General features: G+C 35.7%; 5 protein-coding genes across 13 annotated transcripts in view; 3 read left to right on the top strand and 2 right to left on the bottom strand.

Annotated features, from left to right (window-relative positions):
- LOC131942482 (hemicentin-2-like) overlaps positions 1-24,318 on the top strand; it is a 115,693-nt gene extending 91,375 nt beyond the window's left edge. For 2 of the 7 annotated variants that reach the window (XM_059302384.1, XM_059302379.1), the window contains exons 6-9: positions 741-877; positions 1,407-1,566; positions 4,682-4,705; positions 22,604-24,318. In XM_059302384.1, the coding sequence (XP_059158367.1) occupies positions 741-877; positions 1,407-1,566; positions 4,682-4,705; positions 22,604-22,779 (497 nt within the window). In that variant the 3' untranslated portion in view covers positions 22,780-24,318. Of the gene's footprint in view, positions 1-737; positions 878-1,406; positions 1,567-4,681; positions 4,706-22,603 lie in introns of all 7 variants that reach the window. The other 5 variants (XM_059302383.1, XM_059302378.1, XM_059302382.1 and 2 more) reach the window with 4 other exon arrangements.
- A 16,002-nt stretch (positions 24,319-40,320) lies between these two features.
- LOC131942486 (tubulin-specific chaperone A-like) lies at positions 40,321-45,768 on the top strand. The gene is made up of 4 exons (XM_059302388.1): positions 40,321-40,493; positions 44,161-44,266; positions 44,602-44,688; positions 44,855-45,768. The coding sequence occupies exons 1-4, from the start codon at positions 40,441-40,443 to the stop codon at positions 44,936-44,938; spliced, it is 330 nt and encodes a 109-aa protein (XP_059158371.1). The 5' UTR covers positions 40,321-40,440; the 3' UTR covers positions 44,939-45,768.
- On the bottom strand, positions 45,745-51,567 carry LOC131942485 (zinc finger protein 474). Of its 2 annotated transcripts, none has more exons than XM_059302386.1 (7): positions 51,505-51,567; positions 49,392-50,150; positions 48,941-49,195; positions 48,427-48,700; positions 48,102-48,243; positions 47,751-47,940; positions 45,745-47,098 (listed from the first exon to the last, which is right to left on the bottom strand). In XM_059302386.1, the coding sequence occupies exons 1-7, from the start codon at positions 51,512-51,514 to the stop codon at positions 46,932-46,934; spliced, it is 1,797 nt and encodes a 598-aa protein (XP_059158369.1). In that variant the 5' UTR covers positions 51,515-51,567; the 3' UTR covers positions 45,745-46,931. The 2 variants fall into 2 exon arrangements, with proteins under 2 accessions (XP_059158369.1, XP_059158370.1); XM_059302387.1 differs by lacking the exon at positions 51,505-51,567 and adding an exon at positions 51,164-51,498.
- A 3,699-nt stretch (positions 51,568-55,266) lies between these two features.
- On the top strand, positions 55,267-63,952 carry LOC131942487 (serine/threonine-protein kinase ULK3). Of its 2 annotated transcripts, XM_059302390.1 has the most exons (14): positions 55,267-55,397; positions 56,148-56,268; positions 56,425-56,529; positions 56,779-56,922; positions 57,492-57,574; positions 57,732-57,887; positions 58,129-58,234; positions 58,366-58,406; positions 60,031-60,322; positions 60,432-60,499; positions 60,812-60,887; positions 61,141-61,181; positions 61,400-61,511; positions 62,121-63,952. In XM_059302390.1, the coding sequence occupies exons 2-14, from the start codon at positions 56,175-56,177 to the stop codon at positions 62,147-62,149; spliced, it is 1,347 nt and encodes a 448-aa protein (XP_059158373.1). In that variant the 5' UTR covers positions 55,267-55,397; positions 56,148-56,174; the 3' UTR covers positions 62,150-63,952. The 2 variants fall into 2 exon arrangements, with proteins under 2 accessions (XP_059158373.1, XP_059158372.1); XM_059302389.1 differs by lacking the exon at positions 62,121-63,952 and having other exon boundaries at positions 61,400-61,711.
- Positions 63,953-67,960: 4,008 nt separating this feature from the next.
- Positions 67,961-70,407, bottom strand: LOC131942484 (growth arrest-specific protein 1; the record flags this gene model as incomplete). The annotated part of the gene is given in 2 exon segments (XM_059302385.1): positions 67,961-68,822; positions 69,576-70,407. Coding segments are annotated over 2 exon segments (897 nt in total). The 3' UTR covers positions 67,961-68,658.
- Between the last annotated feature and the right edge of the window lie 1,682 nt (positions 70,408-72,089).

Here is a 72,089-nt window from a genome sequence, read left to right as displayed (position 1 = left end):
TTTCTACTTTGAATTTTTCAAAAGCCTATAACTTGAGTACTATTTCAGATAGATAAATAAAATTTCACATGTAAGTAAAAAAAATAATTCTCTACCCTCTGACAAATTTTCAGTAATTTCCGTTGAACGGAAGTAGTAATTTACGCTATTTCCGATTTCTCAAAAAAACTAATGTAAATTTATAAAGTACTAATAATATTGCGCACTATTATGCACATTTTATTTGACGTTCACTTGGTGTGCAATTCTTTTTCCACAAGATTTGATTCTATTTTTAAAAGTTTAAGTATTTAAAATCTTGTATATATCCCGAGTCCCCATCCCCTGTTGTTTTATATAAGAATATTCGAGAAAGTTTAGGGTAGATCACTCCCGGTTTATTTAATCTGCTAATTATTTTAATACATGTTGTATAATGAAGTCTTATTATTTACAAATATATAACTTAATGTATGCATGCATCTTACCAAACGTCTAACAATGTTGTATCAAAAATAGTGTTTGTGGGGGGGGGGATGTGTGTGCTTATGTACGCGTGCGTGCGTGCTTGTATATAGGTAACCTCATTTAAATAATCAAAACACATTTTAAATAAACATTAAAACTTCTACTTTTATAAATCATTTATGATCTCGTGCAATTACTTTTAGTTTTGTGTTAATTAGTGTCAGCTGTAAATGATTTACACCTGTGGTAGACTTGCACCTGTAAATAACGTCCCTCTTTTTCCCACCAAGCAGTCATCAAGATCAGCGGGAAAACTTACGTAGAGAAAGGTCACAAGTTGAAGCTCATCTGCAACGCCACGGGGGAGGGGGCGGATGAAATCGACTGGTTTAGAAATGGCCAAAAACTGGCCACGGATGACGACAAAAAGGTCAGTTGTTAATGCGACATTGCAGGATTGATGGATAGTTCATAAGTTCTTGCGAAACATAAAAATACAACAAAATGAAGAGTTAATAAAAGTCTTCATTAGAATAATGAAAACCTAAGAAAATAATATGATTAGTAGATTTGTATGTAGCGTGGGAACTTTGTGCACGTTGTCATGATGTCGGGCTAGTTAATAATGCTTTACAGAGCACGTTAGGAGTGGGTGAAGCTAGTTTTTTATAATATAAGGTGTACATTCCACTGGTTTTAGGTTAGCTTAATAGTACTGTACATAGCACATTTCTTTGGTTTTAATTTTAGTCTAATAATCATTCTGTAAATAACACTTTTCGCTAGTTTATAATGATGTAAAGAACAAGTTCCACTAGTGTACTACTACTTAAAAGTACTGTAAAGAGCACATGCTACAAGTGTGCCACTACCTATCTGTAAGATCCACTCCCCTCTAGTACCAGTCTAGTTAATGAATACGTTCCACTGTCTCCCCACTAACGAGCCGAGTGTTGCAGGTGACCATACAGAAGCGCGTGAACCTGATGGAGCGGAACATCGAGAGCATCCTAGAGGTGCAGGAGGCGGACATGAACGATGCTGGAATCTACGTCTGCCGGACTTCTGACCTCCTCATCGACTCCACCAGAATAGATGTCCTCAATGGTACGCATTTCTGTACGTGTTACATCTCTCTTGGTACACATTTCTGTTTATGTCACACCTGTAGTTTGTACACATTTCTGTACGTGTTACATCTCTCTTGGTACACATTTCTGTTTATGTCACATTTCTCTGTACGCATTTCTGTACGTGTTACATCTCTCTTGGTACACATTTCTGTTTATGTCACACCTGTAGTTTGTACGCATTTCTGTACGTGTTACATCTCTCTTTGTACACATTTCTGTACATGTCACATTCTCTTTGTACACTTTTCTGTACATGTCACGTCTCTCTTTCATGGTGTGTCAAGGTACACATCAAGTACACGTATTCGTTGCTTAAGATGACTATTGATTGATTAAAGTTTACACAAAGTACGCATGATTTTATCATTAATGTTTACTCTAAATATATTTATCTAATGTACACAAAAAGTCCACTTAGAGCCATCTTTATTGAAACCCTCACTAGCCACTATACGTACACAGTACACAGTTGATGTACACCAACCTGATCTTCACCTTGTCGTTTGTGTCCAATCACTTATTGTTGTTGTATAATCACAATACTCGTATTGTTGTATTATCACAATACTGGTATTGTTGTATTAACTGTCTATTCGTCTTGTTGTATAATCACAATACTCGTATTGTTGTATTAACTGTCTATTGGTCTTGTTGTATAATCACAATACTCGTATTGTTGTATTAACTGTCCATTGTTCTTGCTATATAATCACAATACTCGTATTGTTGTATTAACTGTCTATTCGTCTTGTTGTATAATCACAATACTCGTATTGTTGTATTAACTGTCTATTCGTCTTGTTGTATAATCACAATACTCGTATTGTTGTATTAACTGTCTATTCGTCTTGTTGTATAATCACAATACTCGTATTGTTGTATCAACTGTCTATTGGTCTTGTTGCATAATCACAATACTCGTATTGTATTAACTGTCTATTGTTCTTGTTATATAATCACAATACTCGTATTGTTGTATTAACTGTCTATTCGTCTTGTTGTATAATCATAATACTCTTATTGTTGTATTAATTTTCTATTCGTCATGTTGCATATAGTTTGTGATGTTATATGTGGCAACAATTTAAAATGGCAAAGTATCTAGTTCTTTACGGTATTTGCAAGTCTCACATAGAAACTGTGTACCATTTGGTTGCTGTTGTTTAATTTATAATTAGAATATTAATGGCATGCAATTGATGACTACCAGTCACCGCAGTTATAAACTAGCGCAGCATGGCTGAAAAGCTAGAGAGAGGCTAACCAATGCTAGAGAGAAGCCAGTCAATTAGCGCTAGACAGCGGCTAGCCAGCGCTAGACAGAGGCTAGCCAATGCTAGAGAGAAGCCAGCCAATCAGTGCTAGACAGCGGCTAGCAAATGCTAGACAGAGGCTAGCCAGCGCTAGACAGAGACTAGGCAGCGCTAATATAAGACTAGCTAGTGCGAGTAGTGTGCATGACACAGCGACATCAAAACGTCTGAGTACTGAAAGATAAGGTTGTCGTTTTTTTTAATCTGAGTCTGATCACAAGCAGACGACTGCCGTGGGAGATTTTTGTCTACACGCAATCATCCGCAATCAAATTTGCATATCTCAAATTCGCTGTCTGTATGTTCGTCCCCATATCACTGTCTCATGTTCATATGACCCCATACTCTGTCTAGTATTATAAAAATTGTTTAGTGACGTTATTGTGGCATGTTTAGTGACCCGGCATGGTTCTGCGCATGTTTTTACCAGCTTTATTTCAAATGTTAGACTTCTATACCCATTTTTTGTTCTTGTGTTTCAACTTGTTTTAAATGAAATCATCTATTTTTAAACCGTTTCATTTATTCTTTACACCCTGACGATTCTTTGATATATCAGATGGCTTTAAAAACGACGTGTTCCGTGTAATTGTTGATATCATGTCGCCAAGGTAACGGAGGCGCCGTGATATGGGCAAGGGCGGCAACCCTCGACAGCCAACAGCAGACAACTCTGCGCTCTGAAGATGATTTCTGGTGTCGTGTTCTCGTCTTGCGCGCCAGTAAATTGAAAACAAATTATTCCCCAGAAAACCACTTGAAGATGAATCTGGAAGCGTTCGGTGATTATAATTAACAAACACAAAGACGTTTTAAGCGCGTGTTCTTAAAAGTGCGGTGTTTGATTAGAATACTTTTGTAAATAGCCTTTTAATAACCGACCAAAAATAGCAAAAATATTCTTTGGATGGATGTCATTTCGAAATGTCTACGTTACTAATGGCATGGGTTTTTTGTTTTTTTACTTACCTTCAGCTCATGAGCTAAACTGGTTTGGTTAGTTTAAAGATCTAAGGTGTTTATTTGATTCCTGATTGTTTAACCTGTCGTCTAAACGAAAAACGTGACTAAAATCCTATCAACACCTATATTATTGTCGTATTGACTAAAACCCTATCAACACCTATATTATTGCCGTATTGACTAAAACCCTATCAACACCTATATTATTGTCGTATTGACTAAAACCCTATCAACACCTATATTATTGTCGTATTGACTAACTCATCTACTAGCTGCACAATTATTGTTTGAACATCTGCACAACTTGTCATCTACACACAGTCTGTCAGCACATCCTGTCATTAGCCTGCACATCAGCTTGTTTAATTGGCACAAGACTTTCACTTACCTGCACAATATGACATTTACATGCAGAATATGACATTTACCTGTACAATATGGCATTTACCTGTACAATTTGGCATTTACCTGTACAATATGGCATTTACCTGTACAATATAGCATTTACCTGCCCAATATGGCATTTACCTGCACAATATGGCATTTATCTGCATGAGATACTTACCTGCACCTCATTTCATCTATATGTCATCTTCCATCAAATGTCATTTCCCTTCTACCATGTCATTTACCTGCTCAAAACGTCATGTCTTTAAAATCTTTAATCCCCAAGCAAATCTCATTTACCATATACCTTGTCATCTACCTTTTATCAAGTAATTTACCTGTAAAACATGTCATTTACCTGTAAAACTCACGCAATACGTATACCTGTCGTGTTTACATTTCTAAAAATAGTAACAAGCATTTATCTGTTTGTTTCAGCCGACACAAGCAACAAGAAACGAGGTGAGTCACTGTTTGTGTCTTGACTTGACTAGACTTGTCAAACTTTCAAATATTCAGTCAGTCAGGGGGTGGGGGAGGGGAGGTAGGCTTCATAAATAACTAACATATTTTTAAGCGCATTTTCGCTTTCATGTCCGATGACGTCATGGCACGTTTGATCTGCGCATGGAAATGGCAGCACTTTCCCGCCATGAAATCTGGGACAAAATGGCCGCGGTTGGCGCGGGACTTATGTCAGGTGCATGATGGGAGATTATTCCTTGAAGGTTGTGTAGAGGCTACAGAGTTTATGCTCGTGTTTTTGTGGCATGTTCTGTCTCAAGATGGCGGATATTGATCGGGGGTGAGAATGAGAGACTGGATAACATGGATGGCTATCCACTCCCCGTGATTGTAATGGCCCGATGGATAAAGCAGTATAGAGAGTGTAGAAAAATGTGTCTGAACGTTTTGCTTTAAAAACTACAATTTATCGGATGATGGATTGTAGTGGGTTTTTTTTTTTTATGCACGATAGCATTTCTTTTGTCCACTGAAGGTCGAGGATTTCATTCAGAACAACTTGAATTGATGTTTTTGTCACATCATTTATTTTGACAAAACTGCGTGCGCAAAACGTGTGCATGAGCAATCTATGAATTCGTGTTGTAGAGGATATGATGGTGATGATAAAAATAATATAATGTTGTATCTGATGATATCTGCGGACAAAATATAAAAATAAAACAGCGATAACTGCTTCCCTTAAATATTAAACTAAGATGGTGGATTTTTGGGACTTTTAAGGTCGTCTATAAATGACGTCACAGTCCTTGTGGGGAGAAGGGTGTTTGGATTTGGAGATGGTGCGTCTGAATAGAGGGGGGGGGGGTTAAGGGAGGTTAATTTAGTTACTTCCCTTTGTCGTTACAGAAATGTAATTACACTCACACTACAGCTGTCACTGAAATGTAATGAACCCCACTGACATAACGCGTCTTGCTCAGTTGAATTCATTCATCATGTCTGCTTACATCGCGAGACAAATACAATGTCTGCTTACATCGTGAGACAAATGTAATGACTGCTTACATTATAAGACAAATTTAATCTCTGCTTACATATTGAGACATATTTGAGAAAAATTACATGTTTACTCACATACTCTGCCATACTAGCCAACACCTTATTTCATTCCATTCTTACATAGTGTACGGATGACCTAGTGAACACAATATAAATAGTGTGACTTGTATCTAGTGAACATAAAATGACAAGCGACTAATGAAAACTATAAAAGTACAAAACAGTGTTACTATTTTTAGAATTATAGACGCTATATTTACCAGAGCTGTGTTTCTTAAGAAATCAAAAGAAGGATCATCGGAAATGAAACAAAAACATAAATCACTCGAAAACTTGTTTACAAAGTCAGGAACTACTTTTTGAGCAAAGGATAAAATCTCTATGACATTATTCTTTGCTGACAATGTCGTTCTACTTTCGCTGCTAATGCTCCCGAACTTTAAGAATAGCAAACAAAAATCAAGCAGACTGTCTGAATTGTATTTTTTTGTTTTGTTATTGTTCCTGGTGACTTTTTAAACTATTGTAACTGGTATTAACTTGAAAAAATTAATCAACGCTCTGAAGGTGTTTTTTAATGGAAGATTGTTAAAAGAAAGTAAACAGAATACGACATACCGTCTAAACTCAAAATTAACGGTATTGTGATAGCTAATCTTTTGTGACAGCTATGGCTGGCTTTTTTTGGACCAATAAAAATATGTTGCTTAAATATATCTGTAACAAGGCATAGTTTTCAAGATATATTTCTGCTATAAAACATTGTTTGCTCCCATGTCTGTCTGTAATAAAGCCATGTTTGTTCCAATGTCTGTCTGTAATAAAGCCATGTTTGTTCCAATGTCTGTCTGTAATAAAGCCATGTTTGTTCCAATGTCTGTCTGTAATAAAGCAATGTTTGTTCCAATGTCTGTCTGTAATAAAGCAATGTTTGTTCCAATGTCTGTCTGTAATAAAGCAATGTTTGTTCCAATGTCTGTCTGTAATAAAGCAATGTTTGTTCCAATGTCTGTAATAAACCAATGTTTGTTTCAATGTCTGTAACAAAGCAATGTTTGTTCCAATGTCTGTAATAAACCAATGTTTGTTCCAATGTGTGTAATAAACCAATGTTTGTTTCAATGTCTGTAACAAAGCAATGTTTGTTCAAATGTCTGTAATAAACCAATGTTTGTTCAAATGTCTGTAATAAACCAATGTTTGTTCCAATGTCTGTAATAAACCAATGTTTGTTCAAATGTCTGTAATAAACCAATGTTTGTTCCAATGTCTGTAATAAACTAATGTTTGTTCAAATGTCTGTAATAAACCAATGTTTGTTCAAATGTCTGTAATAAACCAATGTTTGTTCAAATGACCCCGCGTGTGAGACAGCATTATGCAAATCTCAGACCGTAGCCTGTTGGTTATTGCCTTGTAATTAAAGCCCTTTGTGATTTATAAAAACCTTTGTTCCTGGGTAGCTTTCTGATCCTTATTTTAAAGTACCAATCCCAGCGTTGGTGAGCTCAATCATTAATTAACGTGACCTTTAGTTGACGTGGTCATAGATGGACTTGACCGTTCAGTGACGTGACCAATGACTGGCGTGACCGTTGATTGACATGTCCAATCAACTGACTCTCTTGATGCCACGTTGTGTACCACGTGATTGACGCGAACTAACACTTAACATCCGGCTCATCTTTTAACTTCAACTGATGCCTTTGTTTTATTCTATGACTATTAATATTCTAGGAGGAATGTTTTAAGGAGAAGTTAAGTTTTTCAACAACAAAAATCGAATCATTTACTGGTAATCAGCTGTGTACGTGTACATACTGACAGACCACACACATGACTGGGACGGAATGGTCTAGCGGTAGAAAGATGGACTGCTAACCCGTGTGTCTCGAGTTCGAATCCGGGTTCAAGTTAGTAGACCGTCCCTGAGTCCACCCAACTCAGATGGGTAACTAACTCACGTTAGGGAAATAAAGGCGGCTGGGCATAGTGCTGACCACACTATCTCTTCATATGCACAGAAACAAGTGAACTCTACTTCACTTGCCCTATAGACCGTCAGGTTTGAAAAGGGAACTTTTTACACACATGTGCTACCAGTACTATAGAACTACTCTCAGAGATTTTAAAATACCCCCCCCCCTGCCCTATTCCTGCCTGCCCTTGTGTGTCCCTAAAGCCCCCGTTGATCTCTATGCCTTGCGTGCCGACTCCAAATGAAAATAGTGAGCTCGATTAATTTCAGGACGACATAATTGTACAGATTCTGTGGCACCATCCCTCCATAATATTAGGACATTTCCTGTTTTTTTTTACTTCCTAACATGTGTCTTCTGTTGAACACTACATCAAACATTACATACAACAAGTTATTTCATTTCAAGCAGAGAACATCAAACATTACAATACGTTATTTCATTATAATCTTTAACAGAAAGGTACGTGAACCTGGAGTATTACATCTGAGCACCAGAATCCTATTGGGATCATCCTAAAGCAATAATTGTAATGGGGTTAGGGGTCGACAAGGAAGAAGAATGACTTAAAATTGGATAAGTTCGTTTTAACTGGGTCATCTAGGACTGTTAGTAAAGTGATCGTATGTTAAAGTGGGTCAACGTGAAATGTGGGTCAAATATAAATATAGGTTATCCTGTACAGGAGGCCAATATCTTAAATTGGGCTAATAATTTAGAGTGTTCTCCCCTTTTTAAAAGGATTCACAGCTCTCAGGGTGCCTCTCATTTCATCTTAATGACGTCACTGGTGTCAGCTCCATGACACAGGGGCGTTACAGCTCCCCGGGGGTGGGGCAGCTAACTGCCTAGTGGGCTACATGACCCAATTGGTGCGTTGGACACAACATCGTATTACCTTAGTCGGCTGTAGAACAAGTCTATAACGTCAACATAAACTAGGATCTGTAACGTTATCATGAACTAGGATCTATGACGTCAACGTAAACTAGGATCTATGACGTCAACTAGGCTCTATGACGTCAACGTGAACTAGGATCTATGATGTCAACTAGAATATATGACGTCAACTAGGATATATGACGTCAACTAGGATATATGACGATAACTAGGATATATGACGTCAACGTGAACTAGGATCTATGAAGTCAACATGAACTAGGATCTGTAACGTCAACATGAATTAGAATATATGACGTCAACATGAACTAGGATCTGTAACGTCAACATGAATTAGAATATATGACGTCAACATGAACTAGGATATATGACGTCATCATGAACTAGAATATATGACGTCAACATGAACTAGGATATATGACGTCAACATGAACTAGGATATATAACGTCAACATGAACTGTGATATATGACGTCAACATGAATTAGGATCTATGACGTCAACATGAACTACAACTATAACGTCAACGTAAATCAGATCCATAACATCAACATGATCTAGGATCTGTAAACAGCTTTTGGTCTGATCCTGATTGATAATTAGCCGTGTAAATCTAATGACCCCCCGTATGTTTTGTTTTTCCCTCATCTTAAGCTCGCCCTGTGAAGACGTGATTGAGTGGGGGGAGGGGCATCCAAGGCCAGCCTCCAATGTTTTCATGTTCAAGATGTGTCAGGCGCGGATAATTATTTTTAATTGGCTCTGGTATGCGATCAATACACTGGACATTAGGAAGTGTATGGGACATTGAACCTTAAGATATAGTATTGATTGTTGGACCTTAAGATATAGTATTGATTGTTGGACCTTAAGATATTATATTAAACATAGGACCTAAGGATATTATATTGATCGTTGGACCTAAAGATATTATATTGATCGTTGGACCTAAAGATATTATATTAAACATTGGACATCCAGATATTATATATGTATCATTGGAACGAAAGATATATTGATTGTAAGAAGCACATATATTGTATTAAACATTATGCCTAAGGACATAATATAAAACATCGGACCTAAAGATGTTGTAAGGAACATAAGAGCTCGGAGAACTAAAATAGTCATTTAGAATATTAGACCTAAACCTTATAGAAGTGCAGCTAAACTATAAAATATTGCCGCTAAACCAGACCAAAGTGTTGATGTGTGGGTTTAGGATGAAATATTTTCTCTCACCAACTTAGCTGTGTAAGTTGTGGTCGTTATGTGGGCAGTTGGTGAAGTATGTGTTTCTGTACTCATACATTTATACACTTATATACCCCAAACACATATGATTGTCTCACTGTAGATGGTCCACACATTTTTACACTTATATACCCCATACACATATGATTGTCCCACTGCAGATTGTCTTCATATTTATACGCTTCCATAATCAAACCATTGTACATACATATGATTTGTTGTAAATGGCTCACATACACCAGCCCACATGTGTATGAAGGCATATGATCGTCGTATTGTAGATAAAACTCGCTTGTCATATCTCGGTTATCAGGTTTACAAATCTGCTGCAGAACACTGGAATCCATTGTATTGTCTGTTTTCTCTGGCATTCTACGAGAAGGAAACATGAATCTTGTACACTGCCTGTTTTCTGAGTGATTCTACGGGTATACAATTGTGGAGCCGTTTATTTATTTTAAAAATAATGTGTGTTTACAAATTGAAAATATTTGAAAGGTCAGTCTGACCTTAAACTGCCCAACATCTGCTGCGAATACTCTGTGATGTGTTTACTGTTGCTATGCTCTAGTCTCTGTGATGTGTTTACTGTTGCTATGTTATAGTCTATGTGATGTGTTTACTGTTGCTATGCTCTAGGTTCCGCGATGTGTTTACTGTTGCTATGCTCTAGACTCTGTGATGTGTTTACTGTTGCTATGCTGTAGACTCTGTGATGTGTTTACTATTGCTATGCTCTAGTCTCTGTGATGTGTTTACTGTTGCTATGCTCTAGTCTCTGTGATGTGTTTACTGTTGCTATGCTCTAGTCTCTGTGATGTGTTTACTGTTGCTATGCTCTAGTCTCTGTGATGTGTTTACTGTTGCTATGCTCTAGTCTCTGTGATGTGTTTACTGTTGCTATGCTCTTGTCTCTGTCATGTGTTTACTGTTGCTATGCTCTTGTCTCTGTCATGTGTTTACTGTTGCTATGCTCTTGTCTCTGTGATGTGTTTACTGTTGCTATAGTCTCTGTGATGTGTTTACTGTTGCTATAGTCTCTGTGATGTGTTTACTGTTGCTATAGTCTCTGTGATGTGTTTACTGTTGCTACATCTATAATGATGGTGAATTTATGCTACATCATGTGTGCCACATAGTGGTGCATTATGACATATATAATACATGGAATGATGCATTTTTTCATATGTGATAGACTATATTTCTAAACCATATGATACAACAAAAAGTAAATTGTATCTATTCTATTTCTACAATGTAAATCACCAGGCCCTACATCATAACAAGATGTACAAATGAAGCTCTACAGCCTATGAAATACAAAAATATCTTCGATCGTTCCGTATTTTTTAAACGAAAGCCCCAATCAAACCGATGGGGCGAGGGGAGGTGGGGGGGGGGGGGGCGAGTGACGGAGATCTGATTAAGATACACTGGTCCCACTGATATGAGTAAAAGAAAAATTCTATAAATAGATGTGTGTATCTGTCAGCGGCCATGCTTGCTGGGTGCTCACGTTGGTCCAGAAATGTTGGCACAAATGTGTACATGTCACGTATGTATGTGTACACTGCATGTACAGACATAGGGTTTAATTCTTCTTATTTAGTCACAATTGGTTACTTTGTTACTTTGTGTTTTGTAAAGTAAAAATGTTGTTTCCTACTGTACAAGTTATAATACTTTGAATACATAATTCCACCCTCGTACTGCATACATCATTACACCCCCATACATCACACATCATTACATGCCAACAAGTTAACATCGGTAAACACCAACCAACAAACATCATTACCCCCACCCCTCCCATCAGACCCTCCCCCCCTCCCCTCAGACCCTCCCCCCTCCCCTCAGACCCTCCCCCCTCCCCTCAGACCCTCCCCCACCTCACCCCTCAGATCCTCCCCCACCCCTCCCCCTCCACCCTCGTACTGCATACATCATTACACCCCCATACATCACACATCATTACATTCTAACAAGTTAACATCGGTAAACACCAACCAACAAACATCATTACCCCCACCCCTCCCATCAGACCCTCCCCCCCTCCCCTCAGACCCTCCCCCACCCCTCCCCTCAGATCCTCCCCCACCCCTCCCCTCAGACCCTCCCCCACCCCTCCCCTCAGACCCCCCTCCCCTCAGATCCTCCCCCACCCCTCTCCTCAGATCCTCCCCCACCCCTCACATCAGATCCTCCCCCACCCCTCCCCTCAGATCCTCCCCCACCCCTCTCCTCAGATCCTCCCCCACCCCTCACCTCAGATCCTCCCCCACCCCTCCCCTCAGATCCTCCCCCGCCCCTCTCCTCAGATCCTCCCCCACCCCTCCCCTCAGGCCCCTTTCTCAGACCCTCCCCCACCCATCCTGGAAACAAGCAGAAGTTGTGCCCTACAATCCCCAGTTGTTATGACGCAGGGGCGATAACAAATGCAGCGATAACATTTTATTTCCCGACTCAGAAGAATGGAATGATAAATGGCAGTATAACCACCATGTTAGTTTATAGCGAGCCACTTTAAAAACTAATTTTCATCGCCATAAACATAAACTATGGAAGATAAGATTTCCCATTTTCACAGTAGGAATATTTCTGTTTAATTACATTTTCATATGTTTTATTATTCTAATTGCTCCTATTGCAACCCAATCTCTGTATTTTGTAAAATATGTGACCTATGTTTGATCCCCAGAAGAGATAATTGAAAAAAAATGCGACTGCAAAATTTTGTTTTATTTCTTATAAGAAGCAAATTAAATTATAATTTATAGTAATCCTGGGACATAGCTGGGTAGAATTATAGACTGGGCCTCTGTGACGGTAAGGGAGGTGGCTACAGGGGGTGTGGTTAAATAGGTAAAATGCGGTATAATTGAGAGACGTTGGTTATGGGCGACCCATGAACTGATCTGGTTTGGTTTAAATTTCTCCAGCTGTTTTCGTTTCCCAGCGAGCCTCGACTAAACTAATGGCCGAGAGACACCTGATCAAGTGCTCGCCATACGATTGGTTGCTATTTGTAATCCCCAGCCCTACAATTTAGACAGCGGAAATTATCTTTACGATCAAAGCGCTCCAGATAATAGTGGCTTAAATGTTACTTAAATCTTGCATTTTTTTCCCGCTGGTTGTCACAGACTCACAAGTTATGGGACTCTATCATTTCTATTGGGGGTCGGGTAGAAGTAAGGATAGGGGTCAGGGTGTGTGTAAGGATAGGGGTCAGGGTGTGTGTAAGGATGGGGGTCAGGGTAGATGTTAGAATAGGGGCTGGATGGATGTTAGGATAGGGGTCAGGGTGGATGTAAGGATAGGGGTTGGGGTGGATGTAAGGATAGGGGTCGTGTGATTGTAAGGATAAGGGTTGGGGATGATGTAAGGATAGGGATCGGGGTGGGTGTAAGGATAAAGTTCAGAGTGGATGTAAGGATAGGGGTCGGCTGGATATAAGGATAGGGGTAGGGTGGATGTAAGGATAGGGGTTGGGGTGGATGTAAGGATAGGGGTTGGGGTGGATGTAAGGATAGGGGTCGTGTGATTGTAAGGATAAGGGTTGGGGATGATGTAAGGATAGGGATCGGGGTGGGTGTAAGGATAAAGTTAAGAGTGGATGTTAGGATAGGGGTCGGGATGGGTGTAAGGATAGGGGTCGGGGTGGGTGTAAGGATAGGGGTCGGGGGTTGATGTTAGGATAGGGGTCGGGGTGGGTGTAAGGATAAAGTTCAGGGTGGATGTTAGGATAGGGGTCAGGGTAGATGTTAGGATAGGGGTCAGGGTGGATGTAAGGATAGGGGTCGGGGATGATGTAAGGATAGGGGTCAGGGTGGATGTAAGGATAGAAGTCGGGGATGATATAAGGATAGGGGTCAGGGTGGGTGTTAGGATAGGGGTCAGGGTAGATGTTAGAATAGCGGTCAGGGTGGATGTAAGGATAAGGGTCAGGGTGGATGTAAGGATAGGGGTCAGGACAGGAATGTAACAGTCTCACAAGTTATGGGACACCATCATTCTTGTACCGGGTGGGGATGGACGTGTCACAACTTATCAAGAGATCACGGAATTACCGTCATGCTTGTAACCACGGTAGGTCAGGGTGGAGTGAAATGCTAACTGCTATGCTCACGTTTTAGAATGTATGTCTTGCGCTGGTTCATAGGAATCACTCAACAACATCCTGTTATGTTGACAGTGAAGATAACAAGTTAATACTTAAAGTCCCACAAATATGGGAAGCTTAGATAATGTTAACAAAGTCCCAGTAATGGGAAGCTTAGATAATGTGAACAAAGTCCCACAAATATGGGAAGCTTGGATAATGTTAACAAAGTTCCACACATATGGGAAGCTTGGATAATGTTAACAAAGTCCCACACATATGGGAAGCTTAGTTAAATTTAACAAAGTCCCACAAATATGGGAAGCTTAGATAATGTTAACAAAGTCCCACACATATGGGAAGCTTGGAAAATGTTAACAAAGTCCCAGTAATGGGAAACTTAGATAATGTTAACAAAGTCCCACAGATATGGGAAGCTTGGATAATGTTAACAAAGTCCCAGTAATGGGAAGCTTGGATAATGTTAACAAAGTCCCAGTAATGGGAAGCTTAGATAATGTGAACAAAGTCCCACAAATATGGGAAGCTTGGATAATGTTAACAAAGTTCCACACATATGGGAAGCTTGGATAATGTTAACAAAGTCCCACACATATGGGAAGCTTAGATAATGTTAACAAAGTCCCAGTAATGGGAAGCTTGGATAATGTTAACAAAGTCCCACACATATGGGAAGCTTGGAAAATGTTAACAAAGTCCCAGTAATGGGAAACTTAGATAATGTTAACAAAGTCCCACAGATATGGGAAGCTTGGATAATGTTAACAAAGTCCCAGTAATGGGAAGCTTGGATAATGTTAACAAAGTTCCACACGTATGGGAAGCTTGGAAAATGTTAACAAAGTCCCAGTAATGGGAAACTTAGATAATGTTAACAAAGTCCCACAGATATGGGAAGCTTGGATAATGTTAACAAAGTCCCAGTAATGGGAAGCTTGGATAATGTTAACAAAGTTCCACACATATGGGAAGCTTGGATAATGTTAACAAAGTCCCACACATATGGGAAGCTTGGATAATGTTAACAAAGTCCCAGTAATGGGAAGATTAGATAATGTTAACAAAGTCCCACATATATGGGAAGCTTGGGTAATGTTAACAAAGTCCCACACATATGGGAAGCTTGGATAGTGTTTACAAAGTCCCAGTAATGGAAAGTTTAGATAATGTCAACAAAGTCCCACAAATATGGGAACTTGAATGTAAACAAAGTGCCAAAATATGGTAACCTTATAGACGTATAACAACAAAGTCCCACAAATATGGGAACTTGAATGTAAACCAAGTGCCCAAAATATGGTAACCTTATAGACGCATAACAACAAAGTCCCACAATAGGAAACTTGTGTAACCTGAAAACCTGTCGTTCCATAATTATAAGCATCAGCTCTTATATTACATTATTCATAATAATGTCGTGACAATCCAGGTTTAAACCAACGTTTTTATGAAACTAAAACTCACAGCTGTTAAATTATTCAGATTATAACCAGTGCGCCAAGGAGTTGCTTTCCGTAGATTTAGAGTAGCGTCCCTTTTATTTCCATGTTTACACGCGGTGAAATAAAAGGAGTGGAGTGTCGACAGTTACACGCAATGTTTACTGTACAAGCAGTTTGGTGTGGGGCGGGGGGATATTTGCGTAAAAATAATCATTTGCTAAGACAAAAGATGTTTGGTTTTAGGACCATTTTGTGAGACCATAGAAATTCACCACCATCACAAGCTGTAGGCCACTCTATTACCGTAAGGACAAGAAAATGAAGACCCTCTCGCAACGTGCACTCGGTTTTTACAGAAATTTGTGCCTGTCAACTTTGAAAAATGTGCACATTAAGGTATGCCCAGAAAAATTTCAGAATTTGACTTGAAGAGAGAATCAAACACAAAGGTGGATTTGACCCAGAAATAAACCTTTGTTGTTTTTCTCCGAGTGATTCAAAGATTCAAATATTTAAAATATTTTTTTTAAAAGCCGCAATGTTGGGATGAGCAGCAAGCTGATTGATTAATGTGTGCCTGTGTTTTTGTTGTCTTATAAGACTTACAATTAATGTGTGTCTGTGTTGTTGTTGTCTTATAAGACTTACAATTAATGTGTGTCTGTGTTGTTGTTGTCTTATAAGACTTACAATTAATGTGTGTCTGTGTTGTTGCTGTCTTATAAGACTTACAATTAGAGCTGCTGGATAAAGGGAAGGCCTGGTCGAGGGGTAGAGCTCTCGATTGCTAAACATGAGTCCCGGGTTCCGTATGACGTCACTGAGTCCACCTAGATTTGATGATGTACCTGGCTAGCGGCAACAGAAAGGTGTCTGGGTATACGTGTTAACCGCACAGCTCTACGTCACAGAAATAGCTCGACTCTACTTCCACTCTTGTAGAGTAAAATCAGCAAGAAGTGCATCACAAATTGTCAGTAAAACTGTTTTTGCAATGAAATGAGAAAAGTTTATGACTTCTCAGCTCTTTAAAAATGTATGTGAAATGACCCATTTGGGTAATGGCGCAATGTTAAATAACCTGTTTAATAGTAATTTATTGTGAAATTGCCAATTTTGGATATGCCTATTTTGGAATAGCCCATTGTGAAATTACCTATTAAAAATAATTCATTGAGCAAGGGCATATTGTGAAATAGCCCAATTGGAAATTACCAGTTAAAAAAAATTATTTGTTGTGAAATGGCCTATTGTGAAATGACCCAATGAAAATAACCCAGTGTAAATAACCCATTAAAAGTGACCCAGTAAGGTCCAGTGGAACCTTGGTTCCCGGTTAGTCTAACATCCACCCACATGTTCAGTTTTTAAAAGCCAACGGTTAAATCAAACTCAAATATAGGAACAGTTTAAGTAAAGCTTCCATACGACGAAATTATCAATATGCTTCCTGCTTTTTACGCTTTTAGCGCTGCTTTGCCGGCTAGGAAACATAACTATCTCTAGCCTCGAAGTTTGCTGCAAAGACTTGGGGAAAATATTCGTTCTTTTAAGTCATTAAAAATGTTGATCTAACGTATATTAAGAGGTTATTAAAATGCTCAAACTTTCACAAACTTATTTCGTTGTTTTTTTTTATTTTTCGGGAATTCCCAACAGCTGTTGTAATCAACACCGGTTTCATTTTCAATTAAAATCTAACGTAGACTAATTAATTCTTCAAGGAGTATAGGAGTTTCATTTCCGTTCACTTGAAAATTGGAGCTCTGAACTCTTTCATTATTTTAAACTTAGAATAACAGATACAAAAACATTTTTCGAATTCTGGAAGCTTATTAAAGTATTTTTAGAATACATACAGTTTAATACTCGAAACATTAAGACTGTATTCCTACAATACTGCAGATAAAGTTTTACCACAAACGATCTTTAGATGCTTTACGGTATTTTTGTGGATTCACCTGTGGAATAAAAATAGCTTCGTGCTAAAACAAAGCCCAGGTCTAGAAATGAAAGCATATGTTGATAAGTGGGCGCGTTTAACCAGAGTATGAAACTAAACAGAATGGGCAAACGGGGTCGTTAAAAAGATTCATGGAGTCAACATATTGTCTAAAAAATTAATATTTCTAAATTTCGGAATGATTAAAGCTCAGCCGTGATTACTGATAATGAGACTTGGTCTATCAGTATTGGAGCTTGGCCTAGTCTTAAATATCAGCCTAGGTTTTTAATGTGTGGATTAGAATTTGTAGGTAAAGTAGTTATGCAGCTGACTTATTGTCGAAAATGCTCTAAGTTTATATATATATATATATATATATATATATATATATATATATATATATATATATATATATATATATATACATATATATGTGGGTGTGTGTGCGCGTGTGTGTGGGTGTGGGTGTGTGGGTGTGCGTGTGTGTGTGTAACCAAATATAATATATTTTGCTGAAATGACGATTTCTATATTAATCGTTAATTATTATTTCTAAATCGTGGATCACTTTTTTTTTTAAAGTTTGTGGCATAATTATTTTTTTTTAAATTCAGAAAGATGTAGGCGTCATAATCCATGTCAAAATTGATATATTCGTGTAGTCGACCCAGCTGGTGCCCTCCCTTTTGTTATGTTTTAAATATAGGAGCTAAAAAACTAAATATAGGAGCTAAAAACTAAATATAGGAGCTAAAAAACTGTTTAAGAATTGGCTAAAAATAGAGGGGTGTGACGTTTTGTTTATTCCTGATCTAACACTTTTTTAAGATGGGTAATTAGCGAATGAACCAGTTGCAGAGACGGTCAATTAGAGACCCGTCACCAAAGTAGACGTCTTATGGTGTACCTACAGACGTGTACTTATGTATCCCTCATACGTCACAGTCTAACGTCACAAAAGTAGGCGGAGCAAACCTTGTATTGACTTCTGGCAGGGAGATAACCTAACGATACACACATTTGATTATTTCCCCTCACGTAGTTCAACAACTTTTGTGTGCCTCCGGCTTTTAATTGATACCCAGCAACAGCTGAGGCTGTCTTCTATCACGTGACTTGCGTGATGGACGACTTCCGGTACCAAAATTTGTGGGGTCAAAAATCCAGTACTATGGTAACGAAGAGAGTTCTATAAGGGCCAAGTCAGTGTTCAACTTCATATATAAAAATCAGTTATTAATAAAGTAATGGAAATCATGCGTTTAAATATTTAAATAGGTTCCTTAGTTTTTGGTTTATTGCTAGTTATCTTAGAAGTTATGTATATTTTTGAATTAAAATTATACATTTTAAATGGAATCAGCCAAACGGCACAGAGATAATTTTCTTTTATCTCTTTAATCCGTATGATGGAATTAAGCGTAAATTTGCTTTATAAGCAAAAGAACTGCGTGGGCGGAAAAGAAACGTAATTTTGCAACAACAAAAAACACCAAATTGTACAGTAAATATGTGATGCTCTCCTGCCTAGTATGCGGAAATTCCCAAAAATGTCTAACTTAGAAATGTTTGTAAATGGGGGGTTATATTGTAAGGTGAGCTAGCAGCTAATCAATAATTGCGTGTATTGATGCTTTTCTTATCTCCCTTATTAGAAAATAAATTGGGGAGGCTTCGTTGGGCTCTCTGGAATAAATATGCTCTAAAAATAACAAGCTTCATTATACAGCATCACATTAAAATTATTACAGTCTGAAGAACAAGCTCATAACGGGAGAAGAGGGCGTCGTCAGGATTACACCCCCCCCCCCCAGTGGGGAGTAGTGCTTAAGTCAAATCTAGAGGGGCGTCTGCCTTACATCTACCCTATTGGGGAGTCAGAATTACCCCCCCCCCCACACACACACACACATCACAGTGGGGAGTCGTGCTTACGTCAAATCTAGAGGGGCGTCTGCCTTATATCTACCTTATTGGGGAGTCAGGATTACACATCCCTATCCTACAGGGGAGTAGTGTTGACGTCAAATCTAGAGTGGCGCCCCTATTAAGCCGTCAGAATTACAGTGGGGAGTCAAGCTTACATCTCCCTGACGCTTCTGTGAGTCGGAATAATGTCTCCACCCTCCCCCTCTCTTTACAAGGGAGCGACATGACTCTTTGAGATGGTAACCGGTCACCATGCTGATAGTGTGAGATGGTAACCGGTCACCATGCTGGTAGTGTGAGATGGTAACCGGTCACCATGCTGGTAGTGTGAGATGGTAACCGGTCATCATGCTGGTAGTGTGAGATGGTAACAGGTCATCATGCTGGTAGTGTGAGATGGTAACCGGTCACCATGCTGGTAGTGTGAGATGGTAACCGGTCATCATGCTGGTAGTGTGAGATGGTAACCGGTCACCATGCTGGTACTGTGAGATGGTAACCGGTCACCATGCTGGTAGTGTGAGAGGGTAACCGGTCACCATGCTGTTAGTGTGAGATGGTAACCGGTCACCATGCTGGTAGTGTGAGATGGTAACCGGTCATCATGCTGGTAGTGTGAGATGGTAACCGGTCACCATGCTGGTAGTGTGAGATGGTAACCGGTCACCATGCTGGTAGTGTGAGATGGTAACCGGTCATCATGCTGGTAGTGTGAGATGGTAACCGGTCACCATGCTGGTACTGTGAGATGGTAACCGGTCACCATGCTGGTAGTGTGAGATGGTAACCGGTCATCATGCTGGTAGTGTGAGAGGGTAACCGGTCACCATGCTGTTAGTGTGAGATGGTAACCGGTCATCATTGCTGGTAGTGTGAGATGGTAACCGGTCACCATGCTGGTAGTGTGAGAGGGTAACCGGTCACCATGCTGTTAGTGTGAGATGGTAACCGGTCATCATGCTGGTAGTGTGAGATGGTAACCGGTCATTAAGCAGGGGATGTATGGTAATATTCTGTTTTCCTCATAGTTTGAGATGGTGTTGTTGGCACGATAGATGTGAGACGGTGTTGTTGTCACGATAGGTGTGAGATGGTGTTGTTGTCCCTCTAAGAGTGAGATGGTGTTGTTGTCACTGTAAGTATGAGATGGTGTTGTAGTCACGATAAGTGTGAGATGTTGTTGTTGTCACTGTAAGTATGAGATGGTGTTGTTGTCACGATAAGTGTGAGATGTTGTTGTTGTCACTGTAAGTATGAGATGGCGTTATTGTGTGCCCAGGTTGTGTGAGATGGTGTTGCTGTCCCTCTAAGGGTGTGTTTGCCCCTTGTTGTCTGTGACTCACACACCATTACCCGCTGGTCTGACAGGCTTCAGACCACCGAACGTGCCAGAGACAGCAAATTAAAAGGTCAAATCCATGACGGTGAGCCAAACTGGCCGGGGATATCCAGCTGTGTGGAGGTGGGGTGATAGGGAGGGGATGTGAGTGGCAGTGAGGGGTGTATCAATAATTATTTCTCGTGCTTTGAATGGTGTATACTGGCACTTAGGTGAGCGACGTAAAAGTTATCTCCCATGCCATTGACAATATGTGAATTACTTCCCTTGAAGCGATAGCGACTTCTCTATCCCAGCATTACTATTGAATCTTTCAAGTTTACAACTCCTGTGTGTGTTCACGGAAAGAAAAAAAAAACTAATATTGTAATGTTATTAAGTTATGTGTTTAATAAAGTTTATTATTCGATTGCAAGCCAAAATTGGATAAAATTAGCGACCGATTAATTTAATCATCTTGACACAAAATTACTTAAGCTATCAAATTTTTAAATCTATTTTTCATCACGAGTTATCTCCCCGCGATGTCGGCCATTTAATCTCGTCAATTCTCGCGTGTTAACGCCATCTTGAATTTTCACCACTGTATTGATTCTCGGGTATAGACTTGAAACACTTAGTTTTACTTTCTAAGGGGCGAGCACTGAGCGGGAAAAGGGGACTAAACTGAGTCGGTCTCTCGTGGGATCTTGAGAAACTCAACACGTGACTAGAATCCCGTTTGGGCAGCGAGAAGACCGCGTTGATGGTCAGAGGAGCGCCAGTTCCGGTGGCAAATAGCATTAAATACGACCGTCAAGGACCCCCAGCCCTCCGCACTTGCGCGTGAATTAATTAGATCGGGGCGACTTATCAACTTTTGTCCATCTTCATAATCACTCAGTCATCGCCCTCGTGAAATGGGTTGTCCATCTCGCCCTCATTTCAAGCCCAACTCTGCGTGACTCGAGAAATCACGCGAGAATCCCCAGCGCTTGTCACGTGTGCCCGACCACGTGACGTTTTGTTCCCAGGGACCCTTGCGGTGATGAATGGCGTGTTTGGTGGTTTCAACATGTCCAAACGCCCCCGTCTGCGCATGTCTGGAAGTAACATGGGGATAAGCATTCTTGTTTGTGTAAACTTGTCATTTAGAAAAGACAAGTTCTAGTGCTCATTGTAAAATATTTTTCATTTTGAACTCTTCGTGTTAGATTTCCAGTTACACTAGGGTTTATGTGGCTTTCTCTTATCCATTGGTATTTTTAATTAAATGAGGTGGGTGGGTGGAGGGGGGGGGCTGGACGGTTGCATAGGCAACACGACTTAACAATGACAAACAATTATTTATTTAACATTTAAATGTATTAATTACATGTATTTTACATTTGTAATATATATATATACTTATATACATATATATATATACTTATATACATATATACTTATATATATATAATATATATATATATATATATATATATATATATATATATATATATATATATATATATGTATATATATATATATATATATATGTATATATATACATGTATATATATATATATATATATATATATATATATATATATATATATATATATATATATATATATATATATATATATATATATATATATATATGTATATATGTATATATGTATATATATATACATATACATATTTACATATATATATATATATATATATATATACATATATATATATATATATATATATATATATATATATATATATATATATATATATATATATATATATATATACATATATACATATATATGTGTGTGTATATTTTTATATACAGTGTATATAAGCTAGACAGTTTTATAGCTTTAAAATCCAATTATTCCACACAGAAATGATCTTTCGAGCAAAGATCTTAAAATCGAGCAAAGATCTTAATACTTTCCTACTCCCCAGGAACAGAAAAGGACGCATCCTCTGGCAATGATGGCAGTCCTAAATCAAGACAGGAGAGTCTCAATGATTCTACAGGGAACTCTGCAGTCAGCCTACACTCGTATCAACTTCCGGTCATATGCGTACTGTGTCTGCTGCACATGTGTGTATTCCATAACTTCCGCTTGCCGACGTGAAGACACGTTTGGAGCCAACAGCTTAGGGCTAAGAGCTGTAGGAGAAACGATTTTCAGATATTCAGCTCCGAGCTAAGAGCTGTAGCGGAAACGCTTTAAAATGTTCAGTTTTTAATTCAGTGGACAAGCCTTCCCATCTTCCTATCTTGACCTATCGTGGAGTACAGAGCTAAATCAAAGTGACCGATGGTCAAAACTTTGTCGTTTGTTGTCTCCAACACGACTAGGTCAAAACCACAACTTTGATTGGATGAACCAAAAGATGAACCAATGAAAGGCTTGATTGGGAAGGTCAAAGGCTAAAGGTTACTTGAGCTCGGGGAGTCAGCTGACCACACGGAACCAAGCCGAGGCAGAACGAGGCGTGTTCTGGGAAGTGAGCTTTGACCCGGATGTTTACGTTTTATTTCTCACATGTAGTTCTCAATGCCTTGTTTTCTGTAGCGTTATTTTGTTAGAGCCACGCTAAGTTCTAGGAAACAGTTGACGTCATCACTTATAAAAACTCATCCAGTTAAGGTAGTCCGACAATCAACAGTATACCTCAATGACATATTTTTCTATGTTATATGTTGAATTTTTTTCATTTCTCACACATACCAACAATCATCTAGGAAACCACGCATTATGCGATGTATGTTTTTCACTGTATACTTTATTTTTAATAACGCGTCTCAAAAAAAATGTCTATTTATAGTAAAAACAAATATTTTTATCAAATCATTTTTTTAAATATCTTATTTAATCACGTTTAATTGATTTAATTAAATATACTTTAAAACCTCTATTACGCATTAGCTAATTTGCAAAACGCCTCCACATTTCTATATATTTTTTCTCCTGAAATTGAAATGAAAAAAAAAGCAGGCCAACTTAACACTAGGAACACTAAGGTCAACATTGGTTAATGTAGCAGGGACCTTGTGATAACAAAATCACGTGATCCCCGCTCGCCCCCACGTCGACAAAGGGTTAACCTTGTCTAACGGCGACGTCACCAGCCAACCCCGTCATGTGACTGATCGCATGACTGATGAGCAAAAGCACGGCTGGGTATTAATCACCACGAAGATCATTGTCGCATTCTTAACTCCTGCTAGAGTGTAATCTCTTGTCTAATACAACATTGACAGACGCGTGCAGACACATTGACAGATGCTGCATCAGTCTCTGACACTAGCTAATTCCATCTCGCCCCTGCACGTGCCAGTATAAACGAAACCTCTACAATAAACACTGAGTTATGAGCGCTGAGTACTCACGAACACCTTGAAATACGAACAATCCAAAAGTTGGAACAGGAACTTAGACAGGAAAACGAAATAGATTTCCGTTTTATTATCCAGAGAACAAATAGCTTTGAGGAATCTTTTGAACTTCGTTTCAAGACAAATGAACATTTGTCACTAATAGCAATCAGTAACCTAAAATTAAACGCATGACAACTGAAAGCAAGCAATTTCATATGAAGATTGTTTAGCTTAAAAAAATTAGTTAAATAATCGCATTAATATTACGGCAAATTACATAAAATTATATATGCAGTATATATATATATATATATATATATATATATATATATATATATATATATATATATATATATATATATATATATATATATATATGTATATATATATATATATATATATATATATATATATATATATATATATATATATATATATATTTGTTAGGCACCAGCAGTTGATTTTCACCTGAGTAAGCTAGAGCTTGACTACCTGGCAATTATGAATTGTTTATTCATTTCGCAAAGCATAATACATTTTAGTTTATTTTAATATTTTTCTTTAAAGTTTAATTACTCTGAGGGACCACAATTATTTGCAACACGTTCTAGTAGAGGCAATGTAATTAAATTAAGTAGCTATTTTTATAGAATAGCGAACTGCCATGTAAGATAAAATAATAAATTTAATAAAATTGGATTGGCAAGTTACAAGTAAAGATAATAATTTATCTTTTTTTTTTAATTGTGCTTACTAAACCAACTATGAATTTCTACCTATGGCATTTTCACTTTTTAAAATAAAATATAACATCAGTCTGTATGCGAAATGCTAATTGTAGCTACGTCATAAAGTGAGTTGCCAGTTGGTGTTGTCAATGTTGTTTTTTTTTTTCCTGCCAGATTTCTCGCATATTTGTAACCATTTGCTATTTATTCTCAACAGATCGTGTTTTAATGTGTAAGTAACGGCAACCGTGACTACTAGTAACGACAACCGTGGTTGCATGATCGTGCATTCGTGAGCTTGTTCTATTCTTTATGAAACGGGTATACAAGTCAGGCTTGTGATTCATTAAGGCGTGTTGTTAATTAGTCATTTGTATAATTATCGTCGGGACGTATATTGAACGTATCAGAAAATAAATAGCTGTTATTCAGTCGTTATAAGGGGCTGTAATAATGTTGAAATTATTCGAACGGTTGTTTCATGTAGCTGTTTTTTTTTTTTTGTAGTTTTTTATTTTATTTCACATTTGATTAATAAACCACGTATTCATATGAATTCGATTAATTCAACAGCGCGAAATTTTTTAAGTATAACCAACGTTAGCTTACCCATCTGTTTATTATGAATCATTCTTTTAATTGAATGCAAGTGGTAAAGAACATACATATAATTGGTGTGGTGGTTAATACATAAATAAGTAAATTTTCATTATATGCAGTTAAAGGTGTATATATGCATACATATTCATATATATATATATATATATATATATATATATATATATATATATATATATATATATATATATATATATATATATATATATATATATATATATGCGTGTATGTATTTATATGTATGTATGTTTGAGTGTGTATCTACATATCTATGTTGTGTATTTACACATACAAACACACACACACACATATATATATATATATATATATATATATATATATATATATATATATATATATATATATATATATATATATATATATATATATATATATATATATATATATATATATATTTAACTACCTTATTAACGTTTTGGGCGCGTTTGCATTTATTCTCTATATAAACGTGCATAACATATGTGATCTGTTACATCGCATGCTAAAGTGACCATTTCGTTTGAGAGAGAGAGAGAGAGAGGGAGAGAGACAGAGGTCACAGAAAGCTGTTTAAACAGATGAATTTATTTAGAATGGTAGATTTATCATTTCAGCACCGTGATCCATGGAAACTTTGTTTCTTTAGATCTGGTTCAAGTTTTTAAAAACTTTTCTGCGGCCCACACTGTTTTGAATTTGCCTTAAATGGCTGTTCCAATGAAATTATTTTTCTGGTCAGAAAATGGATCAGAACATTAAGCTGAGGAGGAGGCGGGGCGATAACGGCGTAGGTAGGGCGTTAAAACACGTAACGGTTTGTGTGTACATTTTATGGAGACAGGTAGCATGGACAAATAGGATAATTCAAAACTAAATCTTAAAACTAATTAAACATCTTAACATTTAAATTCAAGAAATAAAAAGAAATTACACAAGAATTACATTTAAAACAACGGTTGAATCAGATCTTCTATAAAAATAAAAACACTATAAAACACATAGTACAAGAGACAGCAGTTTTAACGTAACAGTTTTTTATATATGTTGTCCGGGTTGCTTTAAATAAGCTGTGACTTCTCAAGCTTTAAAATAGTTCATGTGTGTGAGACTCAGAAACTTCAACATGTAAACTTGCATTTGCTAATATATATATATATATATATATATATATATATATATATATATATATATATATATATATATATGTATATATATATATATATATATATATATATATATATATATATATATATATATATAATATATGATTATGTGTTATCTGAATTTGTAATTGTATGTGTAGAAGTTACATTTGTTTAAAATGATTACGTTATTTTGTTGGTTATTTTTTGTTGACATCAAAACCTTTTGTTGATTGGAAAAAAACGTCTTGATGTTTTTATATTAATCTTTTATGTCATAAGACTACATCCTCCATAGATCTCTAGGCCGCTCTGTAGGTTGGGGTTTTTTTGGGTTGCTCTGTAGGTTGGGGTTTTTTTTTTGGGCTGCTCTGTAGGTTGGGTTTTTTTTTTGGTTGTGTTAAAACAAGCATCTTTAAAACTGTGTTAACATAAGCTTAAATAGTCCTTTGTTGACACTAGCGTCTATAAGACTTGGTTATTAGAAGCCTCTATTACACTATTTTAGCATAGGCTTCTACAATTGTTTGTTAACAAAAGCATTAATAGAAATTTCTTAATAAAATTATCCATGCTCGTTTATCAACAAAAACCTATTGGGTTTTTATAAACAAACATTTCTATACGTTTTTGTTATCAAAAGCCTATAAAGTTTTTTGTTAACAAACTCCTATATAGGACTGTGTTAACAAAAACCTGTATAGGTCTTTGTTTACAAAGTTCTCTAGAGACCACTAGGCTATGCTGTAATTGTACAGTGTCGATGTATTTTTTCACTCAACTGTATTTATATTGTCAGCTGTGTATAACATGATACATTGTTTTATCAATATCATTAAAATTCTGTTATTATCGATGTAGAACGAGTGCAGAAATATCTTGTTGCTCCTTCCCTCGTCTCCGTGTGCTGTTTATTCTAATGTGTGGAAATTGTTGTTAAACTCTAATGTGTGGAAATTGTTGTTAAACTCTAATGTGTGGAAATTGCTGTTAAACTCTAATGTGTGGAAATCTGGGCATGCCCCAGCAGTATAAAAACCCACTCGGCTTTGGACACTTTTGCTCCTGTAGCCAGTCGACACGTCACTGCAGAACTATCTGCATCTAATGGTATGTTAGCTGCATGAATTAGAACATTGAAACTGTACAGACACGCGAAGAGCTATGGCACCAAGGTGTAAAATAGTGTACACGTCTCTTCTGTCAGATCATAGTTTGGACCCCCACTGTGTACATGTATCGTTGACGGGGGGGGGGGGGGGAGCGCTGGGATTAAAACCAAAACGTAATTGAAAGTCTTCTCCCACAGACCGATACCAAAGATAAGATGATGATTAACATAGCCCGACAGCTTCTTCGATTTTTAGATCCGATACTTGGGGGGGGGGGGGGGGGGGGGGCTGGGTGTTCTAGTGACCCTTGTAACTGCAACTACTTTTCCAACACAACAATTTGTGGCTATTACAATTATACTCATTTGTTAGAACAAAATTAAAAAAAAAAAAAAAAACACTGAAATTGTGCACATTTGATATTGGGTGGTGGACACCAGACCACGATCCCAACTCGAGATTTATACAAACTATTTTTAATTTGTTCTTCAATTTTTTTTCATTCCCTTAAACCAGTGGTTCCCAACCTTTTTCGAGTAGCGACCCCCTTTTATAAAAAGTAGGTGACCCGCGACCCCCATAGAATTAAAAAGCCGAAATTAGTATGGAAATTAATAAATTTCTAGTACTTTCAATATGAACTACTCTTGATAACTGTTTTAATAGCATGAGTAAAATTGCATACTATTCACTAAACTTTCATGGTTAAGTTTTTAATTAAAACAAATTTTTGTTAACGCCAACCTATGTCATTATAATTATCTTAATTTTGTTTTTAATCGAATAATAGTGTTGAAAATATATTCTCAAAAAGTCAATCAATTTTACGTTTGGGTATGAATGGTGAATACTACACCAAAATTGTGTCTGCAGTTTTTCATCTTACTTGGAATCATTCTGCAAATCAAAGAATTAATCTTGTAATTCATAGGGAATGCTGGCAACATCAAGGGAAGAAGAGAATGGGTAATGCGTAAATGCAGATTCTTCTTTTTTCAGCTCAGAGAAATAGCAATGCAGTTCGTTTTCAAGAGATTCAAGATGCCCAGAAATCGCTTCTTTCAAAATTTTAATTATCTCACAATCAGATTCATCTACCACACCGCAGATTTTCTCAAATTTACAATATTTCCAAGATTTATTTTCTTTACCGATTTTGCAGCTGTGATAAAATGCCCCGAGATTATCATGGAAAGTGATAATATTCGTTCATTTTCCATGAAGCTTCAGGTTAAGCTTATCTTGATGTTCAAACACATCTGCTAGGTATGATACTCTCTCCAACCACTCTATGTCGTTTTAAGTGTACCAAAAAGTCTTGTTTCCTTTGCACTTCCAAGAACAATTTAATTTCAGATTTCAATTTAAAAAAAAAACAATTTATAACATTTCGTTTGACAGACAGCGTACTGTAGTGTAGAAGAGCAGAGCCTCGTGATCTATATTAATGTTTTTGCTCAGTTCTTTGAAGGCTCCAGATTTTATATAATTTACGACTTATACTAGCAATGGACTCTTGATGTCGATTGGTTAGGGCAGTGGTTAGGGAGCTAAATCTTTTCTGTTTTCTGAAAGCCCAATTTTGACCTAAACATAGATGGCGCACCAACCGTACAAACCCCCACAGCCGTTCTAACCAATTTTAATCATCCAGTTTCAAAAAAGGTATTTATTTTCTCCATGCTATCTTCACAAAAGAGCAACTCTGCTCTGCTATCATCCGCATGAAAATAGACACAGACCAGCAACTGCGAACACGAACTCACGTCTGTTGATTTATCAACTTGAAAAGCAAACAATGGTGAAAGCTTAATTTTAATAAAAATGTGTTATTTAACATTTACGTACATGCAGCGTTTGATGAGATTTTCTCCTATTGTTTTTTTTTTTTGCTTGGCATTTTCTATCGCGACTTCATTTGATGCTTGCACTAATGCTGGTGAAAACTTCCTGTTCGATCAAGTCTCTGGCGTTTGCAACTAGCTTCTTACCGACGAAAGAACTCCATATATTTTTTGGTATGTTCCGAATAACTCGTCTCAAATGACGTGTTAGTTTTGAAAATTTCATAGATTCGTGACTGAGAACAACTTTGTACAGTGCGCTTTGTTTCTTCTCTATTACATTTCCAGTGATGTTAATGAAGCCGAATTTCAAAAATTCTTCTAAATATTTATGTTTTGTTTCAAATTACTAAGGTTTAGTGTACCAGTTGGCGACCCCCCAGAAAGACCTTCGCGACCCCCCTGGGGGTCGCGACCCCCAGGTTGGGAACCCGTGCCTTAAACACTAGAGCATGTATTTAATTCTTGTCGGAAAATTCTATTGACTAAAGTGTTTGAAATGAGAATTCCAGAATAATATTTCCAGGAGAAATTTTCCTACCAGAACCAGCAAATGCCAGTGGCTTTTGGCGGGTGACTACGATGGTGACACGTTAACAGAAAGTACGGGCTAAATAAATTGTTAACATAAACTATTAAGTACGGGTTATTCAAGATGTTAACAGAAACTAAGCGAATGTTAACAAAAATCAGCTGTTAACAAACTACGCATGTGACAAGTTAACAGAAAGTACGGACTAAATCAATCCTAATATATAAAAGCCCAATGTGCGCACATCTCTCTCTCTCTCTCTCTCTTTCTCTGTCCGCAAAAAATTTTCGCCGGACATCACGTCAGAATCGGCAGCGATATATCGAGAATTTTTTACGGACTTTTGTTGAAAATAATATGTTAGATGTTTTAAATGTATAACCACAATTTTATTTAAAGAAGAAAAATAAAAATTAAAGGCGTATTCGAATGTAGAGAAACAGTATTATTTATGCAACCGGAAAAGCATTAATATATGTGAAAAAGAACGCATAAAACTGTGACGTCACTATTGCTTATACATTAACTATTGACGTCATCTGCCTAAATAGCGAAGATGTTAGTGTACATTAAACCACGCAGGTGGTGCGGGTTCGAGACACACCAAGTCAACTTGGTTAATGTATTTTTTTTTATTATGCTCGGGCTAAACTTAAAAAAAAATTCTTTTAGGAATCTAGATCTAGATCTAGATTGTCGGGTGTCCGATAGGGCACTTCCCGGCGCCGCAGGCGCTTCAAATTTGGCAGGATCTTGCCTTGGGGCGACAGAACACGGGGGCCGGTTGGCCGAAAAGTCTACGATGAGGGGGTCAAAACTGACCTCGACTGACCGGTACCTTATATGAGCTATAAATCGAAAAAAAATGTCCACGGATTAAACCTCTTCATAACTCTTGAGGTCGTAGACCGACCCTCGGGCGAATTAATTAAGCATGCAAATTCTCAATGTTTTCGAAAGCCTAAGCGAAGCTGGGCAGCATGCCTAGTTGTTAACATAAACTATTAAGTACGGGTTATTCAAGAGGTTAACAGAAACTAAGCAAATGTTAACAAAAATCAGCTGTTAACAAACTACGCATGTGACAAGTTAACAGAAAGTACAGGTTAGACCACCATAACACCCGCGCCAACCTTGACCCCTGCTGTGAGTATAGCAAATAAATTGAAGTGAAAACATGTGGATGTCGATATTCTTATTTCATTGAAAATTTAAATCGTTTTCTTCCTGATTCCATTCGTTTTAACATTTTTTTCAACCCCCCCCCCCCCCCCCCCACCCACAACCAGCTTGAGCTGTAGTGTTACATTGATTCGCGGCCTCGCATAAGAATGTTTACAATCATAGCTAGAGGGGGGTCTTACAATTATTGATAGAGGGGGGTCTTACAATCATTGATAGAGGGGGTCTCAAAGACCACACTTAAACCGTTGCCTTTGTCCAAAGCTTGAGATTTAACACCGCTTTCATCAACTGATAAAATAATGTTACTGTAGTTTTATCATCCAGGACAATTTTTTTAAAATATAAAAAAATTATTTTCACTTAGCAAAGAAAAGGAAAAGGATTTAAAAAAGTGTTTCTTATGACCGTAAAAAAAAAAATTAATGATCGCGGTAGATTGCGTTTCCTCGACCATGTTTGTCTGCGATAAATTACAAGCACGTTGAAGTTCAGCGCGGGATAACTTGTGATATACATCGTTTTATGTCTATGGGCCCCAGATATTCTGTATAAAGACCAGCTGTAATGCTAAGCATTGTGAGTCGCCGGTCTGTTAAAAAGACCTCAAGTATGAACCATAAAATAACACCAGTAAAGGGGGAGCAATCTCTCGTCGTCTGCTTTACGGCTTTGTGCTCATTGACTCACCAACCTAACCGGAAATGATATTTCTGCTACGACCACGCCTATCGCCACCTAGCGGGGACTACAACAAGACGAGAATGTTCGATACATCAATAAAAACACAACAAAATCAGGACCCATTCAGCAAAAAAATAATCGATAACAGATTTTAGTAGCTGAACAAGAAAACAAATTTATTAATCTCGGCGAGTGTGCTTCGTTTAACTTGACTGCATTTCCAATTTACTTCATCTATTAGAGCGCTACGGGTTGGGGAGGGGGGGGGTATACTAGACGAGATTTTATTTAATTTTTTCTTTTATTACTAGCATTGGCCTGCCACGTCACAGGATTCATACTGTGGGTTAGTTGGTTCTCTCTAATATAATTAATAAGCTGTTATCAAATAGGTTGCTGAGTTTTTATGCACCTTACTTTTCAGCTGTTTTTAGGACATGAGCTTCCTATACTCCAGAGTCAGGTGTTAGATTGGTTTCTATAGCAGCAATAAACTTTCGGACTTTACCGACCTAGATTCGAGTAAGAGCTAGCTCAGATAACTGCAGCTAAAATGTAACCCTAACCACAGTTGGCTGAGCACCCAGTTGATACAATAGCACCTGGCCACGGGAATTATTTATCCCACCTACTGTACAATCTACCTTTATGACCGACCGGTAAATGTTCCCTTTTTTTACCATTTGTTATCATCACACTGTTGAGCTTTTCAAAACTCAATGAAAACATTGTCTGAGATAGCGGGGTGCGATTAGCTTGATGGTTCATGCATCCGCTTTATTCAGGCTCCACGTATTTTTAGGCTCCAGTTATTTTCAAGCTCGTTATTTTTAGACCAGATATTTTCAGGCTCCAGCTATTTTTAGGCTTTAGCTATTTTTAGATCAGATTGTTTTCAAGACCCAGCTATTTTTAGACCAGATATTTTCAGGCTCCAGCTATTTTTAGGCTTTAGCTATTTTTAGATCAGATTGTTTTCAGGCTCCAGCTATTTTTAGATCAGATATGTTCAGGTTCTAGCTATTTTCAGATCAGCTATTTTCAGGTTCTGGTTATTTACGTTTTCTAGCTATTTTTAAGCTCCGGCTATTTTCCGGTTTTTTCCCACGTTTTCTTTAACTTGCTTTCGCGTCTGTTTGTTTGGTTCTCCAATCAAATCTTGCGATCGATATTTCGGGCACTTCACAGTTAGCTAGCGCGCTGAAATTTTCAGGGAAGCTTTGTTTCCGATGACCATAGAATATTCAATTGTTATTATTACTAAATTGATCCATGGAAACATTTTATTGAGCATTTTAGACCGCTATATAATTGTAGTAAAAACGTGGGGAAAAGGGGACATAACCCAGTAACTGTAATTTGATGAAAACAAGGTTCGGTACTCCCCCTCTTTGCTTACTGAGTAGTGTTCACGCGGTGTTTGTGTACAAACAACCGTAACAAATGGTGGCCAGAATGGGGGAGACGATATGGTCGAGTGGTTGGGCACACGATTGCTATCCCACTCGACACGGGTTCAAATCTATGTGTTCTAGTCAGTAACGTATTCACACAACGTGTTTTTTACGAGTTGTCTTTTTACGAGTTGTCTTCGTTTACCCAAAAAAAAAGTGAAAAGATAAAATCGATAGCAAGATTTTAATGCAAACAAACAGACAAAGACTAAAAAGTAGAAAATAATAATCATTAAAAAAGTTTTTAAAAACCCACGTTTTCTGATTGAACTAAAAAGTAGAAAATAATTGCTATACATCACAATAATGCAAGCGATCACTCTACTATAAGCGATCAAAAACGTGGGGCGCCGTGATTTTCTTACAGTTTCTAATACTGTTGACTCTCTACAAGCTCCCTAATAAAAGTCAATAGTATTATCTAATCAATAGTAATATAACTTTTACTTCGGCGCCCTACGTTTTTCATCGCTTATAGTAGAGTGATCGCTTGCATTATTGTGATGTATAGCAATTATTTTCTACTTTTTAGTTCAATCAGAAAACGTGGTTTTTTTTTTTTAAACTTTTTTAATGATTATTATTAAGCATCCTGCTGTTTTCGCTCAGTGGTAAACATTGCTTCAGTTACTTTTACTATGCAACACCATGTGTGACAGTCTACGCAACTTTTGTTTCTAATCGCAAGACTTTATCGAAAGGACGCTTTTTAATCAACACCCCCACCCCACCACCGCCACTCATGAGGGGGTTGTATGTGGTCTACTGGGTGTACAAAAATTCGGCCATACTACAATAATTTGTTTCAATGAAAATGGTATGCCATGCTACAATAACCTAGTGAACAAATCATTCAGCCATACTACAATAACTTGCTGGGGAAAAAAACATCAGTCAGGCTACAATAACTTGTACATCCTGTTAGGCCATAACAACTTGTTTTTAAAAAAGTTTGGCTATTCTAAAACTTGTTTTAAAGACAAATATTTGGTCATAGGGGTCATCCATAAATGACGTCACGTTTTTTTTGACGATTTTTATCTCCCCCCCCCCCCTCCCCTCTGTCACACATCGTCACAAAAAACCAGACCCCCCACCCCTAAAATGACGTCACACCTCAGCCTCAAAATTGCAGTTGAATTTTTCTTGAAACATCGATAACTTGTCTGAAGTCTGTCTATATAGAGTATTTCAATCAATTCTTATTACAATTTATTAAAAGTTTCCTAAACGCGAAATAACGCTTAAAATTAGCTTTCTAACATGGCTTTTATTATAATGCAAAAGTGTGACGTCACCTTCTGAACCCCCCCTCCCCCTCATCGCACACCGTCTCAAAATTACGGACCCCCCTTCCCCTACTAGTGTGACGTCATTTATGGACGACACCATACTGCTATTACTTGTTTATTAAAATATTTGGCCTTACAATAACTTGCTTATAGAAAGAAAAAACATTCGTCGCTCTCCTCATGAGTCTTCAAATTGTTATCAGATTTGCTTTTGAAAACTGAAATAAAAACATAGAAACGTTGCTTTTTTAAAAATATGAAGAGCTGAACTAAGGGCCTAGTCGAGGCAAAGATGGCGTGTTGTTTAGAAGGCGCTATCGTCTGCCCAAGATTTGATATCAGTCTGCTTGTGTTCGAGTCGGGCAAATTTTAAATCAAGCCAGTAGGTGTGCTAAGATTAGATCCTACCTGCACCCTACCCAGTCTTACCGTTACGCTCAATGTACAAACTCAAATAGGTTTTTTTTCTTAACGAGCAAAAAACCGCATCAGATGTTTGTTCCTTAAGGCTGAGGCGAATTTCATCGTCCATAGCTCTTTGACGTAAGTGGTTCTGCTAAAGTGAAATCCGTGTAGAAGCCGCCTCGAGATACTTGGCTCCATTATCTGCTACACTTGCAGGTCGGGCTGAAGAAAACGTGGTTTTGTTTGCGAATTCCGGTTCTCGGAACTATTAGCCTTCTAGATTTATGTCCCCATCCTTCCTGTTTTTCACTGGGATTTTTTTTTTAAACTTTAATGACGATCAACCTTTGTGCTTAACGCGCTATTTAGCGGTTTTATAGCTCATTGACTCTAGAGGAAGAAAAGATTGTGAATAGCCGCCCTTTACATAGAAAATAGCGAGAGTAAATGGTTCTAATCTAAGAATGTAAATTGTAATGATATAGCATGGGAATCAGTATGGAGTTTTTTAATTCTCTAAAATAATCAGGAAAATATGTGGGATGTTGCGTGAAGTATCATGGTTTATGGTGGTGTGGGTGTAACGACGTGGTATGCTGTGCAATGGTGGAACATGGTGTACAGTGATGTAAAATGGTGTAACACGATATTTAGTGGTGTAATGTGCAGTAGCAGGGCCTTCAGAAGTGTAACATGGTTACAGTGATGTAATACGGTGTAACATGGTTACAGTGATTAATACGGTGTGACACTATAACACGGTATTTAGTGGTGTAATGTGTAGGGCCTTCAGAAGTGTAACATGGTTACAGTGATGTAATACGGTGTAACATGGTTACAGTGATTAATACGGTGTGACACTATAACACGGTATTTAGTGGTGTAATGTGTAGGGCCTCCAGAAGTGTAACATGGTTACAGTGATGTAATACGGTGTAACATGGTTACAGTGATTAATACGGTGTGACACTATAACACGGTATTTAGTGGTGTAATGTGTAGGGCCTTCAGAAGTGTAACACGGTTACAGTGATGTAATACGGTGTAACATGGTTACAGTGATGTAACACGGTGTGACACTATAGCACGGTATTAAATGGTGTAATGTGTAGGGTCTTCAGAAAGGTAACACGGTTATGCAACTAAACGTGTCCAGGTAGAAGTAAAACAGGGTATGAGGGAGATCGACCATGGCTTCTAGTGCTAGGTAAACAGCCCTCGAATATAAACTAATGTCACGATTAACTAAGATATACAAGAGCTGTGTCACATTTAACCACCGTATAGTCTGGTAGTCGCTTCTTGTAGTAAAACAGTGCCTAGAGTAGATCACACGTTTTTCAGAAACGTTGTGTTATAGATACTGTATGTTGTAATATAAGTAGAAGTAAAGAACCTTTTCAGGCATTGATTGCGATTTAAATTTAAAATGAATTTTTTGTAACATGAAAAATTCACGCTAAAGTAACACACTGTTGTTTTGTTTTGAAATAAATCTTCAGACTAAATCAGATGGTTAATACGCTATTTATTGTTTAGGTGAAACAACAGTGGGCCTCATGATTTATAATATCCAAGTAAAAGTGCTTCAGTCATAAGTGAAAATAAAAGAGTATCGTTTACTTTAATTTCATACATAAACAAATTGTAAACAGAATGATTCATGCCCATAGTAATTGCACTGTTGCAGCCTACCATAAAAAACTCAAAAACATAGATACATTTCATGACACTGATTTTTTAGGTTTTAAAATTTAAAAATCAAAACAATATATAATCTATATACATTAAGTACATTTCAATACGAACTACTAATGTTCAGTATTACATACAGAAATAGAAGAACGCGGATCTATTTGATAATAAATTATACCTTACACATAGAAAAAAAATTGTGTTAACTAATTACCCGTGCAATGACTATTTGAAATGACAACATTTGAAAAACATAAATGACATCTCACAATCTTAAAGAGTACTCAAATGTTTCAATAACAACCAAGCCCCTGAAGTATCTGTACGGTTTACAAGCTGTGAGTTCAAAGCCCATTTTAGAATACAAAGCCCTAGCTGCGTGGTGGGCTTCTGTCGTGATGAGGAAAATAAATGTATAGCCTCGGTTTCGACAGAACGTCACGGACTCCTCCACCAACCGCTTGGCTATACCCAAGCCACGGTATTGTTTCTTTACAACCATTCTCCGCAGCCAGGCAATGTTAGCCTGGTCTGTTGGGTGGTCACTGTATGGCTCTTGGGACTCTGAGACCTTTCTCACAATGCCAATAGTTCCAGCTATTTCTCCATTACACTCTGCAACCCAGAAATGATGATCGATTTGATTAAAGTAGTACTGTTCTATATTGTACATATCAGAGAGATATGGTCCGTATAAATATACTACAGCACCAAGAAATGAAACAAGGTAAAGAAATCCTACGCACAGCAGAGTTAATAGAAAGAGATCCAAGGGAGAGTATCCATGAAATAATCCTACCCCTAGTACTAACAGCATTATCCCCCTTACAGATGTTCTTCTCAAGAGGATACAGAAAGTTGATTTTATGTTACTGTAACTCCCTTCTTTTAATATGGACCATATGGCTTCAGTGTCACTAGCACGCCATGACCGAATTTTTATGTCTGTTGTCTCTTTACCAGTTGGCATGGCTTTTCAAAAGAGAGTTTCAACTTTTTAAAAATTAAAACAAGTTAGCACTTTTCCACATTGATGTTATCACATCCAAAATTATTGTTCAACTGTAATGATGGGAGTAAAGCAGAATGAATTATAAGATTAGATCTATTTTCACTATATAATTAGTAAAGAAACTAGTTTTAAATTTAACAAAACAGCATACAACAAATACAAAATATTGCTAAGCATTTAAATTATAGATATCTAGATGTAAGGCTAAATGTATTCTTAATGTTTTGAAACAGTCTAAAGAAATATAAACTGAGCTAACAATATAGTCTGTAATGGAAAGAGAGTGTTATTCAGAGCACTAATAAAAGATAATTCCAAAAATGGCAGTTTAAATTAGAATGATTTTTTTTTTTTTAAAAAAGCAAAATGCAATCACAACATGTTATAGTGAAAATATGCACTTACAGACTTTCTTCCAGTCAATAAAATATCTTATTATTTTACCAAAACCATCATTAATTTGAGTTCATAAATATTTTGTTATAATGTCACTATGTTTTTTGTGTGAGTAAACATTTTTGGCATTTAAAACAATAGCTGAACAGCGAGAATGAGTGCTGGATCAATTTGCTCAACAATGTTGGGGAAGTTAAGTCATTTAGAAAGCTTGAATCTAGAATATTTTTTTTACCAGTTTTCTGAATTTTTATGTTGTTTTTTAGCATATGAAATTTCAATATTATCAATCGCTATCTATTTTGCAATGGTATGTTAATTTTAATATATATTTCATTGTTTTTTTTACCTTGGTTGATAAATTAACAATTATTGACAAATTATAATGCTTCAAATAATTTTTTCAAACATAATTCATTAGGTGTACTAATAAACTCCAATGAAGCTTAAGGTCAAGGTGTCCAAGTGGGCTTGTTATTAGTAGTATCAAATTATTAATAGTTTCATTCATTGTTTGTATGATGAATCTATGTGTAGTCCATGTGTAATGTATTCTATATTTTTTGTATTTTGTGACATTGTTTACAACCTGCCACTGAAAAGTTACTTTTTTCACCCTACCAATCTAATAGATTTAAAGAACTAGAATAGAAGAAATGTATTTAAATATAATGAGAATCAAATGCACTATTATGTAACAAATATTTGTAACAATACTCACCACTCCCCACCCCCCACCCCAAATTCCATTTTGCATATACAATAATTAGACTTTTACTAAATTATCAAAGGAGTATATGGGTAATGGTATCATCTATAAACCTACTCCCCAGGTATGTGTGTGTTAAGCGTTTCATAGTCATTGGTCAATGTTGTATCTAGCTTTATCCTAGAGACTCAGTGTGACTGGTAGAATGCATTACTTACCTACAATCAATATGAAGTATAAATATAATAAATTACAATAAATAATTTAAACAAATAGGCCCTTTTAAAAAGTAATTATATTATTAATGAGATAAATGGCCCGGTTGAGGGAGAGATACAACGGGCACTAGGTTGATAGTGTTGTCTCTTTTATCGAAAGTCATCACCTCAAACTCAAAGTTACCATAACTTCAAATTTAACCGGAAACAAAAAACGACATTGAAAACGGATTTCTATCCAGAATCGGCATTTGACTTGATCTACACGTAGTTACTGCACATTGATACTAAATATAGTCGTAGCCATCCCTCTAACTCTAAACCTTGCACCAAATCTCAATTAATTGTGACAAAGTCGCATTTAAAATGCAGATTCTGGATAAAAATCTATTTTCAATTACATTTTACATTTCCGGTTAAATTTGAAGTTGAGGTGGTGATTTTAGTTTTGGTTTAGGTTTACAGAAAAAGACAACACTATCAACTTGATACTCAGTATCAACCAAGCGCCAGTTGTATTTCTCCCTCAACTGGCCATTTATCTCATAATAAATATTATGGCTGATCCATCTACTTTATATTCTACTAGATCTATCTGGATCTAGATTAGACACTAACTAGATTCTAGATCTAGTGAACTCTTCAAGTTCATCTATCTAGACTACAGCCAACAGCATTGATATTTTAATTATTTTTGATAGGCCCTAATCACTCTAACTAACTATAACTATTAACTAATACTAATGATAATGACAATGATGATCGTATAATTTATTTATATTATCGTGGATTTTTTTAGTGTTGATCTGTATTATTCGAGTCTAGATCTAGATTTTACTAGGCCTAGACTAGATTAAATAAAGCTGTACTTCTTTCACTGGGCCTAAAGCTAATAAATAATCCAGTGTCACTAAGAATGCCTAAGATGGACTAACTCGCAACACTACAGCTGTGCCGGTTGGTGGGCTATGTAGATATGTAATGTAAACAAGTCCGTACTCATTCAGGATTTGCGAAAAGTAAAACTGAGCTGTATTCGATTAATTTTTTTTTTCAAATTTACTTGCAAACTGTTAACACTGAAAACAATTACAAGATTTAAACTTTTTTTTCTAAATAACAATATGCAATATTTTATTGGCCCTATTCATTAGCAATTTTTTTTCATATGGTTAACTTAGTAGGAATAAAACATAAAAGACCAACCAAAGGATAATCGATTATTCCTAGTTTTTTATAATATTTGAAGTACAAGAACCATAACTCTTTTCGGCTGATTCATCTTACAGTCTAAATCTAGACTCAAGAATCGAACAAATATCTCGTGGTTTTGTTGTCTAGTATTAAGATCTAGATCTAGAATCTAATATTTAAACTTTTTAAGCAGTATGGCTGATCCAAGAATCAAACAAATAAAAATCAAAACTGGCGTTGTCAAAAGGTAATCATATAAAATTCTCTAAATCTAGGCCTATAGAATTCTAGCTAGATTCTAGTCTCTAGATATTGATATAGTACGAAGTCTAGATTCTAGATCTAGAATCCATAAGTCCATAAGAATCTGACTCTGTCTGACTCTTTCTTTAGTACTCTGTAGTCTGTACTCAGTGTTACGAGTGTACTGTGAGCTGTGTAGTTGTACTGTAGTGAGTGTAGTCTGTAGCTACTCCTAGGGGGTCATCCATAATAAATGACGTCACACTCGTAGGGGGGAGGGGGGGTCCGTAATTTTGTGACGATGTGTGGGGGGGGGGGGGGGGGGGGGTTCAGGTTCAGATGTTGCAATGTCACATGATTGCATTATAAAAAAGCAATCTTAGAAAACGAATTTTAGACGTTATTTCGCGTTTTAGATAACTGTTTAAATTGTAATAGTTTAGACAAGATTTTGGAAAAATATCGATGTTTAAAAAAAATTCAACTGCAATTTTGAGGGGGGGTTGTAGGTTGAGTGAGGTGTGACGTCATTTTAGGGGGTTCTGGCTTTTTGTGACGACGTGTGACGAAGGTGAGGGGGGGGAGGTAAAAATCGTCAAAAAAGCATGACGTCATTTATGGATGACCCCTAGGCTAGACTAGATCTAGAATAATCTAGATCTAGGATTCTAGACTAAATCTAGATCTAAATCCCCTGATCAGATTGATGTACGTACAGTGACTTACACTAAAAGTAAAAACATATGAGTGATGAATCATGCATGATGAATGATTACTTCACCAGGAGTCACAATGATGACTAATGCCACTAAATTAATTAACTGATAATCATAATGGCCAAGGCTATTCCCAGACGGTTGGGAATAGCCGTATTGGGGCTATTCCCAGCCGACTATGAATAGCCCCAATACGGCTATTCATAGTCGGCTGTCATTTCATGCTAAATACGACTGTGAATATTATCTTACAATCATAAAAGCATTTATTGTGACTGATGAGTGAGGTATAGATTAAGAGAGCAGTACTATTTTTATTGTGTAAGTTTTTTTTATAAAATGAGGGTATTAGTTACGGTTAAAGTTTTAGTTTAACTTTTAGGCTAAAATCAAACATCTGCTACAGGCTAGGTAGGTCATAGATGGAATATCAAATTGACAATTATGCACTTTAAATCTATACTAGACTAATAGATCTAATAATTTTTAAATAAATAATACTAAATTAAGCATCAATTTAGTTGGTTGTTCACATGTTATTCAACTGTCAATTAGCATTAAAAATTCACATTATCACAGAACAAATATCAGGTGAAATATGATGTCCTTTTTAGTTAGCTATAACAGATTACGTCACAAATGAAAAAAAAATTAACCAAACGGACCATTCCATGAGAGACTGGGAAAAATATTTTGATAAGAAGAATACATTAAGAGTCATAGCGATAAGGCATCTGATGGTTTTGAACCCACACCTCCCAGCACGACAGCCACTCCCCATGTCCGCTCGGCCACACACCTTCATGTCAATTAGGGTATTTTTAACATCAAATCTAGCCAAAACGGTCACGACTGTGAATAGCCCTAATACGGCTATTCACAGTCGACTGAATAGACACTTCGAATCATAATGTATAAATGTAGAGGGCTAATGTAATGTTTAGGCCTATACTATGTACTTTATGTAGTAGATCTAAATGTAGGAACACGCTAGTCTAGCATTCTAACTCTAGTGTACTTCACTATACAATAGATCTAGATCTAGTAGTAGTATAGAGTTAATTAGTTAGATCTAGTAGTAACAGTAATAGTAATTTTACTAGCTAGTAGTAGTCTACTACTGAGAGACTAGTGACATTGTGGGATGTTGTAAAATCAAGTTTTAAAATGCAACACAGCAGTAGATATTGGGCAAATGGCAAAATAATTTGCAAGACTTGTTTTGTTATATCTACCCTCATATAACTAGTTATGATCATTATAATTTAACTTATCTTATTTAAAATATAGCCTACATCTGAATGTTTCGACTAGCATTTTGTTTGAATAAACTATTTATTAATTTTGCTGACTTCAATAAATAGTAATAATTTCTACTGGTCAAATAGGAGAATGATTTTAATTGAGAGCTGTTGAACGACCTGGCTATGGAATTATATTTGCATTGATGCTAACAATAAAAAAAAATTATTTAAAAGCAGAATTGAAGTAAAAATGTATCAATCATATTCATGCCTAGAAACAGAAGCAAATTTTGAGTGATGTATACTTTTTTGTGGACATCTCACCACTTTACCCTAGGTGTTATCTGGTGAACTGTAAGATAAAAAGAACATGTGGTTGACAGGATTTTAACCCCTCTCACATTTTACCACTTTGCCTTTTGAAACAATGTAATTTTGAATAGAACTGCTCAGGTATTGATCTCTATAATGTATTAGATATATTTTTAGCATTCAGCCCTTTGCCACTCAAGCATAAAGGAATAAGTCAAGTTAAGTAAGTCATTTAATGAGCATCCTAATTGACCTTATTAATATCAGCAGTTAACTTTAGGATGTGATATAACTGAATGCAAATCACCTCAGCTACCAGACTGAGCAAGTAGTTGCTAGTATTCTATCCTGCTTTCTCACCATTTATTATTGAGTTTAATTATACCTTATTTAAATTTCTAATTTAAAATTTAATTAGATTGGAAATTATATATATTGTTCTTACAAATTCATAGGAAAGTAAATTATTTAGAAAGTGTGAAAAAAATTGGCACATAAGAAGTGAGTTAAAATTAAGTTTCAAGAGTTGACCATAATCCCACCCACTGACAGAGTGACCTAAGTGAATGCAATATCTTGTTTTTACAACTCAAAACTGGGTAAAATCCTATTGGCAAAGAAATAATAAGTGCAAATGGGGATGGATTGGACACACCTTTTGCAAACCAACCAGCAATATCACCAGACAGGTATTAGATTGGAATCCCCAAGGAAAGAAGAAAGTAGGTAGGCTAAAAACAAACTTGGAAAAGTGAAACAGCCGGTATGTCGTGGCCTCATCTTGTAGGAATCACCCAAAACCAAGTACTATGGGATGGTTCTTGTCCCTATGCTCCACAAGATTGACAATGATGAATTACACAACTCAACTCTGTAAATGCCTTCTAATTATTTATTTAAAACCTATATTGTGTTGTAAAGAGCTTGTTATAGTACTGTATATAACCATTTCTTCTATGGTCTACTTATTTTCCTGTATATCATCACAAGGGCAATCTATTGTGTTTGATAGATGCCCAATTTTTTTGCTTCAGCTCTGAAATTTAATACAAAAGCTTATTATAGCAATTAATAGTTTGGATTTTAAAAGTTACCCTTTTGAACCAGGCAATACATGGGGTAGGTGATGTAGAGTTCATCTGTTTCTGTGACCTCGGCATATGAAGGAAGAATGTTGACAGCATGTGCCTGCTGCCTTTAATTTCCCTAACATAATTTAGATACTAATCAAAGTTGGGTGATTTTCAGGTTAGCAGTCTAGCGCTTACCCACCCAGCTAAATCATCCCATTTGCCATTTAGATATTACGCCATAAGTTAATGTCTTTATTCTATAAATTAAATAATAATAAATTCTATAAACATAAAATTATCATTAGCTTTTTATTAACTCATTAAAGGTTGACGAAGGAAAAAGAAAGCTATGAGAAAGAAGCTACACAACTAGAAGAAAGACTTGAAAAAATGAAAAGTGATGGCAAAGATGAACATGATATCAGAAAGCAGGTATGGCAGGAAAATTTCACTTATTCATTGCAAACTAAATTGCATGCCGATACTAATGTGCTAATGTGTAATTGACATTATTTTATAGAATCATAAGAAATCTGTCTCATCCTATTCTCAACCCAAAAGCCTACTTGTATCAGTAACAATGTTACAAATTTCAAAGATGTGCAACTACTAGAATTCTCCTGTATAACATGCTTATAGAGCTCATCTTTATGCTTTATTTAGTTTGCTAGATCTAAGTATAGACAAGAGCCATTAACATCTTTACCATATTTGTTACATTTCTAAAAGAAAAAAATGCTGAATATATTTTCTCATGTCATGATTAGGGAGAAGTGCTCCAAGAATCAAGATCAATGGTACCAGATACAATTAGAAGACTGAAGAAAGCTTATGCAGAATTGGATGAACTACTGGTAAATGTGCATCTGTTGTTTTTGTTTTGATTTTGTGTGTATTTCTCACATTGTTTCTAATCTTAAAATTGACCATGCAAACATACTTTTGTATATTAACCAGCTTCAATCCATTTTTATTTTTTAAGATGTAAATATAAGCATTAATTTTTAAATTTATTTTCAGGAAAAAGAATCAGATTTAGCAGAAGCAGAGGAATTTGTCCAGGCTAAGGAAGCATTGAAACTTGCAGAGCCGATTGTTGCATAGTTTAACTAAATGTCTTATGTCAGCTGATTTGTGATTTATTTTTTTTTAAGTCAAATTTTGTAATTCTAATGCTTTATTCTGTTTGCTATTGAATGTTTTATATACCATGGTATTGTATTTTAATATAAATGTGGCTTAATTTGTTCATAGTTAAACTAGAGATTCAATTAAAACCACCAGCAATTTTAGATTAAACTATCCACTTTCTTGATGCTTTTTAAACAAAACACCTTAATGACATAAACAATTTGGCGATAGAACTGTTAAAAAATTTCAGGGAAATGATTCTCATGAAGTATAGGGGGAAAGCTTGATTAATTTCTGCTATCTGTATAATATTTCGTCCAACATGTTAAGTTTTTTTTTATTTTAAATCTTTATAGTATAAATATTTCAGTAGGCTTAGGAGCAAAGATTATTTTTTTTATATAAACTCAGTTATGAGCTATCTGTGTTGAGGCAATTTCAGATTTTTATTGAAATCAAACAAAAAGAAAAAAAATTTAAAAATCACTTCCAATCATTTAACCATACATTGAATATATCTGTCAAGTCATGTTTAAAAATACAATTCACATTTTTATTTTACCTTTGTTGATCAAATACAGGGAACTTATTTTGTGCATATATTATGTATCAAAATAAGATAACAACATCTAAACAGTGTAAGTAATAAACAAAGGTTTTGTTGACATTATTAAATGAAATATTTAAAATTTTAGTTTTGTTTTGTGTCAGTTGGTGCATTTTAAGTAGATCTGAAGTAATGTATGCATCGTTTCAATTCAAAAACAGACTCTGCTGTAAATAAATTGTTTTATTTAATCCAAGAGCTGGTTTTACAGTTTGAAACATTTTAATCTTTATCCCACATTTTAAGACTGTTAATTTATCTTAATATTTATTGAAACTCATAACAATTTTACTGTTAAATTTCCACAAAGTACTTTACAGATATTTTATATTCTTTGATAAATAAAATATTGGCATTGGCATACTACTAAATTAAAATACAGTGACAGTTGTCTAAATAAGTGCTCAAAATATGATAAAAAAGGACAAGAAGTATACAGTTTCTGTCACATCACAACAGTTAATAACAAAAATACAATTTAACAGTTTGCTAAAGTCATCTAAATATTAAATTGATTAAAATATAATAAATATACACATTTTTATTATAGATCAGTGTACAAATATAAAATGTTTTAAATCATAATCTGGTTTTGTTAGCGGGAGTCTATGATATATCACTGGTATATAAACAAAGTCTTAAGTTTAAACTCCAGATGAAGAACCAAAGCACTGACCAGCATCCATAGATCTTACTGTAACTCAGCATAAAGGACTAAATTGATCAGCGCAGTAAAATTTGATTTATTTCTTAAATTTAAAGTATGAGGTAATTAAAGTCAACTCACAACAATATGTATTAAATATCACTTTTATTAAAACAATCACATACATATGCTTGGATTGGGGTTTATTAACTTGGATCATGTACCAAGAGTCTCAAATATTTTTATATAAATAAACATTAAATAATCAATTAATAGCAAGTTATGAATAAATGTCATTGTCCTTATTACTCTTTGAGCAGAGAAGTTTACAATTTAGCAGTGAATTTCTTATGTCAGGTAAGGTTTCATACAATGCTTTAATAAAGTTGATAAATCAGCTATAACTTACAGCTGATATAAAATATTTATATACAGTGTAAGTATATTAACAGCCCTGAAATCAGCTTTGATATAATAAACAATTGAGCCCAAAAAAAGCGATTTTCTGTCTTTGGTTCTAGTAAAATGGAATTTGTATTAAAAGAACAATTTAAATGTAATGTGGATTGTGAAACAGATACATATAGTGTTAACAAATGATCTAACTAGATATTCTACTTTGTTGTTTACATTTGTGATTAAATAAATTACTATCAAGAAGTAATTAACATGAAGTAGGTTGTACAAAACCAGCATCACTTGCTGAATTGAAACTAGTTTTCAACTTTAGGCGGCTTTGGTCTACAGCTTCTTTGATGAACAATTAATCTGTCTGGAAGGAAGGTTCTTCCACAGTTTTCACAAGGACAGAGGTTTGCCTGGGCACTCTGCCATGCTGCCTCATTTACTGCATCTACGTCATACGTCCCACTTTTATTCCCTGTAATAATTGTTAGGTATTTATATTCAAAACTTATTAGTTACAATATCGTTAATGTCTTAGAAAAGATTAAATAGACAAAAATTTTGTAAGCAGTGCTTAGTCTTTCATTATAAGATGTGTAAAATGTTGCATTTCTTTTTCTCCTATGTAAGATGTAATCTAAATTGATGTAATTCCTTTATTTTTTAAATCACAACTTATAAAAACCCTAATTGTGGCACGGTGTGTCAGGCTAGAAACCTTTATATAATATGAGCTATAATGTTCTAGGGCAGGGGTCTCCAAACTATGGCCTCTGGGCCAGATGCGGCCGGCAAGGTCCTCTCATCCAGCCCGCTGAGATCTTTTTGTCCACTGAAAAAAACGTTTGTTGGAGTTGGCAGAGGAACTTGCTCAGAAAGTCACGACATGCCTGGAAGAAACTGGCCCCCGAACTGAAATTTGATAGTTAATGCGGCCCTCTGACTGAAAAGTTTGGAGATCCCTGTTCTAGGGGAATGATACACAAGTTTGCATTGGGTTGGTCAAAAATGTCATATTTTTTTACCATATCTTTCCTATTATTACAAATTAAGCAGCAATAAGTATAATCATGACATGATGGGGCTTACCAGGACGAGTGTAGGGAGACTAATTTTAAACAAAATACCTGCAAGAGTTCGAACTTCAGGTTTACGAGGTTCAGGACGTCTCATATTCTTTGGGAGTTTATCATTTTCAACATGCCATTTCTGTAAACACTGTGGCTCATGTATTGAGATGGATTTTGAACCAAATTCTCTTCCACATATATAACAAATAATAGTAGGTGGTCGTCTAACAACTGCTGGAGGTGCAGGCTAATCGCAGAGTTGAACAAAAATTTAAAATGTTAAAGACTATATTTACTGGTTGATGGTCTGCTCAAGTAATCACGCAAGATTTACTTTATACTATTTATAGTTATTGGATTCATGTTATGAATGGCTTTTAAAACGGAAAAATTAAAGAAAAAACTTACTGCAGTTTCACTGCTACCCCCTTTAGGCTTGCAAGCTCTCTGATGCACAACCAGTCTATCAGGTGCAAATTTTCTGCCACAATTTCCACAGGGCACAAGTTGTGCTTTAGAAGCTTCCCAAGCTGCTTCATTCATCTGTTCCCTGTATATAAACAATACATAAAGCTTAACCATTAAATAATTGTTTGGTTGAACAAAACTGCAACAGTTTATAAAAAAAAATTTTAATTTAAAAACAAATTAAACCATTTTGTTTTTGTTTGTTTTTTCCAATTGTATTGAATGTTTAAAAAATATAATGAATAAATTTAGAACATTATCATACCGTGTCATTTGACCACCAGATATTGTCTGAGGTTTGCGGGGTATGGGGCGGCGCATTTCTTTTGGCAACTGAGCGTTCTGAGTCTTCCATTTATCCAGGCATTGAGGCTCATGAATAGAAATTGACTTGGTTCCAAATTCCCGGCCACATATATAACAAATAACTGTCCTTGGTCCTCTTTGAGGAGATTCATCCCGGTTTTTTTCTTTTAACTTAGTTGTAGATTCCATTGCAGTTTTTCCAGAGTTTGAATTGTTTGTACTCTGATTGGTCCCTATGTGAAATTAATATGAACATTTTAAAATGCAGTGTTATTATTTTATTATAGCTTTTTGCATAAGGGGTAGGGCTATAAGTACATACATATGTGACCTGTAGAACACAATTATGTTTGCATAATGGTAGCTTTTAATATTTGAAAATAATACTGTCATATTAATGAAACTAGTTAAATATGTTTTCAAAACAAAATTTATTATGAGTATTGTTTTTTTAAGTCTATGTTACTTTGTACCTGTGGTGCCAGATTTTGGTTTGCATGCTCTAAGATGAACAGCCAGGCGGTCTGGATTAAATGTCCTTGCACAATTAGGGCATGGTACGAGATTGGCCTGTGAAGCTTGCCAAGCTGCTTCATTTGCAGCCTGCACATCATATGCACCACCAGCTTTTAGAATTTCAGGCTTTTTGGGTAATGGCCTCCTGTGTTCTTTGGGAAGCTTATCATTTTCAATTTTCCATTTCTCCAAGCACTGTGGCTCATGAATACCTGTTGTTTAATGAAAAAGTGGATCTTTATCATTTACCAAACATTTATTCAGATAAACAAGACAATTATGAAATCATTTGTAACAAAGATTACTTATTGCCAAAACAAAATAACAATTAAGGAAAATAATAAATATTTATGCTGAGAAAATTTTCAATAAAATCTTGGAAAATTTAAATAATAAAAAAAATCTTACCAATTGAAGCAGTAGTAAATTGTCTTCCACATATATAGCAAAATACAAAGTTAGATCCTGGAGGACCTCGTTTAGCTTTGGGTGGCCCTTTCTGCAATGGTGATGTGAAAGTGCTCTGTCTATTCATATTGTCTGTAGGATTCCCTTGACTCGACTGTCCGTTTATAGATAGCTGGTTATTAGAAATTGAGAGATTTGGTCTTGTTCTTCCTTTTGCACTAATGGGTCTATTAGAATATTTTCCACTCTTTTGGCGGCTACTTTGTGATGGCGTGGAAGCAGTTGAACTGGCTACTTCTGTGGTCCCATTATCAACTATATCATCTTGTTTAAGTATAATAGGTGATGTCAAGACTGCTGTGCCAGGTCTCTTGGATTCACTTTTTATATTTGTATCATTATTATTATTATTCTGACGTAGTGGCTTTAGAGGCTTACCAGGCTTACAGCTCCGCTGATGAACACTTAAACGATCTGGTTGAAAAGTTCGTCCACAATGATCACACTCTACAAGATTAGCCTGGGCAGCTTGCCATGCCAGTTCATTGAATCGTTCATTTTCAGATTTCCCTCCTGATTTACCAATAGCTGGTAAGAGTTGAGGCTTAATTGGAGGTTGTCTTCGTTGACCTTGTGGGAGTTTTTCATTTTCAATGTTCCACTTTTTTAAACACTGAGTTTCATGAATGGAAATTGATTTTGAACCAAATTCTCTTCCACATATATAGCACACTATAGTTGGCCGTAATGCCATAAGACCTATTAGAAAAAAAATACAATAATTTTTTAATAATAAAGTTATGAAATATCATATATAAATGTACTCTTTATTCTTTAGTTAATTTTTTTAGCACTCTACAGTCTAAGGTTTGGATTAGACTTTGATTTAGTGCTGAAATATTATTGACTATGAGTGTCTACAAATGACATTTTACAACTTGTGCTGATTTTATTATTCTTATCCCTCCCCCACCACACCTCATAGTTACAAAACACTTAGCCCCACCTTCCCCGTTCCACCACAATAGCATCAAAAAATATTATACCTCCTTTAATTTACAAGTCCTATGTTTCAAATCATCACAAAAAGAATCCCCCTCCCCCTAAGTACAAGACACTTATGGATGTTGCCTATATTATATACTACATTACATTATAGTAGCTGAAAGCTGGTTTAACAAACTATACTCAAGACATCCTAATCGATGGATTAGCGATATTTGATTTCAGAAATTTCTAGAAATCATTTAAGATAATATTTTTTATAGACCTCATCTTTTCCTGTTTGTGCCTAAGACACATCGGGCAGATGAAGTAGAGTTCACCTCTTTAAATAACCTCAGCATACAGTGGGATTGTGTGGTCAGCACATTACAGTGTCAAGCAACCTTAATTTTCCCAAGTCAGGTACACATCAGAGCTGGGTGGACTCAGGGACAACCTACAAACTTGAAACTAGGATCTGAACTCAGGCTAGCTATTAATAGTAATAAAACTTTTTCAACTGAGACAATAGAATAGCAGGCACAGTAGTCTTTTTTCAAATTGGTCATTTGTAACTAATACATATTAACTTTTTTAAACCTGGCTAAAACAATGGCACTTAAACTAAACCAATAGTACAGATTAGTATAGATTCTAATGGTAAATGCCGTAAAGGGTGTGAGCATTAAGTGTTAGTGTGTTGGATACAAAATCATATACATTTATTTTAATAAATCACATTTCATTTGAGTCATTTCATTATAGTTAAAAGTTATTTTTACACAGACCTTGGTAGGGCCGATTACTTCCTGAATCATTCAATTTTCAATGCTAATTTTAAAAGGTACTTTTTGTTAACATAACTATGTACTTTAACTAATAACTAGCAATAGCTAGTCCACTAAGAATTGCCTAAATGTTTTACCTAAAAAAAAATTAATTAAATGCCACACCACAGCTAAGTCACAAGTGTCACTGTGAACTTTAGCTGACTTAACTGACTTGTGCAACGCCTAACAACTAACTGTAACTTATGATACTAGACAACTAATCGATATCAACGATATTCCTATGGATTTTAAAGGACAAAATGAAAGCAGTAGTTGGATGAACGTCACACAGAAAGTACCTGGTCGCATTTATGCCTAACAACAGTAAACAAATCAGGAAGCCATCTTTAAACAAATACGACATAATCACCACGGACTTGGTTGCCTAAAAAAATATCTTTTGCAGCTTTTCAGTCTAAAATACTACCATTTACTCGGTTTTAAAACTGAATAATAGTTTGAGATATTTCTTAGCTGAAAAATAGAACTGAAAATATTTCTTGATACAATGTTGATATTTTGCGACCAAAACAAGGTGTATATTTTTGGTACTATAAATATAAACAATCATGGCTTCCAGACCAACTTCGACGCCGCCTGAAGCTGTTCCAAAGCCTTCTTTAACACAATATATATTTACTGAAAAGCTCGGAAGTGGAACGTACGCAACCGTTTATAAGGCTTATAAAAAAGTAAGGATATAATAATGCGTATCTAATCCCTTGTTAAATATTTATTTAGTGTACTTCTTATGATTAAGAAGAGGGTCCTCAGATTTTTTCTCAGACCAGGGCAGGAGACGTTTCCTAGTCCAAGTCTACTTCCATCCCTTGTGTCAATAGTCAAAACAAAAGACAAAGTGAAAGTACTAAAAACTTATATAATAGACTAGATATATAACTATTAACTAAGTAGGCATTTTGATGAAAATATAAAACATATTTAGATCTATGTATCAAAAAGGTATCAATTAGGCCGTTCGATTCAACACTTCCGGGTTTGTCATTTTCGTGGCATCTCACGGCTCATGCGCTTACTAAAATGGCGACCAGTTTCGCTTTCTCTAAACGGTAGAGGGATAAAACTATTGATTACGATGCCATCGTTAATTTTAGAAAACGGAATTATCCGTTTCTATTTCAGTCTGTTATTTAAGAATTCCCAGATGTACTTTTGACCTAATTTCTTTGTTTGTCTCGCAAGCGGCGCGTAAGTGAAAATAGCTCTATGTATTCTTGTCTTTTAAATCAAATAACTCTGAAATATCGCAATCCTTGGAACCCAGCCCATGTTACTTGAAAACTTTAAACTATTAATTTAACACACATTACAATTAACTGGTAATAATTTCTTGGGTTTATGAGATGTGTTCGTGGGAAAACGATCACCCCCAATAATGCCATTTTATTATAATCTTGTTTGGTGAAAACGAGGCGCGGGAAAATGTGTGCCGCGCAAGAATCCAATCATTTGGCTAGATTTATGACTGTTTTTTTATGTCACACCTAAAAATAGAATGTTTACGCTTTCTTCGTTGATGATCGTTTTTATTATTTTTTAAACTGAAAGTATGAATTATTAGTTAGATTGCAGATTTTGTAACTTGGTATACTTACCCTTTATCAATTTTAAAAGCATAGCATGCTAATTGTAAACAAATATAGTCATAAAACACAGAAATATAAAGTTCCAATTGCGATGTGACACACCCGGGTCACACCCCCTCAAGAAAACACGTGTTTATTAAGCTGTTTATCTCACTTTACAACAGTAATTAAAATTAATTTTCAAATTTTTATCACTTATTGGGTAAGATAAAGCACATGTCTACTAAAAATAAAAAATAAAACAAAAGCAAATTCTGTTTTAATGAGGGTCACGGGTCAAGTTTTTTTTCCTTCTGTCAAGTTCAGTGGAGGGTGCCACAGGCTGACCTGACTTTGGAATTTTTTTCAGTAACAATGACTTTGCACAGAAAGTTAAAATATGCTAAATTAGCTTAGTTTACTAGTGTTCTAGCTATTATTGATACATTTTTAATAAAAATAATCATTCTGTAATTCTCATCAAAAAGCCTAGTATCAATAATCCAAAAAATGGTAATCTATCGTTTTGGGTACGTAAAATCGCCAGAGGCTTCTAATGTATGAAAAAGTTACCTCATTGTCAAGGCTTTAATAGATGTATATTTTTATATATTTGTGTCAAATACTATAGATCAATGAATAATAAACCTAAATCAATAGCTAAATATATCAATATAGGCAAGAAATTAACTTTAAACAGCAATGTTTGCGAGCAGGATTTCCTATATAAACAGCAGCCATTTGTAAAATAGAGTTGCCTTCCCCTGAATCTTGCGCTATAAGTTAACAAAGAAAGAACTTAAACAAGATGGCTGCTATAGTAAATGAGAATGGTTGCATCTGTTGGAAACATCGCTAGTCTTCATTTATTATTGAAAAGTTTTAATTCAATTGTTTGAAAACAGGTACATAAATGAAACAAGGAAACATTTTTGTATTTTTCAAAACATAAATCCTCCTCAAAATGTGAAATAATTATTAAAATTTAAGGAGTCACCTGTCTTTCACATTACTAGTCGCGGGCGATTTTATGTACCCAAAACGATAGATTACCCAAAAAATTTCCAAATGGCATTTTCATCACTTTTGTAAAAACAAGTTAATTAAAAAGTCTAGTGACAATTTTAGCGCAATTTCCTTATGTTATCTAAAAATAGCTCTGTCGTAGCGTAAATCAAGAGCAGGGTTAGTAAAACCATTGGTTAGTTATTAAAACGTTTTTTATTAAATAAACCTAACTACTAACTAAACTAAGCACCTTGAAATCAAGAGCAGGGTTATTAAAACCATTGGTTAGTTGAACTTGATTATCAACATGATAATCATTAAGATGATAGATCTCTACTTCCGGCATGTATATACAACCACACCACACGCGTCATCACGTTCAATAGATGCGTCATCGCGTTCCATGGCTGCGCCATCACGTTCAGTAGGCGCGCAAGTTAATTAAAAAAGTCTAGTGACATTTATGCGCAATTTCCTTATGTTATCTAAAAATAGCTCTGACGTTTAATGATGGGGTGCGTTCAAGCTAGAAGAGCGATCGGTTTGTAGGTGTTTATGTAATTTTAAAATTTGTGACCGAACGAGAGGATATTTTTGAAAACTTTCTTCGGCAATATTGTTCTAAATTATGGCAGGAATCGATTGGTACATGTTTCAAGTCGCTAAGTGGTCTGGTTGCCGAGATATGGGCCAAAAACTGCATTTTTTCGAGGTTTTTTGGCTTTTACGGGAAATACATGAAAGAAACCCGGAATTTTTATGGCCTATGCTCATTCTCGTAACTTGCTTAACATAATTGCTTTTGGAACTAGTCATCGATATTGCTTCGTTGAGGAGGAGATACGACTTAAAGCCCGGACACACATTCATCCATTCATTCATTCATCCATCCATCCATTCCCAGAAAGGACGAGTTAATAAACGCAATTCTCCAGAATGGAAATTGCGCTAAAAACTACACGGGACAAGAACTTGGCATTTGACCTCATTAAAACTTGGTATACTTTTGTTTGCTTTTAAAGTATGTGCTTTGTTTTCAGCAATAAGATTATAAATAAAATGGCATTATTGGGGGGGTGGATATTTTGCCAATGTCACATCATCACAAAAAGCCAGATTATTGTCATGTGTATAAAAATTAAGGCTTTCACGCATATTATTCAGTGATTCACATATGCTGGTTTAATATGGCAGTGATGTTCAGGAGTTATTTATGATTTGAACACAAGAATACAGAGAGCTGCTTTTACAAGATTTTATTTAATGCTAAATAAAATAGTCTTTCACACTCCTACTCTGTTAAATATAATTATAGCTTACGCCTTTAATAGAAAATAGAAAGGATAATTTTTTTTTTCTTTAATCTATAACCTTGGTGCTAGAGTTAATTAAAAAGGGTTTAGACTTTGGGCAATAACAATTCTTAATCATCAAATTGCAAATTTTTTTTTTTTCAGAGTGGTGAGAGAGAAGTTGTTGCTATCAAATGTGTTTTAAAAAGTAGTTTAAACAAAGCTTCAACTGAAAATTTATTAACTGAAATAGAGCTTTTGAAGAATTTAAAGCATGAACACATAGTTACATTGAAAGATTTTCAGGTCAGTATCAAATTTCTGTTAAACCCTTTCCTGCTTGCTTTGTTGCTATTTATATGAGTATCCTTTCACATTAGCTCTTTTTTTTTTAGATTTGTGTAAATTTGTATTTTTTTGTAATTTGAAATTGCTACTGTAATTGTGTAAAAGCTGTCACTAAGAAGAAAAAACTTACCTTATTAAGCCTTTTGTAGCTGTTTGGGTAGATGTATTTCCTATATACATTTGTACCTTGGTTAACAAAGGTCTTGGTGAAATAAATGTTCTAGTCAAACAAAGTCATTTGGTTATTTCCACAAAAAACCAATTTGCCTGTAGTCCAGGCCTGGAAAAGCCTGGAATGAACCAGCCATTTGAGTTGCTTGAGAATATAGAAGTGTAACAAATTACTTACCAGCTTGTGCTCCGGTCATCAAGAACTTCCTGAGCAAATTAGGGGTGGTTAGGCCTTTACGAACATTAACTACTCTCACTCAACTGAGGCAACATGATCAACAGCAAACTGGTCTACCATCTCCAGCAGCCTAATAGAGAAGGAATGTGACAAGGGGAGATCACCCCACCACACCAATAGACTCTTCTGCCTCTATTACTTCTAACTACAATTTGTTTAGAAAATATGTAATTTATTAATGCTGGGTTGAAATAATAGATTGAAGCATGATGCTAACTTTGATGTCTTTATTGCTGGCAACCATTCAAATATAGATTTTTATTTAAACTGATTTCCAATGTTGTTTTTTTCTGTTAAAGTGGGATGCGAGCTACATATACCTCATAATGGAGTATTGTAGTGGAGGAGACCTGTCCAGATTTATTCGAAGTAAAAGAGCATTGCCAGAGCACATAGCTAAAAGATTTTTACAGCAGATAGGTAAGAAATATTTCCAGCCCTTTTGGTGGTGGCATTTGCTTTACCCTTCAATGAGTTTTATTTGATGTTGCATTAGTATTAAAGGCATCATATTCTATGTATTGCTCATTTTTATACAACTAATGAGACAAACTTTTTCCCATGTATGTGTGGCAGCTTCAGCAATGAAGTTCTTGTGGGACAACAATGTAGCACATATGGATTTAAAACCACAAAATATTTTGTTAACCTCAAACACAAGCCCTCAGATTAAATTAGCTGGTGAGTTTTATATTCTCAAACTTTTATATCTGGAAAATGTAAAAACATTATCTCTAACATTGAATTAACACCACAATATAAAATAAATAACAAGATTTGATTTTGGTGTGATTTTCATTTTAGCTTTTTTTTATCTTCATGTAACAAGACCCATTTTCCAATTTAAATGCTAATTTCAGTATTGAACCATAGAACCAAGTATTGTAATTAAGAAACCTTTTTTAAAGTCCAGACTTTTGATTCAATCAGATTTTGGGTTTGCAAAACATTTGTACGATGGAGATCGCCTACATGTGATGAGAGGATCACCTTTATATATGGCACCAGAAATTGTCATCCTTGGAACTTACGACAATAGAGTTGATCTCTGGTCTATTGGTGTCATACTTTATGGTACTTTTATTAAAACATTTTACACATTGACTTATGGTTAAGCAGTATCATAATTTTAATGAAAACTTTTTACACTTATCAGTAACATCTCTGGCTATTGGTGTTATACTTTATGGTGCTTACATTTAACATTTTACAAATATCAGTAGAATTTTAACACTTTAAACATATTTGAAAAGTTCTTTTTTTTATTTCCTTTTACCTTTTTGATGACAATCACTAATGTTTAAAGTAGAGAGTTGCGGCTTTTTAGAATGATATGCTTGATGTTGTCATTTTGTCATAACTAGTCACATTTTCGGTACCTTCATAAGAAAAGAAACTTATCTATTACAGGGAAGTAAAATATCTTATTACTGGTCAATGCGTATACTGAGTTGTAAAATGTTTGCTTTTTTGTTAATTGTTTGTCTAATATAATGACTACGACTACTCAGTTGTTTTTTTAGAAAAATATTTTTAATGATATTGAACAACCAATTATTGTTACTATTGCAATAGAGAATTAAAATTTATTACTTTAACTAAATTTTAGTTTTCTAACAATATCTTAAAATTTATACTTTTAGAATGTCTCTTTGGTAAAGCACCATTTGCATCTAAAAACTTCAAAGAGTTAGGGGAAAAAATTTGGGATCAGAAACCTATTGAGGTAAACAGAATTTTTACTTGTTCTTGAATTAAATTTTTACTAGTTTATTTTGAAATTATGTACAAATTATTTGCTGAACATAAAATATAATTTAAAAACTTGTTTAAGCTGCTACTTGTTCGGTTAATCTTCAAGTTGTCTGTTTTGATTCTGGCAGATTCCTCAAGGCTGTAATGTTTCTGATAAAGCTAGAGATCTGACTCTTCGTTTGTTACAAAGGTTACCTGCTAAAAGAATTACATTTGAAGAATTTTTTGCTCACCCATTTGTTGATATGGAACACATTCCTTCAAAAGACTCTTTAACCAAAGCAGTAAGTTATTTTTTTTATTTCAAATTGATTGATCGATCATTTTGGCTATCTTTCAAAACTTGAGGCTTAACTATTATTCAGCCTTAATTAAAACAATATCACAAAAGAGTTACATAGTACATTTAAATATGGCTAGCCTAGAAAAGAGAAGCCATTGACTAAAGATTTTTTTAAAGGGCAATTTAAAACAATCATTTTAACTCTAATACTGTCCATTACTTAATTGAATTTTATCTGCCAGAGTGAAATAGTGGCAGAGGCAGTTAAAAAAGATGAAGAGAGAGATTACAAAACTGCTGTACGACTTTATTGTGAAGCTCTCGACTACTTCATGCCAGCCATACACTGTTAGTAAACAAGTATTAAATGTTATTATTTCATTCCAATTTTTAGATTATTTTTATTTTTGTAGCTGCTTTTTGTACCCTCAACTTCAAAATGTATTGTATTTGTATAGAATTTTTATCTCTTTCTACAGATGAAAAAAGTTTAGAAAAAAAGCAAGTTCTAAGATCAAAGGTAAGCTCTATATTTTACTGTTTCCAAACTTATTCTATTAATGTTTATTTGTTAGTGGTTTTGTTTCTGGTCACATCATGTAACTTAAATATAGCATATTTCTGGTAGAGCAATTTCCTTCTAATATTGCATATAAATGTTTATCTGCTGACTAAGAAAGAATTCTAAATTCATACCCAATTTGATTTTTTTTTTAAATTAATTAAAAAATGTAATAAACCGGGAGTGATCTCCCCTAAACTTTCTCGAATATTCTTATATAAAATAACAGGGGATGGGAACTCGGGCTATAGACATGATTTTTAATCCATTTTAAATACTTAAAAATTTAAAAATAGAATAAAATCTCGTAGACAAATTAATTGCACACCAAGTGAACGCGAATAAAAAAGCGCATAATAGTGCGCAATATTATTAGTACTTTTAAAATTTACATTAGTTTTTTGAGAAATCGGAAGTAGCGTAAATAAGTACTTCCGGTCAACGAAAAATTCTCAAAATTTGACAGAAGGTAGAGAATTAGATCTTTTACTTACATATCAAATTTCATTTATCTATCTGAAATAGTACTCAAGTTATAGGCTTTTGAAAAATTCAAAGTAGAAAAAGTACCACTTCCGGTTATCCGAAATCGCTCAAAAGTTGATACGGATCTACGATTTTGATAAAATACTTATATATGAAATTTCATCAACCTAGCTGTAACGGTACTCAAGTTATCGTGTTTACACACGGACACACACACACACAGACACACAGACATACGGACAGAATTGCAAAGCCCAGTTTTTCAGACTGGAATACGCATAAAACCTTTTAATTTTGATAAATCTGGATTGATAATTTTTGCCCGATTAAAATAAGTCCTCTATACTTCGGATGTGATGAATGACTGAGGTGTAATACGGTGAAAATAGTTAAAATTTCAAGTGATTTTTGTGCACGATTACAATACTTTCTCTATAAAAATGAAGTTAGGAAAGGGGACATAACTAAGAAATAACATTTAGTCATGTTAGCCCATGTTCATGTCTGCAAATATTAAATCTGAGGTGGGTGCTAATATTTTAAGTTGTATTAATGCAATTAGATTATAATCAGCTGAGTCCACCAAGCTCTCATGGGTACTTGACTCACATTAGGAAAAGTTTAAAACATGGTTGAGCATAGTGCTGACCACACAACCCTATCCATTCATATCCATTCAGATGAACTCTGCTCTATGGTCTGAAAGGGTAACTTTACATTTTTACAATATCTAAATACTAGAAGAAAAAAAGATTAGAATAAGCATCATTCACTCAGAACATCATTACATAAAGTTAGTCACTAAAGTGTAAACCATCTAGGTTTTGGTCCAATAAAGTTGGTACCAACTAAGAAAGATCATAATGTTTCAGAAGTTTTACTGTTTCTTCATGATGTAAGACACATTATGACAAAATTAATGTTGATCGCACTGAAAATAATTACAGCTGTAAATAATTTAAAACTTAGAAATACTTATAGCTGCAAATAATTACCAACTGCAAATAATTAGCAACTTGGAAAGAGTTGTAGCTGCAAATAATTAGCAACTTGGAAAGAGTTGTAGCTGCAAATAATTCGCAACTTTTTCTTCTAGGTTCAAGCATACATGGATCGGGCTGAAACTTTGAAGCAGATAATGAAAACAGAGCTCCACAAACCTTCTGTCAAACCACTGAGGTCACTGAGTACAGACTCAGATAGCAGACTAGTAACAAGTAAAGGAGACCCCCCTACATCCTCTGCTGGGACTATCAGATCCCTACCCCCCACACCCCCCAAGTCACAAGAAAGTGTTCAGCCTAGTGCCTTTGGTGCCTTATCCATCAGTGTCTCAGACCCAGCAGCCATCACAAGAACCATGTCAAACAACACCTTAGATGAACTGAGTAAGCCTTTTCTAAATTCTCATCAATATCTTATATGAACATAAAAAATTATTTACCCACCATGAAAAAAATAGTATTTTAAAATCTAATTTAGAAACTTTTTTCCCAGTGACATTATGTGCAGATTCACAAGAACTATTAGCTGTTCTCAAGTTAATTAATGCTGCTTTGATAGAGGTAAATACCTGTTGGTCTGTAATGCTTGTTAGTCACCTAATTATACTTTTTTTTAAATTCTTCTAGGCAATAATTAGCATTAATTTAAAAAATAATGTCATTTATCATTCACTATTATTATATATGCTCTTAGTTTAAACTATTAGCTATTTCTTACACATCAAAACTTTAGACAAATGATTATTCTAATGTGATTTGCTTTATAAATCACCTGCTATCAGTTTTATCTTGTACATTTTCTTCACTTGTTTAGATTTTTCAGTTATTTCTATAGCTCATTGTTTTCTAAATCAAGCCTTTTTTCACTACTAGGAACAAAAAGATGAATATGAACAATGTTTACATCATTATGAACTGGCCTTGGGTGCTTTATTAAAAATATTACCTTGTAAGTAAAATTTTATTGCTGCTGGAATTATTTACTTTAGAATCTTCAAAATTGAAAAAAACAAACTTTATGCAAGAAATAAGCTTATTTCCTGATTTAATTCTTTTTATGGAAACATTGATTTTCTCTTCATAAACTAATTTAATTATGTAAGATAAAGAATATATATAATAAAAATAAAAAGCCTTTGTTATGTAAAAACAGTTTACCTATTTATCAATGTTTATCCTCATTTCACATTTACTTCTCACAGCTGAACCAAAAGGCAAGAGAAAAGATTTGTTAAAATCTCAGGTTGGTGGCTCTCATTTATTACATCATGTTTAACTAGAGTATCAGTGAGAGTAACATACAAAAAGCTTGATATCATCCAGCAGTTTAACACACAAAAAACTTGGTCTCAGCTATTTAGCACAAAATAACTTTATCTCATCCAGCTATTTAACACACACAAATTTGATCTCACCCAGCTGTTTAACACACAAAACTTGGTCACATCCCTATGTCTGCAGGTGACAGATTGGATGGACAGGGCAGAGAAAATAAAATCCTACCTAGACATCAAAAACTTGAGCACCCAGGACACAACAGCACAGGAAGAGATGTCTGAATATGATTATTTTAGTAAGTTGAATCAAACCCTCAGCCCACTCCATCCTGTGTACACATTTCTGTTTTCTGTTTGTTGGAGAGTTTATGCAGCTTTTTATTTCCTGTTTTGGAATTTTATTTTTAAAAAGAAATAAAATGATGATTTTTATTTCATTTTGTTTTCATGTTCAGTTTTTTCATCACATACCTACTTGTCTTTGTGCTGTGACTAAATGATTTCTTTAAGTTGGTGAAAGATTGGACTAAAAATACTTGAAGTTTATATCTGTCAGGTTGGGGTTTATATATAGATCAGATACAAGTAGTAAGAGATTATGAGGATTGTAGGTTAGATAACTGGTTTTAAGATTATAACAGGTATAGATTATATGTGGGTTGTCCAGATTGCATGTTTTATGGATTAGATTAAAGCCATCTACAGAAAAGCTGTTAGAGAAATTTTTTGTTATTAAATTTAGTCAAAATGATGTTCCTTCTGATGGTGTTTTAAAATTATGCTTCTGTTTTTTTTAAGTGTTTGAAAGCAAAGCAGCCACATTTAGAACTCACAAATTCAACTAAAATGAATACCCTTGTTTTTTTTTTAATTCCACCTACAGTCAATATTTTCTGTGTCTGCAGGTGAATTAAAACAATGTTGTATTCAATGACAACACAACCAGCTACTGATGGAAAAACAAGCTAACTTGTGGAAACTTGATTTAAGACTCACTGGTAAAATAAATAAACAAGTCTTCTTCACTAAATCCCAATTTACACAAGGTTTTAAAAAAAATGAATGTACTTTCGTAATTTTTCTGTTAATGTGTGGAAGGATTTTTGTCTCAAACTCTTTATTAGAAAATGTTTATAACTTCTTTTCATAATTTTACTGTCATTAGCTTGTATATAAGATGTAGTTGCAATAGGAATACAGGGTAGTAGATCAGTTTACTGTACTGTGAATACATGAAATAGTGAATGTAGAACCAACAGCTTCACACAGTTCTTATAGAAACTGCTACATACATTTGAAAGGGGATTAAGATTTTGTTATTGATCAGCTTCCAATTTTTTGTGATCCTTTTTTAATTTATTATAATGTGATATTTTTTTTAATATTTAAATATCCTGTAAATAAAGAATAATGATACACATTACATGTTAATGTACATCACCAATGTATCATATATAATACATATAAAATTAATGCTTCATGTGTATTTTACAATTGCACAGGAATTATCAGCCTTATTTGGTAAAACACAAAACTATGTGCTCCTGATTGGTTAAACACAAAAATGTCTGGCCCAATTTAATAAAGCATGAAAATATCTGGCCCTATTTGGTAAAACATAAAAGTGCTTGGCCCTATTTGGTAAAACACAAAACTATCTGGCCCAGATTGGTAAAAACAGACCTGTGGCAGTTGTTCCTTAGCTGCTAACATCAGAAAAACTTATTTTAAATCTAAATTTTTAACTGTGTTCACTCCAAGCCTAGTCTTTTTTACATAAGAACCTTCCTACATCCTAATGATTAAATAAATTTGTGCTGTTATTTTTATATATTTATTTATGTTACATAAACATATAATCCATCCCACTATGTGGGAAATATTTGTGTATTTACCAGTGACAACTTGTAATTGTTTTGTGGGAAACATATATGTATGTAGCAAAGTTACTTATTTTGTGGGAACAATTTCTGTAACAATGTTTATGTTCTAGTAAAAAATATTACCAAAAAAAATTATCTACTGTATAACTCTCCAACAACTGATTGTAATGGGTTGTTTTGCTCAAGTTATAAACATCCATACATCCGTGCGTTGACAGATCCCCCATAGTATCCCTAGCCTGAATGCTGTTCAGGAATAATCTCGCTTTTATCCACTCAAAATAGCAAATTCTTGTAAATGGCAAACAGAAGTGTTGCCATAAATTAAGCTTTCTAATTAGTTGGAAAGCAAATATGTAAAGACAATAAATATAGGAAGTTTTTAACTGTTGACTTGTTGTACACCTCTCCAGCCAGTATTGCTGATTTATGGTGGTGATCAATGGTTTCTATCAGGGGATATAACCCAGAATGAGACCAAAGATTTTTTATCAAAGCTTTTAACTTGCTTTTATGGTTGTTGAAGATGTATATTCAATACTTGAAAAATTGAAGTTGTCCTTGAAAATCTTTAATTATTGTAGTTAGTTCTGTTTATTTTAATTTTCTAAATTAGGGTGTTCTAGTTTAAACAAGATGAGTTGCTGTCTTAAGCATAGTTTGTCTCTGGATCAATAAAATTAAACATCAAAATATCAGCAGCATTTTAAACCATTAGGTTTTTCTACCAATTTGAAAGATAGATAACTCCAACTGGTTTACAATGTTCTCATGTTTTCAATGTTTACTTTTATTCAAATCTAGAACATGCTTTTATTCAGTGTTGCTGGGTTTTGAAATGTTTTGATTTTTGCAGATTGAAAAAAAAATAAAAACATTACATTTCATTATTTTTTTAATTAAAATGAAATGTTGTTTTATTTGTGGTTCCTGTGATTGGATGTTAGTGGGTATTTGAATGGTTTGAATCTGGGTTTTGTAAGATGTTTGTAAAATTTGACCAGGTAGAAGTGTGTATGGGGGGAGGGGGGGTATAATAACACCTGCCCTGACAGCTTTGTGTCCCACAAGGACAAGGCCGTGTGGGAAATGTTGTGGAAATGGATGTAAGACCTTGGTTGTCTATCAACATCTGCGGCTTGATGAGCTACACATCTAAGTTAACATACTGTGGGGGCGAGGCTAAAATAACTCGATAGACATAAGCCAGAGCAGCAATTAACTGCCAACGTTGAGAGGCAACAGGGACAGTGGGAGGTGGCAAAAATTTAGTTTTATAGACCTGGTCTTTAATACTCAGCTTACACATGATTCATGACTGCATCAGATTACACATGATTCATGACTGCATCAGCTTACACAAGCTGGTGGGAGGGACTGATGCCGGCCTTGATCTTCGTCAGAGACCAAAACAAAACTTCATTCAATAATAAAATACGTGAACGGTGTCAACACATCTCTACCTGCTTAAAGAAATGTGTTAGAACACTCCCTTGTAAAACGTTTCCAACACCCCCACCACACACACACACACACACCTTCCCCACAGATACACACCATTGCTCCACATTCTACTGTCGCCAGTTAACATTCTAACACTGAAATAACTTTTCTCCAGCAAATGCGCGTTACTTTTTCTCCGTCTATGGGTTATTACTTTCCAACCATTTAACTAACGCTAGATGCGGCTTTCATTACTGAACTTTACGACGGTTTACAGGTGCACGCGGCCAATCGGGACTGCTCTTTTCTTTTTTTATTGCTTTTCACTTTTGTGACATGTTGTGCAGAAATGTTGCATTCATGAGCCGAGGTACGATCAAGCAGAGTAAACACGGCCGCCATTGGCCCTCGGTTCGACTGCTCTATTAAACTACCCATACGTTGTACAAGTGATAGAATCTGATCAAGACGGAGGTCATAAATTCCTGCTTCTCGCCCTTGCGCATCTTTCCATCTACAATCTACAGGCTTGCGCACAGTCGTTTGTTGTAGATTTGAATTCCTTGTTTATGTTTTTTTATATAGTTTCGCCAATTAATTAATATAATAATTTGGCGGAAAATTATGTCATTAAGTTTTGTCACGTTTACTATAAAAAAATACGTTGCGGTTTGCTAGGGAGTGTTTAGTGGGTTTTTTTCATGTGAGAATAACAATCGTGGCTATGATTGATAGTTTGTGTTAAGCCGTTGAAAGATTTTAATGCGGTACATTTTTTTTTAATAATAGTAAAAAAAAAATACGTTTAAAATATTTTTACGGGTATACTTTTATTGGAAGAAGTGAACCGTTGCAATTATTGTCTGCTTTTTCTATACTGTAGGATATTTGTCATCATGTTTATAATCAGGCGAAATCCACAGAGCATTGAAATTTTACCTAGATCTTGTCCGAAGCTATGAGAAATGGCGAAGTGATGAGTCACGGAGATAATGTGTGCTGAATTAGAAAACCTTGTCAAAGAATGTAATTAGAGTGTGTTTAATCTAACACTTACCTACCTCCTACTCTTTTTTTTTTTTTTGGCGTGTCACTTTTCATCCTGGTGTAAAAGTTTTAACTTCTAAATGCTACTCTTCACTGGCAAGGTATTTTGTTAGGAGTGTACGGTTAAATAATTTTGGATTTGGCTTTGTTTTTCCCAGCAAAGTTTAAAAGTGTTGTCAATTTGGTTAAGAGTTTTCATTAATATTGCTTTTTAATAAATATATATATTTATAAAGATTCTTTTGTGCATGTTATTTTCACAGCTGAAATGTAATATGTATTTTTCAAGTCTTGCTATTTAGCAAAATTTGGGTGATGTATTAGGATTAGTATAGTTTGATGAGAATTCAATAATTTCAATATACTTAAATATACTATATTATATATCCTATTCTATTTTATTATAATGTTACAATTTTAAAAATGTATGTATTCGGTTTTGTATTTATTTTGATTACACACGGTTAACTTCAGCTTGATAGAAACGAAAAAAAAAATGTCTGCACCCTCCTCTCTGAAGGAAATGTTCCATGTTTTTAATAACACACTGTGTTAACTGTTCTAGGCGAACCAAACTTTCATGTGTAAACTGCGACAACTCACGAGTGTAAACTTGGGCAGCAGGCGTGTGTAAACGGTGACCACCACGTACACGTTAACGTGTACACAGGTTGACTACATGGGCGCTTAGTGGAGGAGTCATGGGGGGAGGGGGAGATCATGCAGGGTGGGGGGTGGGAGTATCATGCGAGGGTGGGGGGAGGTCTTCTAATTTTAAAGAGTGGCAGTTAATTTCCAGAAAATAATAATTCATTAAGTGCCTTTCAAATGATGTGTTGAATAGATGCTTTTCTTTACACACACACACATTCATATATATATATATATATATAGATATATATATATATATATATATATATATATATATATATATATATATATATATATATATATATATATATATATATGCCCTATATTTAGGACGCCGCCGAGCTTTAGGAAAAACTTCAATGGGCCGGGGATTAGAAAAGATAACTGGGCACTGCTATAAAGTCAATACAGACTCGCCTTAGCCCAACCCCTCCCCCTCACCTTAAATCTCCCGCCACTATAAAAACGTCTGCGAACGACCAGAAGACAATCAAACCGAATTGACCGATCTGAACTCTCCAGCCAGGCCCACTACTGAATCAGTTTTATTACTTTCTCATGTCAATGCCTCACAAAAAGGGAGGCGGTTCCTCTCCACGCTGTCCCAAAGCTATCTAGAAATCTGATGCTCTTCAAACTGTCTTTTTTTTTTCGTTTTTTTTTTCTTCCCATTCTCGACAAGCACACACGACGGCTGGCCGGATAGAGAGAAGTGAAATGATGTCAAAGACCAAGGACTTACGGGCCGTAGGACAAATATTTGACTGTAGATGAGGACTAGTCACGTGACCTTATTCTACCTTACTGTACAAGTCAATCCACATAGAAGATAGTAACATCTGTAACGGAAATGACATTGATTTGGTTCCTTATACAAATGTGCGCCTATCAAATTAATGGATTAAACCATCATTCTCACCATCTTTTAGCAAACTTTAAGCAACATTATATTGTAATGGTCTTTTTTTTTTTTAAATTGACTTTGACTCCCTCTTCCCAAACCAATCTTTGAAACTGAAAGCCCGTTATTTTAAAATATACAGGAAGTGTTTGCCGTTTGCCTTCCCCCCCCCCCCCCCTTCCCCTTCCATACGATGTAAACTTGTTCACTAAAACAACAGCTGCATGCTAGAATTAAGTCAATTAAGGAAACAAGGCATAAAATGTACAACATTTATTCCTGAAAACATTCGATTCATATTATTATGTTTTGATTTTATTTTATTTTTTTGTCTATAATGTAGAGTTTAAAAAAAAATATAGACAAATAAAAACACAGCCACGTTCCATACTGAAGTTGAACATTGTTGGGTTGGTATCACTGTTCCACTCGGCGAAATGTATGTACTGTTCAATGAGTCTATCTGTCAGATGTTGCTGACATATTTTTCACTGCGTCATGGCCAAGTAAGAAAACCGAAACTTCCAATGTTTACTGTACGAGTAATTTCCCTTTTGTACGATGAAATCTTCTAAGCTCTAAGAATATGTTGTAGAGTAATGTAATTTACATTATAATTGTAAAGTCTACAATGTAGACCTGGTTTTCTCAAACACCAGACTACACGGGTGATTTCCCTTGTTTTTAGTGTCTTCTAAAATTAAAGAATGTTTGTATTGTAGACTTGACAGTTTCAACACACGATGTGACCAGGAGAGTTGTCTACCCTTCCATCAAGTTACAGCAGAGCTGATTTTTTTTCGAACAAACAGAAACGCCATTTTTTATAATAAATACTAAGCTATTTAATGCCACTAAACAAAGTCTTTAGAACCAAGCAGGTATGTCGGCATTTAAAACACACTGAGCTAACATGATTTACAAACAAACGAGACGACAGAATTATGGGATACTATACAGGTTTCTCCCAACTTAAAACCATCAACTGTTTTTTTTCCCTATATACGAGTCACCCTCCATCTATTGATAAAACAACAGTTTTTGTGAGGTAGACTGTTTGACCACTATAGTATCCTGGCGACTCTGGCCTTGCTCATCACTCCTGCATTCCTTGTATTATGCTGGTTGTTCGTGCAGAACATGAGCTTACAGTCAAGCATGTAAGTTTATGCCACATGTACCCGTTTACCATATACGACACTGTGTGCAGAATTAATGCCATCCCATTTTCACGAGGCTGCAAGAATGAAAACGTGCTCTACACAAAAATAAACCGCTACATCAAGTTAAATAACCAATATGTAAACTATATTTGTATTGTGTTTCGACACTGCTCTCTGTCAGTGCGCTGTCTGCCAGTATATTGACTGTGCTTAGAATAGCAGATTAACGACAGACAAAAAGTTGACAATTGAATTAACGTTGGCATCACTTGACATGTATTTGTTTACACTAAACCTCATGCATATTCAAAACACCGAATTGTTTCGCCGAAGTAGCACGTGCTGTTACTTGTACTTAGGATTTCTTGGCTGTTCTAGGAGTCGGACTCACCCCTGCCATTTTTTTCTTTTCCTGTTTTAGCTTCTTTTGTTGACGTCTCTTCTCGCGTTGCGCTTTCTTCATGTTTTTTAGAGCGCGATTTCTTCTCTTTCTCCGCTTTGATCTCATCTTTTCACGTTCTGTTGAGGGGAGAGAAAAAGTGTGAACCGGTGTTTATCAAGACTTTGATATGTAAATGTGAACCGACCGTCTCCATTTCAGGAGCTCTGGCCTTTCTTTGATCTGAACGAAATTAGTGTTCAGCCATCTGATAATGAAATAAACATTCAACAAAAACATCAACACTATAATCTAACAAAGTGGTTACTCTTTCTTTTTTGTGTGCGTAGTGAGCTAGATGGGGCACTATCCCCCCCTGTATCCTTCAGAACCTATTTTTTTTCCCCGCAGTGCTGTTTATGAACAGCGTCACGTCATTTTAGTATTTTCCCCATCCCGTAACGTCACACGTCGTCACAAAAACCTAGACTAGCCTAAAATTATGTCACAAGTCACAACGCTCCAACTTATCCACTAAATGACTTTCCCTTTCTTTCATCATTTTTTTTTTTATATTTAAAAAATACTAATTAAATTGAGTGTAGTAGACATTCCCCCCTCCCCCCCCCTCCCCCCACCTACCCAACTTTTAATTAAGCTTACTGATTTCTGAAAATGTTGACAGCTATACAAAAGAAAATGAAATGTAGAAAAATCAATATTTTGTCTGTAGAGAAATGAAAACTGATATTACTAGCAAATGTCCACATCAGCCCTAACTATAAACTCTGTTAGTACTGTGTTACTAACGACACAATAGTATTTGAATAGTCTGTTTTAATAATTGTGTTAAAAACAAGTCCCTAAATGTTAAAGTTGTCAAATGAACTCACCGGATAACTTTTTCTTGGTTAGATGCTCGTCCAAATCTTTAGAAATATTATCCGAGTCCAGTACCGAGTTGGCGTCTGCTTTTGTCTTTTGTTTTGAATGAAAACACATCGTTTCGGTGTTTAGTTTGAGCGCCTGACAGTTGTAATCTTCACTCCCATCGCACGTGCAGGAGCGCAGTTTTCGGGCATGGGGCTGGCGAGATAAGATCTCCAGGCTATTCCGGCATTTGGGCGTGCACTTCAACCCGCTGAACAGCCGAGAACAATGGTCATAGTAATACTGCAGGGCTGTCAGGCATGAGGTGTCGGCCTCGCAGATCCATCGTGCAAGGTTGCAGGAAACCGGAAGTGAATCTTCCCTCAGAACATGCATAGAGTCCAGGACCTCCCGCTGGCAGACTTTGACTCGCTCCTTGCGCTCCGAACACAGGCCACCTTTGTTGCAGTCACAGTTGATGAAAGCCAAGCCTGCCTCGTCTTCTGTGGACAGCAGTGATACAAGCGCGTGCTTGCAATCTATGGGGCACTTGTTAGCCTGCTCGCCTTTGATAACAGAATGGCAGTTAATAAAGAAGTTATTGAGTGCCATGTGACACCCGCTTCTTGAATGACACTGCAGCTGGGCGACATGACAACTTTGCAGGTGTTTGACAGATCCACTGCACAGAAGCAGATTGCACATGACCAGCGAGAGAAGCACTGCGCGCCAGTAGCCGGAAGCACGCCCATGCATTGTGTCAAGTTGTGAAAACAATGGATGTCAGCGTCCTGATCATATTTTCTCTTGTCTGCATGACAGAGCGTACTTTATTCCCGTTCGATCACACTTGATCTTGAAATTGCTTGAGAAAAAAAATAAACAAAATAAGTAAAATAAAGTGGAATTTTTTCAAACATTTCCCGTAATACCTGTCGCCTGCTCCCTATACAATGCAGACGACGGGTTGAGATTGGGCCGGAGTGAGAGGATTGTAGCAGGAGGGAGAGAAGTGGGATGAGATTTGTTTGCTGTAGGGATCGCTAATGATCGTCTGCCGGCCGGCTAGTGTCAACTTGGTGCGGGCACGCGGCAAGGGACAACACTCTTGTATAACTTGTTCCCGGGCTAGACCCCAGTTTTTTAAGGACAAAGAAAACAATTTACTTTGGACTTGTCGGTGCAAGGCCAAGGCGTCTATGGTACTGTTGTCGCTGTTGGAAGAAAGTAGTGCGTGAACGAAAACACGAGTAATTTTAAGCAAACAAAAGCCAGATTAAGACACGTGTTTGTATATGCAAATAGCTAAATCTGCAGACAAGCAAGGGTTAAATTTAAAAAGGAATCGGTTCGACAAATCGCTCATTCGGAGTTTGTATTTTGTTGTTGTTTTAGAAAGCTGGGTGCTACAAAACGTTGATAGTGGGGTCAAGTAGTAGAGCACACGGTCTTATATTCTGAACGCTTGAATACGATCAACATGAGTCTATGTGAAATCATACAGTGGTGTCTACATTGAATTATAGGTAGGGGGAAGTGTAAGGGGCGGGGACAGTGCTGGCCAGGCTATAGGTTACACCCCCTTCTTCTGTTGTGTTAAAAAAAAAACTTCAGCAATTTTTGGAACAACCTGAAAGGGTACATTACATTCATAACCCCCTTTATATAAAACTTGTTTGCGGCAATAACGACAATTATCTTAGCAAACTAATCAGCTATCGATATAATATATCTAATTTTAGGCACATTCTACTAAAAATGTATTTGGGCTGTTTCAATTATTTTAGTGTCAATACATTTTTAAAAACTCAAATGACAGTTTCTGGGTACTTTTTGATGATATAGTTAAACCCATTTCTCAGTCAGCTACAAAGTGTACAGTAGGGACATGGAAAAAGAAGTTGTTTACTTGTAAACATAAACGTTGACTTTTACGGTAATGCATGTAACTACAGGCTCTCAAGAACACCCTCACACTTCCGGGGACATTAATATACTTTTTGTAACATCTAAGTACTCTCTGCAACATTCAACTATTAGTAGCATTTAAACATTTCTGTAGTTAGTTTTCTGCAACGTATGAACAGGCTTTTTCTATAACATGTATGTACTTTCTGTAACATTCAGAGGCGTAGCGACCCTTCCCGGCGCAAACTTTCGATTTGCACCCCCCCCCCCCCCCAAACTTTTGATTTGCACTCCCCTCAAACTTTCAATTTGTTTTTCCAACCCATTTTGGCGCCCCCTAAGGTCGGCGCCCGGGGACATATGTCCCCCCTCGCTACGCCTCTGGTAACATTCGAGTACATTCTGTAACATTCGAGTACTTTCTGTAAAATTCGAGTACTTTCTGTAACACTCGAGTACTTTCTGCAATTTTTTAGTACTTTCTGTAACATTTAACTACTTTCTTTGACATTCGCGTACTAACCATAAAACACTTTCCGTCACATTCGCGCGCTAATTATCTCTAATAGATAATTACTTCAGGAAGGAGAACTTGTTAGATATTTTATGTACCACGCGCGTAATGCAAG

This window comes from Physella acuta, unplaced genomic scaffold, assembly GCF_028476545.2.
Source record: "Physella acuta isolate Inbredline_101_S28 unplaced genomic scaffold, ASM2847654v3 ptg000408l, whole genome shotgun sequence".
Lineage (NCBI taxonomy): Eukaryota > Metazoa > Mollusca > Gastropoda > Physidae > Physella > Physella acuta.
Note: the sequence above shows the minus strand (reverse complement) of the source record. Positions and strands in the feature narration are given on the sequence as shown.

Excerpts from the sequence above, each read along its gene's own strand:
- LOC131942486 (XM_059302388.1), top strand. The coding sequence starts at position 40,441 with ATGGCTGATCCAAGAATCAAACAAATAAAAATCAAAACTGGCGTTGTC. Across the intron at positions 40,494-44,160 it reads AAAACTGGCGTTGTCAAAAG|GTTGACGAAGGAAAAAGAAA; the intron begins GTAATCATATAA and ends AACTCATTAAAG. Across the intron at positions 44,267-44,601 it reads AACATGATATCAGAAAGCAG|GGAGAAGTGCTCCAAGAATC; the intron begins GTATGGCAGGAA and ends TGTCATGATTAG.
- LOC131942487 (XM_059302389.1), top strand. The coding sequence starts at position 56,175 with ATGGAGTATTGTAGTGGAGGAGACCTGTCCAGATTTATTCGAAGTAAA. Across the intron at positions 56,530-56,778 it reads CCCTCAGATTAAATTAGCTG|ATTTTGGGTTTGCAAAACAT; the intron begins GTGAGTTTTATA and ends TGATTCAATCAG. Across the intron at positions 57,575-57,731 it reads GGGATCAGAAACCTATTGAG|ATTCCTCAAGGCTGTAATGT; the intron begins GTAAACAGAATT and ends TGATTCTGGCAG.
- LOC131942485 (XM_059302386.1), bottom strand. Across the intron at positions 49,196-49,391 it reads ATTTACTACTGCTTCAATTG|GTATTCATGAGCCACAGTGC; the intron begins GTAAGATTTTTT and ends ATTAAACAACAG. Across the intron at positions 48,701-48,940 it reads ACCAAAATCTGGCACCACAG|GGACCAATCAGAGTACAAAC; the intron begins GTACAAAGTAAC and ends AATTTCACATAG.